Raw genomic sequence first — 62,740 nt, 5'->3', positions numbered from 1 at the left:
TCCAAACAAACGTCACGATAACCGTATATACAGCTATATATGGTTGTCAGTGACTGTAGCTGAAAGAAGTGAAGACGATCAATGAACGACATCACGGGGGTGTCTTCACAACACACTGCAACACATGCAATTTACGTTCTTCAACAAAATTACAGAAACGACCGACAAATGTTACACCTCATTGCTACCACTGCCTACGACAACTCTCGACGAAAGAAAACTACTCTACACCTCAACAAACAACCAATTTAGGTCACTGAATGGCCGTCACGTTGTGACAGGAGACTAGGACAGAGACGAAGGTTCACGACAAACGACATTCATACTAAGAAAAGCATAGGAGATTAACGACGGCAAAGCGTAGGTGTTGAGTAGAAACCTGTTTTTACTCACAGTCTAGGATGGTCCCCTTCCGTCTCTCTTCCATTGATGACAAGAAACACTACGAACTGCTCCCACTCGACTAACTGAATTGCTGGAAATATTTCAATTTGAAACTTTACAGGACGAGGAAGGGCACTGCTGAAGTAAAACATCAACATGCAAATACTCTAGTCCAGTACCTATGGCTGAGTTTCAAAACCTCCTCCCTGATGTTCCTTGGACATGAACAAGACTACTAATGAACTGCAAGGAACGGACGAAAGTCTTGACGAGCAACCAGAAAGTATTCAGCTGCGCGACGGGCAAATGTGAGGGATCAACTGACTGAACCTTTGAACTCTGACCTCTAGTTTGCTAGCGCTCTGTCGATGTATGGAACATTACAGACAGCAGTAGACTGTTCATCTGGTTCATAGTCTGATACAAAATGTATTACTGTGGATGACTGTAATCGGTACTGACTCTTTCTAGTGCAGTGTTCGCTAGCTACACAGCCTAGCCTACGTAGATCTACGTGCACACGTGTAATTGTTACGTCATAGATAAACGTCGATTTTGATACAACAAGGGCTCTAGCAAAGTCTCATGAGCTCAGACATCAGAGTCATTGCTGCGTAGCATCTGTATCTGTGCATAGCACTGGTGAGTAGAGGGGACTAGACCAGAGAAACCACACAACACTCTACAGACCCGAAACAAAGTGGGGACTAGACCAGAGAAACCACACAACACTCTACAGACCCGAAACAAAGTGCAAATTCGGAATCAACTAAGTGATCAGTACAGTGGCCTATGCAATGCACGGCAGGTAGAGATCGCGACATGATCTGCTGACCCCATACACGGTCATACTGTGATCAACCAAGGCATGTGCAAGGGCACAGAAATCTCCACTGCCCAAACCAGTGGAATACAAATGCGACTATGTACCTGGTCTACATGTGGCATACAGTAGGGAAACTCGTATTCATTCATACTCTCGTACGTGATCCACAATAGCTGACCTACTTTCTTGGCTTCATGCTACTAGTAGTGCGACCACCACCCACTGCGTTACATCATGCTACACTGTAGTATGTTCTGGTGGGCCTAAACTGAATCCTACGCCAGAGCACTTCTATCGCCAAAACAGTCTGACAATCTGACAATTCACTCCGTATTATTGGATACTACAGCGTTGCTCAATGAAATCCATTCGCCTCACTCAAGTACGCGCCGCACTTTCCGCAGCCCTAGACCTGCTAACACTGGGCTGGGAAATAATGCAAGGTGCAAACTTGAGTGACGTGACTGGATTTCATTGGGCAGCACTGTACGTGGAGTACTAGATACTTTTGACGTGCCATTCTCTTGAATTCTCTATAAGCAAGTTACAGATATCTACCGTACACATCTCACATGCCTACTAGTGTGTGTTCAGACAATATCCAGTAGACTGTGGGAGAGAGAAAGAGCCATACGTCCATTCAGATAAGAAGTGTTCTTTTCAACGCAGACAAGGTCAAAACACCTCACACAAAGTGATATACACACACACACACACACACACACACACACACACACACACACACACATACACACACACACACACACACACACATACACACACATGACATCACGCACACATACACGCGTACACGCCGGCACGCGTACTTACCTCGATGCGTTTTTGGAGCAGGAGCTGACGGCGTAGTTTGAGCGGCAGCGGCAGCGGCAGGTAGGGTTTGTGTGGCGACGGTAGCACTAGCTACTCGTGTCATTTCGCGTCCGTCCGAGGACACGACAACATCATTTGAATGCAATGAGGAATGGAATCTGTACGGCATCTTGGCACAAGTCTTTAGTCTTAGGAAAAGCAAAGAATCAGTAGACAGTATGGATTGCACTACAGTGAATCTCAGAGAGACAGTGGAGGAACGACAGCATCTAATGTATGTGATTGAACAAGTGCGGCGTCTTCGCGGCACTTTATTCCACGCATGCGCCTAGTAGTCGCTCTAACGTGGCATAAGCATTCAGCTTAGACACTGCAACTGGTTGGTTGCTAGGAGGTACGTTGCGGATTGGTTGAATTTGAATAGGTTCGTTCTTTGGATTGTCTTTGACAACACGGTGTTGTGACAGGCTTGTGGCTGTGCAGACAATGGATGGCTTGTAGCACTAGCCGGAGTAGACTCTCTGAGTAGAGCAGAAACCTGACTCACTAATCACATGATCTGCACAAAAGTCAGGTTGACATACAAACTGTGCGAAGCCATGCATCCAGTCTCCGATTATCCGGGCACGTGATTCACGGATCTTCCGTCCCGCGCTGTGTCTGTGGTGACACCAAGAATCTACCTGCATAATCCTTGGAGAGCGCACCATGCACATAATGTCAAGTACTTGAGACGGGTTGGCAACGGGGTTGCACTATACACACAACAATGGGGCTGTTAAGTGTGACGTCACGGCTCCTTCGATACGCATAGCAACGGAGAGCACTGGGGACAAACAAAAGTCGCGTCCTCTGGATGGAACCAGATGTCAAGGGCAACAGCATCTAAATGACTGGAGAGACAGCAGTTTTTCTTTGCTTTTTCTTCAAGCGATTGTTGTCGCTCTTTGCTCCTTGTTCTTTCCTCTACAAAACTCCTGTAGTCGTCGAGTGCCTTCATGATGGCTGTGAAATTGGCTGCCCACAGTAAAACTCCGTGTTTGAGAGTGCTTTGAAGATGTTTCGCGTCCTGATGGATCAAAGTATGAGCGCTCCTTGTGGATTCGAATATATATAGGTGAGTTGTTCAAGAAATCAGTGTCTTCTTTCTGTCTCTGCCCTCACGCTGGCACAATATCAGCCTCTATATCCATGACAGCTCGCACCTCCCGTAAACTGCATGACTTACCGTAGTATCTCTAATATAAGCACAGTCTCCAATAATAGCACGTCTCCAATAATAGAACACCTTGGGGCGGCATTCAAAAAATAAAGTGCTCAGTCTCCATTATAAGCACACTGTGTAAATTCATTATCTGTACCGGCGAAAAAAACCCTGAAATGTGTGCGTCATACATGAATTTGGCATGGCAACATGCCTCTGAAATGAGGTTGAAATAATAATGGAACAGTCTCCAATAAAGGAACGTCTCCAATAATAGCACGGGGCGGAGGTACATTGAAAAAATAAAGGACCGTGCTTATATTAGAGATAATACGGTAGATATATTTTCGCCCTCCGTGGTGATTGAAGACCCATGGAAGAATTTATTATGTTCAGAATGATGTCCTAAGAATATAAAATATAATAATTCTAGGGAATTGTCATAGGGTATTTTTGGAAGGATGGAGACAGAGAGAGAGAGCACTGTTTGAAGTGTTTGTCTCACTGTAATTACTCCAGATTATTGAATGTTGTATGATCTACTCTATATTTTCCACAATGGTTTTTCCTGATTTGCGGGATCTCTTCTTTTGCTGTTTGCGTGTTTACAGGAAGTGGCTGTCTGGTGTAACTGCACCAGATCCTGGGGAAATTAAGTCAGATGCAGAGGAAGGGTCGTCCAGTGATGCAACACTGCCGTTCTGTGTGCAGCGTTACCGCTAATACCCCCGGCGAAAACACAAAAAGACAAACACGTGAAAAGACTACAGTATTGACCGTTCTGCTAATAAATGCATGACTGCTCCGACAGTCGATAATCAAAACACAGAGCACCAGCATGATGTTTTCATATTGGGAACCACACAACAGCTCAATTCTCAAGCCCAAAAATTGATGAATACAAATACAGAGCGACGCAACAATAGATCATCCGGCAACCAAACAAACCTGGGTCTAATGCACTGAATAGTCCTGAAATACGCAGGCCAGACAAAGCAGTGCAAGCACATAATGTTACAAGGTACATGCATTGCAGAACAAAGTGTAACCAAAGATACACAGGGTTAAAGCTGCACACTTGTGCATGTGCTCGCTCAGCCCAAGAACACACGATCATGATGATAGAAACAATCCGGGGGAAACACGCTAACACCGAAGTAAGCATCAACACGTAAATAGTGCAGCTCTGAAAAAATTACAGTGACATGTACATTGGTGTGTCGAGTAGTGTCAGGCTTGAATAATCATCCAACCAAGACTTCATCAGGTCCCAGACGCTGAGATCGCACGCCGAATGTGAAGTGCATCTAGCCTTGAACCTGTCGCACAAGGCACACATATAATTATGGCAAAATGACATCCACTCTGATTATTTCCAGAGGCCAATCATGACAGAACACAGAAATGAAACCACGGGCTCAACCAAGTAAACCCAAAGGAAGTTAGTCAAAATAATCCATGCAGTGCTCTTTTAATTGCAGCGCTGATTGCAGTGTTGCGTCATAGCCCGATACCCGCTGAGCACAGACACAACTCCATTCGTCAGGGGCAAGACATACTCTTTTGGAATAAAGTCATAAAGTACAGCGTTCCAATGACATTACGGACACCTCGTGCAAATGCATGGTCTGTTCATCTGGCCGACTCGGCCACGCATGAGAGTGTGTGCATGTACATGCGCGCGCTTGCGCGCGCGCACACACACACCATGTATTCGGTGCGTATGGTGTACCAGTTGCGGGACAATGAAGATGGAATCATTATCATGATGTTACATGTACATCTACAGTGTATGTTTGAGTGTAAAGTAAATTTTATTTTATTGCACATTTCTTCGACACAACTAATTACTTACTTCACATGTTCGCATTTCTCATAATCGATCCACCTGCACTCCGTATCAGTCGAGGAAAAATTCTCCCAGATATACACTAGTCACCACAGCCATGTGATGACATTGGGTTGGGCCCCAAGCACGATTGCACTCTCTAGTTACAATAAATTTGGCCAAATTATCTGTGAAGACAAAATGCAATGCATAGCGGCAATCGATGGATGAAGAGAGAGTTTGTAAATTCCTATATCTTTCCACTTGTTCAGGAGCTTACCTTTTGGAGTTCACATCGTTTACACAATCTCTCATGCTGTCTTGCACCTTGGTTTTGTATTGTATTGTATTTATTTAAAAGGATTCTCCAAAAGCAAATGGATGCTTATCACGGAAGTCTCCCACATAAATATCGCAAGAAAAATGGGGAAATGGGGGAGAGGAGAGTGGAAGATGAAGCATGGGATGAAGGGAAACAAGTACCTAAATATCGAGGTATAAAAGCAGGAAAGAAATCGACGAGGGAAGAAATCACCTCTGCAGATAATAGCGGGACATTTAGATTGTTGACCATGGATACGCCATCCCAGAAAACATTCTACAGGAGCTACTAATGCAGAGCGTTTTTCACGCTCGATCTCGGCGATCTACCTTGTCACGCCAATAAAATCCTCCGTGAGACTGGCTACAGTCACAAGAGACGTCTCAGTAAGGTAATGAGCACGACAACATCGTCGAGATCAAGGACAAAGAGAAAACAAAACACTCACTGAAAACAGCAAAGAGGAAACGAAGAAATGTACACGATTCCTATATGTTGCCACTGACAACTGGTTCGGTGGAGACGACGCTACTTTTGTTTGTCCCCAGTGGGATCGTTGTTATGCGTATCGAAGGAACTGTGACGTCATCACTTAACGGCCCCATGCTTTCCTTTTGGGTCAGGCGATAACGAAAACTCGCATCACGTGGTGTAGTGCTCATGAGTGATGTCGGACTTGCACAGATGTGTCCAGGGTGATTCTAGTGAGCCGTGGTGAAATAATATTAACCTCCTTGATCTTCATGGCTCATTCGAGACCATGACAAAATACACCCAATATACCGTCACGGTTTTCATTCATTTCAACTAGCACGTATTCTAATGCAATCTGAAAATGTCACAGCTGATGCTTACGCACACACCAATCCCTTGCACACCCGTTTTGAACAGATCCCAGCCCTGGAACGAGCTGATGCAGGCACATGGTATGGTATGGTATGGTATTGATTTATTTTAATTCGGTATCTCAACAGTACAATGTACAATTTGGGAAGATCCCGTTGACATAGATACATAAAAAATAAATGTACATTGCAAACTCTGCTCCCTCGTGACCCGTAGTCCTAACAATGCCGTACCCTTACTCTCGGACGATCAAGGACAATGCACCCAAGAACGAGCAGATCAGAATGTTACCAGGCATACATGTATGATACCCGTCTGTACAAGGTGGCTCGGCCATATACAAATTCAAATTTCCACATGAGAATAAGTGTTCTGTAGAGGCGTGCTCCTGCCTCGGCACACACCCAAACCACACAAAGGACCAGCTCACGACTATCAAGAGAACTCTGTTAGAAAACTCTAGCTCCAAGTCGCAATTGCTTGAAACCTTTCACCGAACTCGTAAGCACTACAGCCTACTATAGCCAACTCACTACTGTAGTGAAAACGGAGTCTAGCTTATAACACTTGCATGCCAACAACTCCATCAGCAGGCGCGAAAGAAGGTGAAGACAAAGCCTGTGACATAAAAGTGTGAACCCTAACGAAAGTCACAGCTACATGTAACACAAAACGAGAGTGCATGTCAGTGACACGTGCGACCTCCTGAACATTGTCCCCTTCCCGATATGTTGAAAAGTAACATCGAAAAGCATAATCGCAACTCAACAAACAAATTTCCAATGCGACAAAAGCATTATTCCGAAAAGCTGTTGAAGAAATACAGCAAATAAACAATGTGAACACATTCAAGAAATAGTGAATCAAACTTTCCTTGAAATCAGTTTCACAAACGTCTCTGGCTGATTGTTGTCACCTAGCCAATGTGACACCAGGGGCTTTAGCACAAGCCAAGCGGAAATAGTCGCGTGACAGGGCATGTCTTCTCCTTGTCGCCCACAAGCACCTTAGCCACTCGTACATGTCCATCTGGACCAGGAAAGACTGCCGTAATTCTTCCCAACGGCTAGTGCCCTCGCGACGTGTCGGGATGAAGAACGTCTGGTTGAGTATTTCTCTCCGGTGGTCGCCACAAGAAACGCAAGTACGGTTGGTCCTCGGAGTGATTTCGAATCTGAAGGTACATCTCCCGAATATCACCGACAATGGTTACCGAGTTGCGCCGGAATCCGAGAAGCACTTCCAGTATCTCTCGCTGCAGCCTAGGGCCCGGCTCTATGCAGTCGCTGAAAACCATGCTGTAATTGTCGGGCAGTTTTGATTTCTGGCCATTCCATTGAAGGTGAATCTCGTTCCCAGCCCCGTCGAGTTGCCGCATTGACTGCTCAACTTCAGGCTTCACACTGCGGTCCTTCATGTGCCAGGAGGGCTCAGGGCTGATACCGCCTTGATCAACGTCCTGTTGCCGGTTCAGCTGTATGCCACAGTAGGTGCTGTTGGCGCGGGTTGGTCGATCATCATTGTTTAATACTGCTCCAATACATGTCCAACCTAATGGCGTTCTGCGAGCTAGCGGTTCTCCCGGCTTGCCATTGACTTCCTCCCAGCAAGAATGCAATTCACTATGATCACTGCCAATTAGAAGGTCCACTGATTCCTCGGTGAGAGCCGTGAAGGGAACATCTCGCAGGTGGTCCCATTGCGCTGCCGCATTCGCCCAGTCAACAGCCTTCAAGTTGCTTGCGATGCTTTCAATAGTTAGCGCCGTTAATTTGGACTGGAATCTTCCATCAGCGCTTTCCACTGTGATGTTGACCGGCGTCGTGACGAATGTTTCCGTCAACCCGCTCAGAAGAGAAACTGATGCCTGCTGCGGTCTTCCTGCCACCCTTAACTGGTCGGCAGCTGCAGTGGTTATGTAGGTGGTAGTGCTGCAATCGTCCAACATAGCATTAACCTGTATCCGTACTCCTTCATGCACAAGCGACACCGGGAGGATGCGTAACGAGACCGATGGTACTCCACGTGGCCGATCTTCTCCCAGATCGGGCTCCCCTTCCGTGATGTTGCATGCTTGGATGGAGCAATTAATAGAGGCTGGCTCTATTGCAGGTGTTGTTGCCCCTCTTGTGCTGATTGAAACTGTGGGAGCGCTTGACGATGCTACATCACTGCTCATGGCTGCTTCAGACAGGTTCCGTTTCTGCTGCGGTTGACGATCATGAAGCAGCTGGTGATGTGTCTGACTGCAGCCACTGACACCGCACTTCCTGTTTCTGGTACAGGATGTCCCTCGATGTCCAGTGCCAAGGCACCTATAGCAGAGGCCTTTCTTCTTTGCTGTTTCCCACCGCCTGCTGGGCGACTCGCTCTTGAAGATATCACAACTCCATGTGTGATGGGGCGCATCACATACTGCACACTGGATTTTGGCAGCGCTCTGACCAGAGACCAGGAATGACAACGCGTGGGCTCCGGAACTGCCACCGAACGTTGGTCGACTTCTTGCAGGGGCTGGTTTAGTCGGCAGCGCCGCTGCATGATGACCATCCGCAGAACTGACTCCGTGGGCCATCTTCGCTGCTCCAGTAGCGAATTCTGCCTCGAGAGTCACCCATTCCAATAGCGTTGGTACACTGCTGGGTTTCGTGTTGTTGTGACGCCAACGGTTAAACTGGGTCAGCATGGGCATGGGCAGCTTGTTTTGCAGCTGTCGGAACAGAAGACCATCGCCCAGCTCATATTCCTTGCCTGCATCCGCCATGTTCACTATCAGCACATCCAGCAAATCGGCGAATCTCTGTAGGTCTCCAGGCCGGCCTGTCCGGAGGGCGGGGAACGACTCTATTTCCTCAAATTGGAGGTTTGTCTGTCTCTGCTCGCCACCAAATTTCCTGTCTAAACGGTTTACGGCGGCTTCGTAGGCATGGGCCGAGTAGCCTAGGCTCTGGATGGCGACCAATGCCTCTCCACCTAAATACTGCTTCAGGTGCAGCAGCTTCACCTCCGGACTTGAGCTTGTCTGCCCAACACAAGCCATGAATGCTGCTCTCCAGGCACGATAGGCTCTCTTGTTGCCTGTGAACGTTGGAATTTGTATGGGTTTCAGCCGCCGGAATATCTCGTCCGATGACTGCTGATGCCATGTTTGGCCTGGTGCTACTGATGGCACCGGTACTGGTGCGGCAGTCGACCCTGCTGGTTGCAAACCCATGACCTGTGGAACGTGTGGGCTCCACAGACTAGCTGCTGGCACAGTGTGCACGCCGACCACACCACTGGCGCCAGCCCACTGCCGAGATGCAGATGTAATTACTGGCGACTGAGTAGTGGTGTGACGGGTGTCAACGGATTGCTGGAATAGCGTGGCAGAAGCGGATCCAGGCGACCTGCCGATTGCGCTGAATAGCGTTGCAGGTACGGATGATCCAGGCAGCCTATCGATTGCGCTGCTTCCGCTGACTGTCTGCTGGGATGCAGGCATCTCTGGCCTCATTCCGTTTGCGCTGTTGGCGCTGGCAATCTGGAGTGCTAACGTTTCAGCCGGTGACACAGGTAGGTTGCTGGTCATGCTGATCGCTCCAGTGCCGTTCGCGGTGTTTGCGCTGATCAATCCCCAAGGCGCTGATCCTGCAGCTAGCGCAGAGGTCACAGGCTGTGCGCTGTCCGCGCTGGTCTGAATTTCCGACGCGTGCACAGGCCCGGATCCAAGGCGGCAATTGCGCTGAATAGCGTTGCAGGCTCGGATCTGACGCATGTGGTGCGCTGCTCGCGCTCATCTGGGGAACAGCCGCAGACAAAGGCGGACCGCTTGTCGCTCTGTTCGCGCTGTCCAAGTGCCCGCTGGCGCCAGACTCGAAAGCGGCAGCAGCTGGCGCGCCGCTCCCTCCAACCTGCGCCGCAGCCGCGGACAAAGGCGAGCCGCTTGCCCCTCTGCTCGCGCTGACCTGGGTCTTAGACGGAGTGAGCGCTCTGCGGACCAACGGCGTCTCTGGTCGCAACTCATCCGTGCCCATGGTGACTTTCGGTCCGCTTTCGCTGGCCGCCTTGTACTTGTCTTCGCTGACTTCAGCAAGACCGTACTCCGTTCCCCGGTGCTGGTCTGCAACTTGCTCTACGCCGGCTGACCGGCTCGTCGGCTCGTACGTGTAGCCATGGTAGCCGTTGTCGTACGCTAGTCCACGTGCAGCAGTAGACTCCGAGGCCTCAACTGAACTTCTGCCGTGCGCGTGCAGGTAGCTCCGGGCTCCAGCCCAACTGGGCATAGTGCTTGCGGCAGGTCCGCTGTACCCGTACCCGACCTCCGAAGCTAGTTCGCGTCGAGCCTGGACTGGGTAGGGCCGCTGTGAGACGCCCAGGTACGACTCGTAGTCAGTTTCCTCCGCGTAACTACGTACCTGCCCACGTACGTCCTCCAAAATGCTCTCGGTTGCGGTAGTGAATTGTTCCTCGAGCAATTCCGCTTCCCGCAGCGTTACTTCCATACGCTTCTCTTCGTTGGTTGAGCTGTACAGACTGACGAGGTTCATGATAGCACTGGTGGCGTTGTCATAATGTGAGCTTAGCTCGGCTAGCTCGTCGTTAGCTTGCTCTCCTCGCACTCCGCCATTCATGGAGAGGACGAGAAGTGTCCGCCGCGCGTTGGTGAAGTGTTTTTTAGACACCATCTTTTCTCTAAGTAGCTCGCTAAGCTTCTCGCGCTTGTTCTCTACTGCCGCTGGTTCTTCTCGGTGGTTTGCTTCCTCGGTGCTGGCGGTCCCGTCCTCCGCGGCTTGGCTGTCTTTCTCCTTGTCCTCTTCGACTGGAGACTCCATAGCCGCGCTTAGGAGGAACGTTCAGTACTTACGAGGTCGACTCGACTTAATTAACCATCCTCTGCTACCAATATGTTCTGTAGAGGCGTGCTCCTGCCTCGGCACACACCCAAACCACACAAAGGACCAGCTCACGACTCGACTATCAAGAGAACTCTGTTAGAAAACTCTAGCTCCAAGCCGCAATTGCTTGAAACCTTTCACCGAACTCGTAAGCACTACACCCTACTATAGCCAACTCACTACTGCAGTGAACACGTCTAGCTTATAACACTTGCATGCCAACAACTCCATCAGCAGGCGCGAAAGAAGGTGAAGACAAAGCCTGTGACTTAAAAGTGTGAACGAAAGTCACAGCTACATGTAACACAAAACGAGAGTGCATGTCAGTGACACGTGCGACCTCCTGAACAATAAGAACGTTCTAGTCTACAACTGTCAACCAGTACTTCCTCGGCACCAGTACAGCTGCACTGTGAGGAGGGATCGCATCGGGTTGTAGGGTACCCCGTGCTACCCATCATCGTAAGTATCGGAATTACAGCAGGAATACAGCAGTGTTACCAAGTGGCCTCTACCCCCATGCGTATTGGCCAGTGCCCGGATGATTTTGCAGAATTTTTCAGAGGTTTCCGTACTCGTTTTTCAGGTCAACATTTTGACTGATTTAGTTCACCTGTAAAGGCTACGCACAAATTCAGTACAATTTTCAACTTCACTAGGTTATAACTCTGTTCTACTTCGCTTGATTTTCACAATCTAGGGCTCGTTGGAAAGCTCTAGGCAGGAGCAACGCCAGGATGCCAAGCACCATTATGAAGTCGCCACAAATCAGGCGCCGTAACACAGCAAAGTCGTCTCCAAGCCTAATATGCAAGCAAATCGTCCCATCAACACCATTCGACTCTCCTTCATCGCAGAACGCTCAAAATTGTTCGAGACGATTCAAACTTCAGCCGGCTACATCATTATAAAGTGCTCAATTGCTCAAAGGGCACGCAAAAAAAGGACCCCCCCCCCCAAAAAAACAATGGCGAATAGTTCGATGAAAAATTTGGTTTTGCCAAGGTAAGAATACCTGAATACGACGCGCGATATCTCTGGAGTCGGACGTCGCTTCAGCGATTGTTGCATTGGGCGGCTTGGAGTTTTGCTACCGCGTAGACCCTTCGATTGTTGACTTTGCACACGAAACGATGGAGTTATGATGGTTTTAGTAATCGATCATATACATGATCGTTTGCGGGATATTCGGTTGAAATCCGTACTGCGGACAAACCTTCGTTTTTCCGTAAAAATACGGACAAATACGGGCGGTTGGCAATACTGATACAGTTAGCAGTGGACATGTCACTGCTGTGGGTGGTGGACGCCAGAAATCAAACCTGCCCACAGCAGCCTAGGCCTCGGCGGGTAATGCTAGTGTAGTATCTCTAGCTCTATCAGTATCACTGAACAGTCATCACACAACCTGGTATTAGCTACTTGTAGCTCACATGTACATGCTAAGTGCTTCTCCCAGCAACCACTTACTTTGAAGTAGGACTACTACTAGACAACCCTGCCTGCAGACCGGTACGGCATGTCGCATGACCTGTAGCTGTAGCACCCGTTCATGCTGTACTACATTACATTGATTCCTATAGCCCGTTCCTCATCACTAACTCTTTTGATTACTAGTTCTAAGATATCTTCAGCTTCTCTTCTTCTGCCAGATGTCTTCCCAGAATCCATGTCCTAGCTCGCACACAGTCAAATGGCTTTTCCAACCGCTGTCCTCTTAGTAACCTTCACGCCCAATTACCCTGCCTGCCATTCACATTAGTTTCCTCCATACTTTTAGATTGCATTCCTGTTGTGTAAATGTTGCTCGCTCTTTAAGTCCATTCATCCTCCCACACTGTTTCGAGTCCCATTGTCCTCCTGCTTTCTTTTGCCCTCACTTCAGCACAGCGAAATCCTTGGAAGATATGTGGCAGCTATGGTATGACAAGGTCACCTCACTCCTTGACAGGCATGCTCCTGTCCAGGAGCACCGCTTATCCAGCTCTAGACATCAGATTCTTACAAGATCCCCATGGAAAACGGCCGTTTACCATGATGCAGTCCGCGAACGAAATCATGCCCACCATCGTTGGCTCCGAAAACCTACGGACACGGAACTTTACGACACATTTTCAGATGCCCGCAAAGCAGCAAAGCGGCTTGCTCGTCAGCTGAAATCATCCTACTATACACAACTACTGGACACGTGTCAATCCAACCCCCGTAAAGCTTGGAAGGTCCTCAACGACCTCTGCGGTCGGAAGAAATCGTCAACTCCTACTCGACTCACTGCGTCTGCCCTCAATGCCCAATTCAGTTCAGTTGTCAGTGATCCGCAGCGACCTGATGTCCTATCCCAACCTGAGGGACCGGGCATAGCAGATGGCTTGAACCGCTTCGAACCAGCCACATGCGAAGAAGTGCTTGCTCTCCTACTGAAGGTAGACGAGAGGAAGGCCACGGGTAGCGACGGAATTCCCTGCTATGTGTTGCGACACTGCGCTCGGGTCCTGGCCCCGTCACTGACTATCTTGATGAACGCGTCACTGGCCATGGGAAAGGTTCCGATGATGCTGAAATTGGCCCATATTCGCCCCATTTTCAAGGCAGGAGACCCCGAAACTGCTAAGAACTACCGCCCTATATCTTTGCTCCCGGTTGTTTCAAAGATCCTGGAAAGGATTGTGCATAAAAGGCTCTGTGTGCTCCTAACCGAACATGACCTCCTTCCTGCCGAGCAATTCGCTTACCGAGCCCACCACTCCACAGAGGACGCAGTCTTGTTGGCTGTAGATCAATTTTACGAAGCCGCAGACCAGCACCTGCATACCGGCGTGGTGCTCATTGATATGAGCAAAGCTTTCGACAAGGTCCAACATCAGACCTTGCTCCAGGATCTCTTCGAACTTGGTGTCTCCTCTACGGCACTGGACTGGTTTGCGGACTACCTCAGCTCACGACGCCAGTGTGTGGTCACTGCCAACGGTACACGCTCAGAGGAAACAGCTTGCACGTGCGGTGTCCCCCAGGGAAGCGTGCTTGGTCCGATATTATTCGCGATCTACACGAGATGTGTCGCATCAGTAGCTGACCCGGTGCGTACACTAATGTTCGCGGACGACATCATGCTGTACCTGAGCCACGCTAGCGCTCACGCCATCAACATCACCCTTTCCGCAGCAGTGTCGGCTGTCGCCAGGCTACTCGATGCCAAAGGGCTTATCCTCAACACCGGAAAGACGCAAGTGCTTGCAATCAAAGCTGGACGGCAGGCACACCTCGACCTCCACATTACTTGCACTGGCACGCCTCTTGCCCAGACCAGTACGGCTCGCTACCTCGGAGTCACTCTGGACGAAAATCTTCGCTGGTCACCGCAAGTCACCTCTATCGTCCGACGCACGGCTATGAAGCTGCGGATCCTCCGCCAGATCCGGCACTGCCTAACAGTGAGGCAGGCGATGCTGTATTACTCTGCCCTTGTCATACCGGATATTCTATATGCGTCGAATGCGTTTCTCCCAGGACTGTCCGCTGAGCAGCGGAACACAGTAGCCAAACTGGATAAACGTTGTATCCGTTGCGTGGCCGATGAGCACCCATTGGCCCACACTCTTCCCCTGTACACCAGGCTGGGTGTCTGCTCAGCGCTGGAACGAGGAGAATGCAAGCTCCGACTCCTGACATTTAGAATCCGTTCTGGAATCGTCAGTGAGCTGTTGTCGTCCCGAATTGTATTGCAAGGCCCGCCGACAGGCATGACCACTCGAGGTCAATTGGGACGCAACCTTCCCCTCCCCCTGGCCCACAGTGCTTCTGGCGCATGCCGACCGCTTCTAGCCAGCTGCCGACTCTGGAATGGCCTGCCCGACTGTATGAAGTCCATAGTATCTGTCCGTGAATTCAAACGCATGCTGCGCGTATTTTACTTCGGTTAAATGTAATGGCTTTTGTAACCTGCTGATGAGGCTCGATAGAATCATGCTACGATGACCCGACTTGTAAATTTGAGATCCATTTTTTTCTGCTCGTCTTGACCCTGCCTCCCCTCATTGCTACTTCCATTTTCGTATTTCTATTTTCATTTATTTTTCTCTTCATTTCTGACTCCTCTTACTGGTTGTCATCGCTTCCATAATATTGGGCAGAACTGCCCGTTTGCCTTGCGATGTAAAATAAATAAACAACAACAACAACAACAACAACAACTCCCAGCTGCTCTCTCTCCCTGGCCTATATAACCCGCTGATTCTTCTCAGTTCTGTGTGGAATTGATTTCGAGAGTAAAGAGTTGTGAAGCCTCAGAGCTTGCAAGTTCCTCCCGCTAGTGCTGTCAGCCTGTTACACTTTCTGGTATAAGTCCGAAGTGCTTCAGACACGAACAGGTTGGCAGACACTACATTGGTGTCAGAAGTGATTCGTACCTTACGTGCTTTGTTATATTCTCTGTATTTCGTAGTCCCCGTCCTTTCCTTTGTTTCCTGACCTCTCATCCGTTACGTATTTCTCGAGTATCATTAGTATGACTCAGCAACAACAACAACCCGCTCAGGCTGCCCCGGCTGCTCCTGCCCCGGCTGCTCCTGCTCAGGCACCGCGTGCCCCCCTACCGCGACAGTGGGCCATTCCGGACGAGTTTGGCGGCAGTCACCAAGACAGGTGGGAGTCTTGGTGGCTCCAGTTCCAGCAAGTGGCACTGGTGAATGGTTGGACGCCTCAGGAATCAGTCCAGTTCCTGCCCCTGGCTCTGAAAGGCGAGGCTCTTCTCTTCTACCAGGCCCTCCCTCAAGCCGTACGCCAGGGCCCAGCTACAAGCCCTCGCCCAGGCACTGCAGGCCAGGTTCGCGCCTCCCCAACGAGGAGACCTGCACCGTGCCGAAATCCAAGCTCGCCGACAGCAGGACAAAGAGTCCTTGGGTGCATACTGTGAGGCAGTCCGGGAACTGGGACGCCTAGCGTATCCTCAGATGCAGATGGCATTGTAGCTAGGTGGATTGAAAAACTGGGTGCTTTTGACTATGAAGCTCAACACCGCCCTGGCAAAGCCCATGTTACTGCTGATGCTCTATCCCGCTTACCCCTGCCTGTTGCTCACCCTGCTTGCGATGCTATCATCCAAGAACCCGCGCACCCAGATTCTTGGCTACCAGCCTGGACTACTGCTGCCATGCTTGCTGCTCAAACAGCCGACCCAGATATTGAACCTGTCCATCAATGGCTCTCTAACAATGACATTCCCGTCAGGGGTGATGTCCGTCTGCAAAATGTCAGCTCTGCTACTATTCGCCTGTGGACCCAGTCTAACCGTCTTCTCCTTCACAATGGACTCCTTCATCGACGCTATGTAAATGATGACAACACCGTGATCCTGCAGCTTGTTCTCCCCACAGCTCTCCGTGATGAAGCCCTCCACGCTATCCATGACTCTACCGTTTCCGGACATCTCGGCACGTCGCGCACACTGGTCCGTGCTTGTCAAAGGTACTACTGGCCTCACATGACGGCCCATATAACTGATTGGGTCAAGACCTGTACACAGTGCCAGCAACTTCAAGCTCCTGTACCTCGCCCAAGAGCGCCACTCAAAGCACACCAGTCCTCATTCCCTCTCCAGCGAGTAGGTATTGATCTCATGGGTCCACTTCCTGTCACTGCTAGAGGTAACCGTTACATTCTAGTAGTGGGGGATTACTTCACGAAATGGTACGAAGCCTATACCCTGCAGGACACTCTCGCCACTACAGTCGCTACATGTCTAGTGGATGGTTTCATCTGTCGCCATGGTGTTCCCCTCTCGCTTCATTCTGACCAAGGACCGCAATTTGAGTCACATGTCTTCCAGCACGTCTGCAAACTCCTCGAGATCAACAAGACCCGGACAACACCGTACCGCCCACAATCAGATGGCTTTATTGAACGATTCAACCGCACTCTCGAGAAGATGCTCTCTCAGTAGTACCTGTGTCGTGAAACACACTGACTGGGACCTCCACCTACAACGAGTACTGTTCGCCTACCGCACGAGCCACAACTCGGTCACAAGTTTCACCCCGTTCAGATTGATGTACGGACGAGAAGCCACCATCCCCGTCGACCTCCTTCACGACCTCCCGCCAGCCCACCAAGCACCCTGAGTATGTCCAAGCCCTGAAATCATCATTTCAGTATGCTTTCAAACTTGCCCGCGAAAACAACGCCAGCGCCGTTACACGCCAGAAAGATGGTTATGACCATACCGCCCGTTCTCCTACTGCATACAACCCCGGTGATTCTGTTCTGCTCTACAGCCCTGTCGTTCCCCAAGGCACATCAGCAAAACTCCATAGGTACTGAACTGGACACTACCAGGTAACCCGTGTCATCGATGACATCACCATCCAAGTTCAAGATCCAAACACACTCCGTCGCCAGGTTGTACATGCTGACCGTCTCAAACGCTTTCTTCCACGTCCAGCACCACCGCCGAACCCAATTCAGTATGCGCCTGTCATCCACCCTCCAGATCACGATCAACCCGTTCTCCATGCTCCGCCACCTCAGCTGCCGCCACCCCCTGCTTTACCTCCATACAATCTCCGCAATTGCCAGCTCATCCGTCCACCGAATTACTTCTAGATGCATGTGTCTGTCTTTTCACGAACACCCGGGCCATAGACACGAGGACGTGTCTCAACGGAGCCGGAGGAGGGGCGAGTGTAGTATCTCTAGCTCTATCAGTATCACTGAACAGTCATCACACAACCTCCTGGTATTACTAGCTACTTGTAGTTCACATGTACATGCTAAGTGCTTCTCCCAGCAACCACTCACTTTGAAGTAGGACTACTACTAGTACTAGACAACCCTGCCTGCAGACCGGTACGGCATGTCGCATGACCTGTAGCTGTAGCACCCGTTCATGCTGTACTACATTACATTGATTCCTATAGCCCGTTCCTCATCACTAACTCTTTTGATTACTAGTTCTAAGACATCTTCAGCTTCTCTTCTTCTGCCAGATGTCTTCCCAGAATCCATGTCCTAGCTCGCACACAGTCAAATGGCTTTTCCAACCGCTGTCCTCTTGTCCTCTTAGTAACCTTCACGCCCAATTACCCTGCCTGCCATTCACATTAGTTTCCTCCATACTTTTAGATTGCATTCCTGTTGTGTAAATGTTGCTCGCTCTTTAAGTCCATTCATCCTCCCACACTGTTTCGAGTCCCGTTGTCCTCCTGCTTTCTTTTGCCCTCACTCCCAGCTGCTCTCTCTCCCTGGCCTATATAACCCGCTGATTCTTCTCAGTTCTGTGTGGAATTGATTTCGAGAGTAAAGAGTTGTGAAGCCTCAGAGCTTGCAAGTTCCTCCCGCTAGTGCTGTCAGCCTGTTACACTTTCTGGTATAAGTCCAAAGTGCTTCAGACACGAACAGGTTGGCAGACACTACACTAGCATTGTAACTGGCATTACGAGCATCGTTTTGAGAACTAGCAATGCTCCAGAATTGTTCCCAGATTTGGAGCCAAAACAAGCATTAGCGCCCAAAAGTGTCATTTTCTCACTTCATGAGTGTGCATTACTGAATGAAACAGGAGCTCTACAATACAGTGTGTGGCAGACGTAACCTGCCACCTTGGACCTGGAACTGGAATTCAGAGAACGTTGGCGCCCTGAGAGAAGCGCTAGCGTATACTCAACTCCTGCCACCCGACATTGACTTGCCGTCATATTCGCTGACCGAACTGTGGTCGCTCTGGCGTGACACTCTGCTTCGCCCGCACACCAGTTCTGCACTCAACTCCGGTTGACTAGATCATCTGCAGTGTCTCAAAAACGCCCATGGATGACGCCTGATCTGCTTAATAATATCCGTACAATGCACAGGTTATACAGGAAATACCTCCGGACACGGACGGCTGAAGACTGGGACCAGTTCACAACTCAGCGAAACAAGACAACAACTCTTCTCCGCAGCGCCAAGTCCAAATTCGTTCATAAATCAGCCAATGCCGACAACCACTGTGACCAAACCCATACAAACCGCCCAAACCTCTACAAACTTATGAAGACCCTTCGAATTTCACCAAGAAAGGAAATGCCAGCTTTGAACCATGATGGCAGGAAGCTCACATCGAACTTAGAGCAGGCAGAAGCATTCAACAGCTTCTTCATTTCAGAAAGCAAGAAGTCCGTCTCAGTTGACAACGAGCCAGTCCCCGACATCCTTCTACCAACATCCGGCGAGAGAGAGCTTGCCCAAATCACCACCACACCCGCCGAGGTAGAACAGCTCCTAGGAGCCCTTAATCCTTGCAAAGCCCCTGGGTTTGACGACATCCCAACAAGACTCCTCAAGACCACGGCGCATGAGCTGTCGCCGTCACTCTCCCGACTTTTCAATGAGTCATTTCGGAGAGGTGAACAACCACAGGACTGGCGTGATGCCACTGTGAGCCCACTATACAAGAAAGCCGAAAGGTCATTGGTAACAAACTACAGGCCTATATCACTTCTCAGCGTTATCAGTAAAGTGCAGGAGAGGATCGTCCACAAGCGACTCTACAAGCACGTCACACCCTTCCTCCCAGTGGATCAATCCGGTTTTCGTGCCAATGATAGCACCGAACTCCAGCTCGCCAGACTCGTGCACGAGGTTTCCGAGAGCCGAGATAAAGGTCTTTCCGTCACAGCTTGCTTTTTTGATCTCTCGAAGGCTTTCGACAGAGTCTGGCACGCCGGTCTCCTCAAGAAACTGCAACACCTCGGCCTGAAAGATACCGCCCTGCAATGGATGGTCAGCTACCTCACCCATCGCCGTCAACGTGTTCGTGTCGGCGACGCCTTCAGTGAGTGGAAAGCCATACCAGCAGGGGTGCCCCAAGGATCCGTTCTAGGCCCCCTGCTGTTCTTGATCTACACCATTGACCTGCCCTCTGCCTGCACCAACTCGAACACAAAGTGCAGCCAATTTGCAGATGACACGGCGCTCATCGCAACACACCAGAGCCGTTTGACATCGGAGTTGTCCCTGCAGTCAGCCGTTTCAGCTGCCGCAACCTGGCTGCGCAGATGGCACCTCCTCCTCAATGCCTCAAAGACCGTTACCTTGTCGTTCACACCAAACCACCAACTCAACATCACTCTTAATGGCACACCCCTAAAGCAAGTCAAAGAACACCGTCACCTTGGAATCATACTACAAAACAACCTCCAATGGAACTCACATATCACGCACATAATAAACAAATCCAAAAAACTCCTTCACCAACTTCGTAAAACACGAGGCCAACTTAACACCCCCAGTCTGCTCGTAATCTACACCGCCTACATTCGCTCGGTTATAGAGTACGGCAGTCTCGTGTTATCCAACACCACCCGCACACAGAAGGACCAATTAGAACGCGTTCAGCGACGAGCAGCCCGTATCTGCCTGCGGATCCCCCTTTTTGCACCAGTCCATCACAGCTCACTTCTTCATCATCTCCAACTCCCCACATTAGTCTCCCGGCAACTCTTACGACAGGTTACTCTTGCCCACAACATCAAGTACATCCGCGCTCCCCTTCACCTGCAACAGCCTCACCTTGCACGACCAATCACAGAGCAGCCATATGCACTACGACACATGAGAACATACACATTGAGAACATCACACACATACCGACACACCAACTCTCCCATCAACCTATCCCTTCACAATTTCAACCAACTACCTCCCGACCTGCGTGAAACAAATAGCAAGCATGCGTTTAAATCAATGGCGTCTAGCCTCATTCTATCATCCATATGCTCCTGTAGTAGCTCACACTATACCCCATCGTGACCCCATCCCCCTGCAATGTGTTGGTTTCCTTACTTGCTAGACTGATTTTATATGATTCTGGACTGATTTGAATCATATTATCTTCCTTATTGGCCATGGGCCATCGTGGAAATAAAGAATAATAAAGTAACGACCCACTGTACTTTGTACCAGCGGCTTTTGGCAGTTTTGCTTAAACGTTAGCCTGCGACTTCGCAACATGCGTCTCTTGTTGCGAATCTTAGTGGCAGCTGCTAGGTATAGACGTACCACGTTGATGCCATCATGGGAAACGGAAAGAAACCTTGTCTTTCCTATTCAAAGAGTCATGCAGTGCTGGCTTGCTTGCACCATTAGTACATCAAATGGAAATGTGTTAGAAGTCTCTGATTCTTCGGAGGAAGAGAGTGAGGAAGATGAGTACGAGACAGAGGAGGATAATAAGGAAGACAAGAACGAGGCAGAGGTGGAGGATGAGCCCGGTGAGGCATGCGCACGACTGCCCAAAGCCAAAGGAGCAAGCATATCGAGGGTTAGTAACATTCCTACTATTGTGACAGTGTGTTCACTGGGTGCCAGTATTATGCCCCATTGTGTTGCTAATGGATTGCTGCAATGAATCACCAAGTCTTGGTGTCTGGACTGATTACCTATACTCATGCACTAGTTGCCCACTGTGCTGATTGACTCATTCCACGAAGTGATACGTTGACTTATATTGTACTTTTTCATACCACACAATATACTAAATTTCCAAAATAGCATTCCGTATGCACCCTCAAAGTACTTTGAAGGCTGTCGACGTAGGGTTCTGATTTACTGTTATTCACTGCTAGTTCATGATAGCAACTTCAGTTCCACATCATTTTGAAATAGCATCACCATATAATCTACTGTTTAAATTACTAGGTACTTCCAATAGCAGTATTCCGTGCAGTGTGACTTACATTATGACACCATGCCATATGAGTGGTTCACATTGCCTTTTCAACTAGCATTACAAGTCCAAATAGACCAATCCCGAAAAGATTGTCTGGGTTCGAAAGGGGGCATGTCAACTGAGAGTACACTGTACAACACATACATGGCACTACCTGATCAGCATGCGGCACAGGACGTGTTTGATAGTTCGCGTGTGAATGCGAGGGTAAAAACACGATTTTCTCGTTAGTTGCATGCAAGAGAGACGATGCGACAGAAAGCGAAGCCCTTTGTAGTTTTCTCTCTCGCACTGGTAATGGTCTGCTGTTGGAGTTGAAATGCTAAGACATAATCCTTGTTTTGCTCTTCTGTGTAGTGTGAAGAGGTCAACGAACATGTAGAGCTCACTTTGATGAAGTAGGCAAGGCTGTGAGCGCTGTGGCTCAAAGCGATAGGCCCTAAATCTTACGAGATATTTCGTGTGCTATTGTTTGTTGCGAGCGCTTCGTCTTCGATGAGTCCTGCCTCTTTCCTGGCAGCTGCCCTCCTATAGGACCAACCACGAAGTGACTGTACTCATCTGAAGCCGATCAATGTTATATTGCACAAGAAGATATCGTTTTCGCCAAGCCAGTGCCCCGCCAAAGACCATCCCCGTGTCACACCGTCGGAACGAGTTCATGATGAGAAACATCATTCGCGCGAGCGTGATGAAGAACTATTTCGAAAGACAACATAGTCTTTACCCCCGGGACGACAACTATGTGCACGTCCTGCAAGGGGAGAATGTCACCAGCGACATCAACGAAGACGACGGCAGTATTTCGGAAACCTGGAGTCAGCGGAGGTCGTCAGGCTCCTCCGCGACCCGGTACATGTACAGTATAGGTGACATGTTGACACGAGCGTGCGGAAACACAGCATACACTGTAGTAATGTTGCGAGAGTTTGCGGAAGGAGTCCAAGTCGGGAAATTCATCAGCTCCAAAAGCTACCTGTAAGTGGGCGATGAGACTCCAGCTTCAGACTACAACAGTCAGGACTTGTAAATAGTTGAACTTTGTGAAGCAGCAGATCGAGAAGTTAGCTGAAATCGTAGCTGTTGCAGGATGTCGGCGCTATGTAGCTTGCATTTTTTACGGAGAGTCGATCGCCACGCGAATGTTTCTCTCCTCACCGAGAGCTATCTGGCCTCCAAACTCCGTCAGGGTCTGCCTAAGGTACCGAAGGTCCTTTGACTAGCTGCTGGCAGGACTCCATCAAATCCTTTAGCTTCAGCTCGGCGAGCAAAAGTCTCTCTCTCCTCCGCCATGAGCTGACACACACAAACTGAATACAAAACGATGCACTTCACACGTGCTGGCTTGCGCGCGTGCCCCCTTTCACGAACCCAGACAATCTTTTCGGGATTGGTCTATTAGCATTCTAACGAGCATTATATCACCGAATAACTAGCAATGCTAAAAGCATTTTGAGCTGAAATAACTGGCATTACCCGCCGAGGCCTACAGCAGTCAAGGCAAGCACTGCTGCCAGAGACATGCCAAAGACCATGCCCGATGTGATGAGTGGGCTCAGAATGCGCAGTCTTTGGCATGCCAATAATAAAGACCATGACCGATCTGAGTGGGCTCAGCGCACTGTGGACAAGATGGAGCTCCGGAGGGATCTCTCAGCCTGAGCTGGTTTTGCTTAAGGCTGTAATGCACAGGGTTGTGAAACCAGGACAGAAGAAGCGGACCAGTGCAGCATCATGACTTTGCACATCGTTATGCTGGAGATTGGCGCACCCACAGGGCTAGCAAACAGCAGCCAAACGTGCGACCATACACGCATGTCTCGTCCTCGTACCGCACTAGTCACCAGTCACAGACCGTGGCTGATTATGGCTCTTCGAAGGGGAAACTAGGGGTTTCCCCCTACTGAATAAGACCTCACACTGTGTTTCAAAGTACGGGCGCGGGCTCGTACATTCAGAGCGCGCTCGAAAAACATAATTTCGATTCCGAAACAATTTCTTGACTTTAGCTGTCACTCAGACATGGCGAGACGCCGCATGTCGGCTGAAGAATAAGTGATCCAGTCCATCATGGACTCGGACAGTGATGACTGGAGCTGCGATAGTGAAGGCGATGACTCAGATGCGGACATAGCCGCGCGATCGTGACGGGACAAATTTCGCCGACGTGTCCGCCGTGGTGGATGTCGTACCTACTGCCGTGGTCGCCTTGGACAGCCCTGAGGATATCGGAGATGTCGATGTCGAACTTGAGCAGGGCGCAGCAGCACAAGTTACGCCAGCGCAGGATGCAGACACGAACGCTGATCATGAGGAAATATTTTTTGATGCAAAAACTTGTGTTCAAGAACCAGACAATTCTCCTGCAGCACGTGACGATGCAGCTTGGACGACAAGAATGACAAACCTACTATTCCTGAATTCTCTGCACGGCCTGGAATCCCAGTGCAGCCACCAGATGATGCCACAGCATACTGGGTTTTGAACTTTTACTTTGTACTTGGTCAGACTTATTAAAATGTGCGTTTCACTTCAAAACTCAAGCATTATGTATTTTAAGGAGCACCTGTACTAAAAAATCAACGAAGAGACGGTAGATAGATAACTACTGTGTCGTTTCTTGGCCTGACCTTCTAGTTTTCATTGCTGCTGGTGTCTCAGGGCGCATCTGCAAGTGCGTCAACCTGCAAAACGTCGACATTTTTTTCATCTTCTCCAAGCTACACTGCGCTTCTTTGATTTTTTCACTCCATAGGCACGATTTCCACGATCGACTTCGCCTCCTCATGCAGTGCGACTACCAGAATGGTGGCTGTCGGTGTTTTAGCCTGAAGCTCCCACGACACCTTCAAATGAGGCGAACAAGTAAACCACCACGCATTTATTATGAAAAAATCACTTCTGACCACCGTGTACCGCGCGCGTACTGAGTCCGATCTGTGTCGACATGTCATGCAGTCAGACCATGCATGCTCTTCCCTGCCTGTTTCACGAATCCACTGGCCCCGGAGACAGGCGATCTTGTGACGCATCGCGATCGCGGCTCCGCGCGCGGATCCGAGGACTCCGCACCGTATCCGCCGGATAATTCACCCTTTCTGCGCTTCAGTTTTCCAGCCAGGTTGTCGCCTGAAAGTCGACCTCAAGGCCGGTTGTTTATTTCGATCAACTTACTTCTCGACGATCTCTTCTGTGATCTTGATTCGTCGACCGCCACATCGTGAACGACTGCGAGAGAGATCAGCAAACTGGACGGAGCGATGCTGGTGCTTTCTGCACGAGTTTCTGGATGACGCGTTCGCTGAAATTCTGCCAAGGAAACAGCGATTGCAGCGATTTCAATCCGCCAGGAGGCACTCGAGAACGATCGCCCAGGAGGTTCTGGTACTCCGTGACAATCCGTCCCATTGCAGCGGGGTGTTGATTTCAGCACCAGGCCTTCTCTGTGTTGCGCGAGAAGCAACAGGAGTCCTCTGACGACAACATTTGGACGCAAAATGCTCGAGTCGACTAGGATCCTGAGCCGCTGCCTCGTTTGGAGTTGGAGCCATTTCTTCTTCAACATCACAAATTGACAACTGAATGATAGTGTTAGCTGGAAAGTTTATTCTAGTGTTGAAACGAGCGTATCTATAACAAACGAGCGATCAGTTCCACTAACGAGCAAGCTATCGAGCGAGCTAACGAGTTTCATTGATGTGGCAAATATGAATATTTTTTGGAATAATTTTTTTTCGAAGTTTTAGTTCGATTTTTTTCAGCTGGTTCAATTATCACCGCCGGCATTTGGGGTTGCTGCTGCTTCACTTTGGACTGCTGTTTGGTGTCGAGATGTCTTTTCAGCGCCGTCGTCGATTAGCCTTTGTAAGAATAGACCGTTTTGCAAAGATTGCAAGTAGCCCTGGTCTTCGCTGCATCGCGGGAGAAAACTTCCAAACGACTGAGCGTAACTTTCACTCGAATGGAGAGGTGACCGAAGCATATCCTGCGACAGGTCAGCAGATGCGGAACAAGACATCAGTAGAGTCCACCAAAGCTGCAACGACAACTGAAACAACTCAAGTGTCGTGCAGGCATACAGTCACCTGTAACTGCGAGTGATTTTCACTTTGCGCGGGACTGGACTCTCGATCGACCAGGGAGTCGTAAAATAGTTTACGACTCCCCGGTCGACATGTACTGCCATGTGTACGGAGTACGGTGTACGGTGTTCGTTAGTGCAAACGAGCTGGCTGCACAAACGAGCCGAGTTTCTGGCGAGCGAGCTAACGAGTATCCGGTGAGATCGTTTCAACACTAGTTTATTCTGTCCTGAGATTATTTGATTTTGTTTGGTTGATGTTCGAAGTGAAACGCACATTTTAATAAGTCGGACCAAGTACATGTACTGTAATTCTGGCAGCTGGCGTCACCGAAACGAACCAGTATACGGCGCAGTGCATAACCCGTTCCACGGCCGGGCCATTTTTCAGCCTGCTTTCCTGCATGCCAGTGACAGGAGCAGAGACGAGAGAGCTTGGAAGCTCAGGGCCGGCCCTCCGCTATGCTTTTTTGCCTTGATGACCTAGACAAAAAAAAGCATAGAGATGTTATAAATTCTTATAAATTTCTCCTTTTTTTAAGACATAACCTGGGATTCGAACCCGCACTATCGCCCTGCATGCATCCCCCGATACACTTCGCATACATACTAATTCTTCCAAGTTGCTTCACGTTATGATCTTGCATTTGAAAGCTCTATTTGAATATGCATTGTGGCCAGCCGTCTTTGATGGTACGGTACGGGACAGGTACGGTCGAGGATAATACGACACCGTCTACTGCATTGATGACCTGGGCAAAAAAAGCATAAGGATGTTATAAATTTTTCAATTCTCCTCTTTTTTTAGGCATAAGGCCACCCTTTCTTTTTTCGTTGTTTAACGTCCGCGCCCGCGTACCTTTTTGCCTCCGACCGAAAAAAAAAACAAGAAAGTAGTAGTACCAATAATATGCGAAGTTGTAAATACATGATTGTGTAGTTTCACAGTGTGCCGATCATGACCTTAAAGGGGAAGTATACCCTAAAAATCAAATTTTCACCAGTTGTAGTCTTCGGGGTGCTGAGTCGAATGGTCTTGGTCCGAGGAAGCTGAGACGCTCCCTTCCTACTTGAATCCCAATCGAACTCGCGCACTTCCACCGAAACTGGGTGACTGCGCCCTACTAGATGGGGATTTGTATGCAAAATGTCACTAAAAGCGCCATTTCGTTCTTATAAAAGCACGGATGACCGCGATTGGCCCATATGTTGTAGTCTTTTGGACGCTGAGTCGACTGGTTTTGGTTCGAAAAGGCTGCGATGCAGCGTTCCTCCTTTATTCCCAATCGAACATGGTTGAAGAAGCGGTCACGTGCTCCTGCGTACACCAGGCACCTGGTCACCGTGCCTGCAGGGTACAACTTACTAGCCTGTTTGACCTTTTTTGGGTGCAGTCCTGTCACTCGAGTTGAACTCGAGTTGAACCTTGGTGTGAAAGTTGTCGCCTGCTGGCGCGGTGACCAGGTGATTTGGGCACCCAGGAGCACGTGGCCGCTTGTTCAACCATGTTCGATTGGGAATAAAGGAGGAACGCTGCATCGCAGCCTTTTCGAACCAAAACCAGTCGACTCAGCGTCCAAAAGACTACAACATATGGCCCAATCGCGGTCATCCGTGCTTTTATAAGAACGAAATGGCGCTTTTAGTGACATTTTGCATACAAATCCCCATCTAGTAGGGCGCAGTCACCCAGTTTCGGTGGAAGTGCGCGAGTTCGATTGGGATTCAAGTAGGAAGGGAGCGTCGCAGCTACCTCGGACCAGGACCATTCGACTCAGCACCCAGAAGACTACAACTGATGAAAATTTGATTTTAGGGTATACTTCCCCTTTAAACTTATAATCTTGCCTCCCGGGCATGCCTTTGTCTTGTGTTCTTTTTCTTTTTTTGTTGGCTTTTAAATATCGTACGGTGTGTGTCCTAGTAAAAATCCTGATGTAATGAATTCATGACATGCTAACTCCATGCTATGTACCTGTTTTGTTGGATTCATCAGGCATGTGCTCCAATGTACCATCAAAGAGTGTTGTTCTATGCCTGCAAGTGCCGTTAGACCCAGAAATATTGTATAATATCACATGCTTTACTGGTCAAAATGTTTGATTGGGGTTTCCAGTTTTTGGAATGGGCTTTTGTTTTTTTCCGCCCTCCCGCGTACCTTTTCGCGAAAAAAAGGACGTTAAACTATGAATTAACAAAGGGTGGCCTAATCTGGGATTCGAACCCGCACTATCGCCCTACATGCATTCCCCCATACACTTCGCATTCATACTCATTCTTCCAAGTTGCTTCACGTTATGATCTTGCGTTTGTAGTTTCCCTGAGCAGTGTTTCTGCTAAGTACTATTTTCCCTTCTCCCTTTTCACTTCCCTTTCGTCTCATCCACCCTTCCAGGAAACTCCCCCGATAAGTATCCATTTACTTTTGGAGAATCCTTCAAATAAAGTCTAAATGTTTGAAAGCCCTATTTGAATATTGCGGCCAGCTGTATGTGGCCAGCTGTGTTTGATGGTACGGTACGGTACGGGACAGATAAGGGATAGCGCCAGGCATGACACAAACAACAAATACCAAATTAAAGCTGTGTGGAGCCTGGCTAGCGCCAGACGTTACTGAAGTAACGTCTTCTGCATAGCTACGGGAATGAAGATATTTTATTGCCCTGTACTTACTGAGTGGTCTGGTGTACAAGCCTAAAATGAACCTATTATTGGAGCTCTGAAGCTACGATCGGCACACCTGGATTTCAGGCCCTCATGACGCGTAACCATTTCCAACTCATTATGCAATGCATACCCTTCACAAACAATGAAGCCGATAGCCAGGATGGTCGTCTGATAAAGGTAAAGCCATTATTTGATTTACTTGTGGGCCGCTTCAAGCACGTGTACAGACCTAAACACCAGATGTATGTGTTGATGAAGAACTGGTTTTGTTCTAGTGGTGTACTGGGTACCTGGGTACCCGCTGGTTTTGTTCTAGTGCCGTAGTGGTGTACTGGGTACCTGGGTACCCGCTGGTTTTGTTCTAGTGCCGTAGTGGTGTACTGGGTACCTGGGTACCCGCTGGTTTTGTTCTAGTGGTGTACTGGGTACCTGGGTATCCGCTCGTTAATCTCAGGTACCGTTAGTAAAATGATACCCGTTTGGATTTCGATGATCCAGTCAGTACGGAACAACGCTGCTGGGATCGCGCATTCCAGGCGGGAGTCAAATATTTACAACTCCACGCTGGATGTCTGCCATGTTGTTGCATTTTCGCATCTAGTAGATCTACCTCTCCAACTAACAGACACAAATCAATTTGCGAATCACAATGTGATATCAAAATGCAAACTGTTTTGGTGAGATCTCAGTGCCCCATGGCACAATTTCCCCCGGCCGAAACCCCACGACGCACCCAAGTGTCATTAGCCTTCAAGGTGAGCCACTTAATTTTGTGACCGAAACTCGTCTCCTTGGTATCCAAGTTGACAACTGCCTGTCATGGACCAAGCATATCAATGTAATTGTTAGAAAAGTATCCCGGATGGTGGGTGTCTTACGTCGCACCTTCCGGCAACTGAGCAAACTTGCACGCCGCCAGTACATCCTGTCTGTCGTTCTTCCTGACATTCTGTACTGCATCTGTTCCTTCATCACACTCATTACTGCAAAGGATCACAATCTTCTAGTAAGCGTGTACAATATAGCTATCCGAGCGGCTTGTGGGGCTTCGAGCCGGGGCAGTATTTCTGGTCTTCTGAAAACCCTTGATGTTAAGCCCCTGGACTACTATTTTCTGGTGTCAACTGGGAAGTTCATTTTCATTAATCATATTCTTCGCCCTTTGCCTGTATTTACATCGTTATTCCCAGCCCCGCAATCTACCCGGAGCACGCGTAATCGCGACACACATGATATCCCTTATTTAAAATGCAGAACAACACTCGGTCAAAAATCCTTTGTGCTTCGTGCTGCTCTGTTTTTTAATGCTCTACCTAATGACTTGAAATCCTCTTTGTTTACCTCTCAGTTCGATCGTGGTTTTAAGCGCTTATTGGATGATCCAGTTTGGTTTGAACGATATCGTGCAATTTTGTTTGACAACGTTGGCAACGTTTAGTCTCTCACCAGGTACATGTATAATTATTGCCCAGGTTCATTCAGCATACGTTTTTCTTCATTTCTCTTTATGTTCACCACTCATCCCCCTTTTTTTCTAAACATTTGAACATTTACACTGATGTATGAACATTTACACTGATGTATATACATTGTTTATTTTTTTTATATATTTTTTTGGTCCCATCGGCCTCTTCATATTTGTGCAGCTGCACTGTTGAGCTTCCGATGTAAAACAAATAATAATAATAATAATAACCCTCGTAACAGACATAAGCTCAGAATTTCTCTTGTTTATTACAAGGTAAATAGGCGTCGAGGCGACAATAGTTTTAGAATTGCGATCAACAGAACGAGCTGAACCGACATTTCACAAAGGCTTTTATTGTATTCAAAAAACGAGTGGATACGAAGGCAGTGAAGAACATGGAAGAAAGAAAAAATGTGATATGGAGAAAATGATGAACAAAAAATCGTACTTCGAACTAGTTTTCGCACAACACTCCTCAGGAAGCTACGTTGTACTAATGAAAAACAATCCAGAAAGGTACTAATAAAGAGAAATGGAGTGAGAAGAAACAACACCTATGAAAATGATAATCCTAGCACTAAGGTAATAACAGGAAAAACTGCGAAAGCGCTTAACGAACTTGTAAAGACTACTAGTAATAATGTGACACAAGATATGACACCATGGCCAACCATTTTTTGTTCATCATTTTCTCCATATCACATTTTTTCTTTCTTCCATGTTCTTCACTGCCTTCGTATCCACTCGTTTTTTGAATACAATAAAAGCCTTTGTGAAATGTCGGTTCCGCTCGTTCTGTTGATCGCAATTCTAAAACAAGGTGTTCTTTATTGATATGTCCCTGTTCTCGGAAGTTGTGTGATTATAAGAAAAGGTTTAGTGGAGCACACCACTTGACTAAGAAAAGGTTTACAAAGTGAGTCGTCCATGTAAGGAAACGAGTAGTATCGTCCTGTTTACGGAGGTGACACAGTGGCTTCCCAAACGGGTAAAGCATGCCCCGTTTTAGAAGTGTTATAGACTTATAGATCGCGACCTCATGAGACACGATAAACTGATCCTATACCTAGCTCACACAGTAAACTACCCTCAACTACACTAAAGCATGTTTGGGTTGTGTACGTACTGGTTGATCATGACGGTGGTGTTGTTGCCAGTTTGGTGTCATGATAGGGTTCAGGGGATCGGTGCAATGTGCTGGGAGTTGACACCGATATACGCTCGACCCTAGGTCAGTACTCAATAGCGACCCTAGGTCAGTGGCTAGTGGCTAGTGCCACGCTTCGCTGCACCTTCTCTTATGTCCAGTGGACCAGGGAATTGTTTAACTTAATCACATCATAGTGATCATAGTAATGAACAAAACTGGCATCGCGTGTTATCTACTCCTTGGCTACTAGTATACTGACTGAACCAGACATGCACTGTACTACTGTACCATACTGATGATCAACGTGTACAATTCTCATGTACCGGTACATCATACGTTACACGCAGTACACGTACATGTACATACACACACACACACACACACACACACACACACACACACGTACACACACACACACACACACACACACACACACACAAGCACGCATATACATGTACGTGTACACACTGGCAAGTGATTACCATGCAGTCCTGTACTTTTATCCTTAGGCCTTACTGACATCTACATGTACATATACATACCGTAATGTCGCGTATAAAAGCAGGTGCTTATGGCCGTATAAGCCGATATCAGTACTAACTGTTCGGCTTCTATTCAAACCACGTGTTTCTATGTACATGTACATGTATGTCAAATTGTCAACACTTTCTGTTGATCCCCGCCGCACACGATCTCTCTACGCTGAAACATTTCAAACTCTCATTCTCATTCTCCTCCTCGTTAGACATATTTTATCCTTTTTTTCTCCCTATGGCCGTAGCCATCATCACATTCGCTTTCATGCATGGTATTGTGTTCTTGCCCGTTTGAAGTGGCGAATTCAAATAAATACAAACAAACAAACAAACACTAAACCAGGCTTATGTGCCGACAGTGTATCTTGAAAATCAGGCTTGTATTCCAAACAGGTTTCTATACAAGATACTACAGTAGTTGTATTGTACCTGAGACAACGGACACAAAGGACGTTTGCAGACTGCCGAGTATGTCGCAACTCCGAGTGTCTTGCACAATGCAATCAGGCGATCATCAGGCAACCTGCGCCCTTTGATGTGTAACAATGCTGCACCTTACAGTGTTGAATCCCGGTCTCCGCTGGCTAACGGGAACCTCAGTTTGTGGTGAATTTGTAAGAAACTTCAATTACAATTGAAAACGTTTGATACGTTTTCCAGAAGTGTCGACATGACCTTGTGCGCGGTTGGATGTGTGATCTTACGTGGTTGGATGTGTGATCTTACGTGGTTGGATGTGTGATCTTACGTGGTTGGATGTGTGATCTTACGTTGAGGAATGAGAACAGTGCGAGTATTCTGTTCTGAATCTGTGGACAGATGTTGCAAGAGCGCTGACCTGCATGCAACAGGACTCTCTAAATAACACTTGTGAGATGGGGGCTGCATAGAAGAACACTTGGGAGAGGCTGCATTTGGACCGTAAAGTGCATTAACAAGCCACCACAATCGACTTTTCTAGGACTGTTTGACTGCACTCGGTGACCTGATGATGCCAGGCCCGAAACTATGTTAATGTCTGGAGAATCGGAGGGTTTTTTTCCAGCAAGGAGACCGTTTGGTGTGCGTTATAGGATTGAGTGATGTGTTTAGCCACAAAAGAGTGTGCTTTCATCTAGGCCACAAGGGAGTAGAACACAATTCAAGTACTGGAAACAATTGCATGAAAGGAGGAATGTGATAAGTATATTATTGCTAGGCCACAGAGCGTAACGAAATTCAGGTCAGCAGGCCAACATTCACGGCTATTAGGATTGATTATGAGCAGCGATGTCAGAACTACTCCATCTAGGCTATGGCCCCAGACACTGACGAAACATTTCTCTCACCTCAATACCCTCCACGTGTCCCTAACTCCCTACGAATGGGTACATAATTTTTAAGAGCTCATTGTATTCACACGCGCAGGTGAGCATGCAGCTGGGTGGTGTGCTGTACACCGGGTGTAACTCATGCACTGCATGCTGTCACAGTCTGTTGCGGTGCACGTTGAGAGCTAGAGTGAGAGACCAGCAGAAGATCGACGCGTTTGCTGTGCAGTGAAGCCGAGACCCTGGCCTAGGTCGGTGGAGCACAGCAGACCCCGTCACAACGTCAACGATTCATGCCTGCGATGCTGCACCGCTACTTTGCATGTCATGATTGAAAGCTGTGGCCTTAGTAAAAAATTAAAATATATTAAAAATAAACTCGGATTTTGAGCCATAAATAAATGTAGAAGAGAAAAGGACATATGGATACGAGTTAAGAGTAACTCTCCATCACTGTAACATGATACTATATACAGTCAGAAGTCGAATGTCTCAGTACTCTGTCAGTTTTGTGCCTAGTTATTGCACTTTCTGACTGTATATAGTATCATGTTACAGTGATTGAGAGTTACTCTTAACTCGTATCCATATGTCCTTTTCTCTTCTACATTAAAAATAAAATAAATTGATTTTCGCGATGGTCTGGCATTGCGGTATGGCTGTTACCCGGCACGGCTCCCTTCTACTTGTGTCTGTGGTGCCACCTTCTCTGTTGAGCATGCTCTCTCCTTCCCCACCGTCGGTTTCCCGACGCTCCGCCACAATGAGGTACGGGACATCATCACTGGCCAACTGAAGAAGTGGCACACAGCGTAGAAGTAGAGCCTCATCTCCAACCCCTCACCGGCGAGCTTTTCCGCTACCGGACGGCGCCCAACGAGGATCAGGCCCGTCTGGATGTGGCGGCGAGTGGCGTGTGGGGGGACGGTTTGAACGCGTTTATCTTGATATACGGGTGTTTAACCCATTTGCTCCTTGGAACCGTTCCTCTTCTCTCGCTGCTCGCTACCCGACCCACGAGCGCGAGAAGTGTCGCAGGTATGGTCAGAGGGTGCAAGAAGTTGAGCGAGCCTCCTTCGTACCAGTCGTATTCTCGGCCGCTGGCGAAGCCGGTCGAGCTGCTTCCGCTCTTCTCAAGCGAATTGCTGCTCTGTCTGCAGAGAAAATCGGAGAGCCATACGCAATGGTGATGGCGTTGCTGCGTTGTCGCCTCGGTTTTGGTCTCCTGCGTTCCAGTGTTTCCTGCCTTCGCGGTGCCCGGCGGATGTGCCGCGACAATGATCAGTCTACTGTCCTCGCAAACGCGAAGACTGCATTGATTTAACTCTCTTTGCAACTTCCGCCGTTTAATTAAGTACTGAGTATCATTAAAATCTTGTGTATGTGTGTGTATGCGTGTGTCAGCAGATTTGATAAAAAAATTGTTTACCCCTCTTGATTTCTCATCATTGTGTTGCTTTTCATTTTGCCAGTAAAAGAGGCTGTTGGATTCTTTAAAAAAAAAACTAAGGTCCAGTACAGCTGTGTGCCAGGTGTGCGTGCGTGACAGACATGCTTACAACACAATCGCTCGGAGCGTCAATTTGTATGTGTGTGTGTACGTGCGTGTGTGTGCTAGGCACCGGCGGATTATGCCGGCATAATTCCATGATTTCGCGAGCATAACCCGCCGGAGCCTAGTGTGTGCATGTGTGTGTGTGTGTGTGTGTGTGTGTGTGTGTGTGTGTGTGTGTGTGTGTGTGTGTGTGTGTGTGTGTGTGTGTGTGTGCGGTTGTGTGTGTGTGTGTGTGTGTGTGTGTGTGTGTGTGTGTGTGTATGTGTGTGTGTGTGTGTGTGTGTGTGAACAGGTAGCTGGATTCGCCCGACACAGTAAGCCGATTTGAGCCGATTTCATATTTATCGGAGTCGGTGTGGGAGCACAGACCGAAACATTGGCCTAGTTTGAAGCAAGTTTTAAAGTTTCAGAAAACCAAACCTTGCGGTTTCCCATGGGGTTCATCTTATCAGAGGTTCCAATACAGGTATGTGTAGATATTAAAAAACAAAAGCAGAGCCAGTGACAAAGTCAGTAATGTACCATAGGAAGGGGTCATTAGAAGTACACAACGGCTAGTCAACCTTTAGTCAAATCATTCCAATATTAGTCACACCCAACACACCTACAGGTACATGGAAAGGAAACCAGAGCATGCGGAGAATGTCTTAAAGAAGAAAATGAAAAAATGGACTTACATCACATTGTAAACAGGCATAGAACACCAATTAGCCACTTGTATGCAGTTTATACACCAGGCGAGAGCAATAATCAGAATTATTCATGAAATTTAGCGGTAAAAAGTATGGAAAATATAATGTATGTAATGTATTCAGCAGACAATGTGTAATATAAGAAAAAAATCAATCAGCTGGTAAGTTTACTGCCTACGTCCAGCAATTTACCAAGAATGTACAGTTTAATTATTATACACATACGGTAGAATTGACTACACGCGGTAGAATTGACAACACGCCGTAGAATTGACTACACACGGTAGAAAATGGCGACGTGTTCATACATGTAAAATCAGGTCACGGGTTTCGTGTAAATTAGGGTCCTCATCTGGCTACGTTTCAACTTTCTGAGTCGGCATGGCAACTGTTTACAAAGCAAAATCACAAGAGAAGAGAACGCACACTCATTCAATCAGTTTAATTCAGTACTCCAAGGGGTGAGATGTACAATAAATATCAGCCTATTATGCTAAATCAATATTGATCACAAGACAGAGAAATCCACCATTACGGTAACGATGACAACAGGCCGGATGACAGTTCGGGTGGGGGTGGGGTGGGGGCATAAGATGGCTTCAGAATTTCTGGTTACAGTCGTCCCTCTCTGATCCGGCATTTATTTATCCAGCACCCTTGCGAACCAGCACACTTTCTGGCAAAACCGATTTTTTCAGTTCATATTCTACGCTTTAATCCGGCACTTGAATTCCACCTCCAGCAGCGATTTTCCGCAACAAAACGCTCAAACTGCACATAAATCGGTTTTCTAATCCAGCAGTTGTACATCGCATACCGTACCGGAGCACAGCTATGTCAGTTTGGTCAGTGCATGAACTACTTATCAGGGAGCATTCTACACATGTAACATAAACTTGGGAATATCCTATGCACTGTATAGACATGCACTCCACAAAGTACTTGGATTGACGCGGAAAATCCCTGCGTTTTGACGTACGACACAAACATGTATGTTAGTACGTAGGCCGGGTTAAGCGAGGACAGGATTTGATAATCCAGCACCCTTGTTTATCCAGCAGAAAATTCCGTTGCAAAAGGTGCCGGAATAGAGAGCGACGACTGTATATTTTCCGTCAAGAACAAGCAGTATCAATTGTCAGTTTCGCACTTACCAGAGTCAGTTGGAACGTGTGTTTAGCTTTTTCTTCTTTGCCTGGCCATAGATTACCTGGACAAAAAACCAAGAATATAGTCAGTTCAGTTACTTGAAGTTTACAGGATAGTCAGGATAGACTAACACACGTGTACCCCCCCCCCCCCCACACAAACGTACACCCTCCCCCCCCCCCCCACACGTGCACCACCCCCCAAACACATACGTGCATCCCCCCCCCACACACACGTGCCCCCTCCCCCCCCCCCCCCGACACACACACGTGCAACCCCTCCCCACACACACACACGTGCACCCCCCACCCCCTCACACACACACATGCACCCCCCCCCACACACACATGCACACACAAACACACACACACGTGCACCCCCCCCCCCCCCCCACCCACACACACACTTGCACCCCCTCCCCCCACATACACACACATGCACCACCCCCCCCCCCCCACACACACACACGTCCACCCCCCACCCCCACACACACACACTTGCACCCCCCCTCTCCCACACACACAGACACACACACAGACACACACACAGACACACACACCCACACCCACACTCACACACGTGCACTCCCCCCCCCCCCCCCCCCACACACACTCTTGCACCCCCCCCCCCCCCCTCTCCCACACACACAAACATGTATGCACATCCTCACAACTCCCGCCGCCCTGCCCCTACACATCCACACAGCCCCCCCCCCCCCCCCCCCCTACAACCAGCACATCCTCACAGCCCCCCCCCCCCCCCTGCCCCTACACATCCTCACATCCCTCCCCTGCCCCTACACATCCTCACAGCCCCTGCCCTACACATCCTACTTGCCCCCCTGCCCCTACACATCCTCACAGCCCCCCCCCCCCCCCCCCCCCGCCCCTCCACATCTTCACAGCCCCCTTCCCTGCCCCTACACATCCTTACCCCCCTGTCCCAACACATTCTCACAGCTCCCCCCCACCCTGCCCCTACACATCCTCACAGACCCCCCCCCTTCCTCCTCTGCCCCTACACATCCTCACCCCCCTGCCCCAACACATTCTCACAGCTCCCCCCACCCTGCCCCTACACATCCTCACAGCCCCCCCCCCCCAATGTGCCCCTACACATCCTCACAGTGCCCAGTTCTCCCCATAGAATCTCAATCTCTCTAATCTACAGGTATATATATATACACTGGTAAAGAGTTGTTTGCGTGACCATATCACGCAAATAATAGTTTAGCAGTGCTGGCCACATTCCGTATTTTCCCGTAATTGTACTGAAAATCACTCCTACATCCACAATACGGAATTTGAGCAAAAGAAGGGAAAACTTGAAGGAATTATCAGCTAAGTTGATCCTAGAGGGTGGTGGCGTTCCTACGGAAACGGAAAACTCAGCCTGCAGCCGAGTCTCACGTGAACCGTGAATTTGTTTACGTAACCATGTAGTAGTAGCATGGCAAGCACAAGCTGAGTAATGAATATCCTTGCAAAGTGAGTGCTTGCCATGTTACGACTTCAGACATCACAAAACATTCTGTCGTGGGTACAAGTCACATCTATCTTGCAGTACAAGTTCAGGGCGGTGTGCATATGTGTGTCAAAACCGACAACACACGTCAGTACACGTTAGCACGCAAAACACTGACAAGTGCAGAAAATCAAAAGGCCGAGTACGCAAAACAGACCCAGTTGGTTGGCATTTCTGGTTGAATGACAGTCGATGATTCAGCCATACTCCACCATTACACACTCTACACACTACATACATATTTACTCACTCATGAACTACAAAATAAACACATACCTTGTCAGCTTCATACTGTGTGAGAAGCTGCACACATTCATCATGACCAAAGTACTTTGCTATGTCCAATGCTGTGTAACCACTCTGAGTAGCACAACAACACATCACAAGCACAACCGTGAACAACAGATATACTCATTCAAAAAACGAAGAAATTTACAATCTCACGAAAATGAACAATGCAGCAAAACAAGCACATTATCGACGATGAGAACTAGCCAATGACCTCATGAAATAACTCACATGATAAACAACATCTCCCTCATTGACATCCCTGTCCTAGAACTGTATCCAAGCACTTCCATTCACTTCACTCTTCGAAAAATTTCAAAAAAACTCCGAAAGAAACAATGACGAGGAGGGAAAGACATGATCATCACAGCCCTTCGTCAGGAACAACTGCATGTCTTCCTTGTACTCGTTACAATAACAACAACTCATCACTCCTTACTCGTTCCAACAAACACAATCAAACACTCTGTCCATTCAGAGAAAGAAAGAGAGAGAGAGAGAGAGAGAGAGAGAGAGAGAGAGAGAGAGAGAGAGAGAGAGAGAGAGAGAGAGAGAGAGAGAGAGAGAGAGAGAGAGAGAGAGAGAGAGAGAGAGAGAGAGAGAGAGAGAGAGAGAGAGAGGCAGGACAGGTGAGAAGGCCGAGTAGTTACTGTTCACTTCACAACAACACACAATCAAATACTTACACGGGAACGCAGTGTGGTATCCAAGGTGACACCGTCACTGGCATGTGACAGTATCACCTTGACAACATTGATCTTGTTACTGAGGACTGCATTGTGCAGTGGAGTCCATCGTGACTGTAGAGAAAGAGAGAATGTGATGAGTATTGCTATACAACCATTACACTAACTACTACAACCACACACCGACACAGACCTGGACAACTAGAACAAACACAACAATGCACGTGCACACATGAACACACATGCAGGACCACAGGCCCATGCACAAACATGAAGAATTACAAGTCATTGTGTGCACATGTGAGTACACACCCATTGGCACACACACATACACACACACACACACACACATGTGCACAAGAACACACGTGAGCCTACAAGATAACACAGGTTGTACAATGATAATGTCGTTTCTGATGAACAGATGAGAGTGAAAACATGAACACACGTGGACACAAGGACATACGAGTACGAACGATGAACAGATTGTCTTATAGACATACACACAGACATGTAAGAACATACAAACTGAGAATTCAGTTGAGACAACCAGACTCTAGACTAACACTATTTCTTACCTCGCTGGTCTGTGCGTTGAGGCAAGCGCAGCGTTCGATGAGCAGTTTTGCTAAACGTGCATTGCCTGTATATACACAATGGTGTAAGAGAGTCCAGTTGTACTGAACACACACACACACACATGTCCACACACACACACACACATGCACACACACACACACACACACGTGTACACATGCACAAACACACACATGCACACACACACACACGTACATACACACACAAACACACAGATGAACATGCAGTACATATACACAGGCCAAACACACCAACAAGGAAACAGACGTACACACAGAGACACCAGCAAAGACGTACACATGGCAGTGAACCAGCACAGTATACTGAACACAGACAATGTCTCTTGTCACAATCCAAAACACAACAACTTACGTCGGTCTTATCTTCTTCATTGACATCAACTGACTTGACGTCCAGAATAAAGTCGACAAGACCTTGCATCATTTCATCACTCAAATGTTCTCCACAATGGCAGAGAACAAGTATCATCGTGACCTATGTGATATACAAAACAGAAGAAACAATTCGACAATTACAACAATGACAGCAACAATACTCTCAGTACAATGCCATTAGGAGTTAGGAAACCAACTGATTGACCTCAGAGGTCAAAACCAGTCAAATTGTCATAACTTTATTCCAACTTGAGAGAATATTGCAGCAATTGCACATCCTGTAATGTTATGTCACAGAAACAATTTCCACTGGTCATCAGTCACTTGACAATGGTACAGAGAAGAAGACGGTGTGTCAGCACTTGGACATGCATATACACATACGGGTACGTGATCACACACACACACACACACGTACACACGGACATGCACACGTGCACACACACACACACAGGTGCCTGCACCTACACAGACAGACAGATAGACACATACACGCACAAACACACGTGGACACACCCACACACACGGGCACTCGCACGTGCAAGAGCACACATGTACACACATTACATCAACACTCTACTTACTCCTAGTGTGTAGGAGAATGTGTCTGTTCCCCAACCAGGTGGTGACCATCTAACTCTCTCTGCTCCAGTGCTGTGCAGGAGATGAAGGACGTTGAACACCAACGCCCATATCTCATGTATCGCTCGTCCTTTATCAGAAACTGCATCAGCAAATTTCTTCACAGTTTCTTCAAGATCTGTACCGTACAAACAGACACAACATACGAATGACATTTTCACCTCTTCACTTTCGTTGGCACATGCACAGACACACACGTCATGACGTCATAGAGGCGTCCCTTATTTGGACAGTGGCAAGTAATGACATTTGTCGCCACAGAGTACAGCGTGGTACAGGTATCCTAGCAACCATCATTCACAAACAAACGTCACGATAACCGTACATACAGCTATATATGGTTGTCATTGACTGTAGCTGAAAGAGGTGAAGACGATCAATGAACGATATCACGGGGGTGTCTTCACAACACACTGCAACACATGCAATTTACGTTCTTCAACAAAATTACAGAAACGACCGACAAATGTTACACCTCATTACTACCACTGCCTACGACAACTCTCGACGAAAGAAAACTACTCTACACCTCAACAAACAACCAATTTAGGTCAGTGAATGGCCGTCACGTTGTGACACGAGACTAGGACAGGGACGAAGGTTCACGAAAAACGACATTCATACTAACAAAAGCATAGGAGATTAACGACGGCAAAGCGTAGCTATTGAGTAGAAAGCTGTATTTACTCACAGTCTAGGATGGTCCCCTTCCGGCTCTCTTCCATTGATGACAAGAAACACTACGAACTGCTCCCACCCGACTAACTGAATTGCTGGAAATATTTCAATTGAAACTTTACACGACGAGGAAGGGCACTGCTGAAGTAAAACATCAACATGCAAATACTCTAGTCCAGTACCTATGGCTGAGTTTCAAAACCTCCTCCCTGATGTTCCTTGGACATGAACAAGACTACTAATGAACTGCAAGGAACGGACGAAAGTCTTGACGAGCAACCAGAAAGTATTCTGCTGCGCGACTGGAAAATGTGAGGGATCAACTGACTGAACCTTTGAACTCTGACCTCTAGTTTGCTAGCGCTCTGTTGATGTAAGGAACATTATATGCATTACTAGACAGCAGTACTGCAGTAGACTGTTCATAGTCTGATACAAAATGTATGGGGCTGTTAAGTGATGACGTCACAGTTCCTTCGATACGCATAGCAACGATCCCACTGGGGACAAACAAAAGTAGCGTCGTCTCCACCGAACCAGTTGTCAGTGGCAACATATAGGAATCGTGTACATTTCTTCGTTTCTTCTTTGCTGTTTTCAGTGAGTGTTTTGTTTTCTCTTTGTCCTTGATCTCGACGGTGTTGTCGTGCTCATTACCTTACTGAGACGTCTCTTGTGACTGTAGCCAGTGTCACGGAGGATTTTATTGGCGTGACGAGGTAGATCGAGCGTGAAAAACGCTCTGCATTAGTAGCTCCTGTAGAATGTCTTCTGGGATGGCGTATCCATGGTCAACAAAGCCAAGGTGCAAGACAGCATAAGAGATCGTGTAAACGATGTGAACTCCAAAAGGTAAGCTCCTGAACAAGTGGAAAGATATGTGTATTTACAAACTCTCTCTTCATCCATCGATTGCCGCTATGCATTGCATTTTGTCTTCACAGATAATCTGGACAAATAAATTATAATTGTAACTGGAGAGTGCAGTCGTGCTTGGGGCCCATCCCAATGTCATCACATCTCTGTGGTGACTAGTGTATACCTGGGAGAATTTTCCTCAACTGAGACGGAGTGTAGATGGATGGATTATGAGAAATGCGAAGATGTGGAGAAAGTTGTGTGGAAGAAATGTGTAATAAAATAAAATTTACTTTACACTCAAACATACACTGTACATGTACATGTAACATCATGATAATGATTCCATCTTCATTATCTCCGCAACAGGTACGCCATACGCACCGAATACATGGTGTGTGTGCACGTGCGCGCTTGCGTGCGCGCGTACATGCACACACTCTCATGTGTGGCCAAGTTGGCCGGATGAACAGACCACGCATTTGCACGAGGTGTCCGTCATGTCATTGGAGTGCTGTACTTTATGACTCGGGCGTAGGAGGGGTTTTGGAAGTGGTACGACCGAAGGTCGGTGTGGCGGACGGCCGTGTTGGAGGGGGTCCGCCCCCCCCCCCTCCGGGAAAATTTTGTAAAAGACCCAAAATCCTGCGTTCTGGGAACTTCTGGCGCAGTGTGCAGTCGAGTCGAGTACAGTACTCAGTACGACTGCAGATGCATAACAGATCTACAAGTACGAGTCTAGAAAAAGGTCTGATGCGCATATGCAAATATCGATGGATCCTGATTTTTTATTACGGTTTTGCACGTTCCAGACGGACCACACTTTTCGAAAATGGTGCGGCCATGGTCGTACCAGTCGTAGCGGGTGCTACGCCCCTGTCAGACTTTATTCCAAAATACTGAAAATAGTATGTCGTGCCCCTGTCAAATGGAGTTTGTGTCTATGCTCAGCGGGTATCGGGCCATGACGCCACACTGCAGTCAGCGCTGGAATTAAAATAGCACTTCATGGATTATTTTAACTAATTTCCTTTGCGTTTACTTTGTTGAGCCCGTGGTTTCATTTCTGTGTTCTGTTATGATTGGCCTCTGGAAATAATCGGAGTGGATGTCATTTTTTGTCATAATGTGTGTGCCTTGTGCAACAGGTTCAAGGCTAGATGCACTTCACATTCGGCGTGGGATCTCGGCGTCTGGGACCTGATAACGTCTTGGTTGGATGGGTGATCAAGGATGATACTACTCGGCACACCAATGTACATGTCAATGTAGTTTTTACTTTTTCAGAGCTGCACTATTTACGTCTTGATGCTTACTTCGGTGCTAGTGTCGTGTCCGTGTGTTGCTACAATGTCATTATCTGTATTGTATTCCGTCTGCTTATACATGTGTCTTTATGAAGTGTTTGCCGTGGCGGCGATGTGTCTTGTCGATCAATAGTGTTGTGAAACCTATCACTATTCTTGCTTTGCTGGCTACTCGCTCGCTCCGCGCCGTGCACGCTACTAGGTCTTGTGGTATATAGCTTGATGCTTTGCATCGATCGCTGGTTGTTGTTGTTGTTGTTGCTTCTCTGTTGTTTGAGCTTGGTCCTAGAGTGAAGCTTTGGTCTTCTTGTGTGGTGAGGGTGAGGAATGGGTATCTGGACTTCTGGTATATTTCCGTAAAGAACCTGGAATTGTAGAATCCTGAGAGTATGTCTGGCCCACTCCCCGGTCATGACATTAGCGTGTTTCCCCCGGATTATTTCTATCATCCTGCGTGTTCTTGGGCTGAGCGAGCACATGCACGAGTGTGCAGCTATAACCCTGTATATCTTTGGTTACACTTTGTTCTGCAATGCATGTACCTTGTAACAGTCTGTGCTTGCACTGCTTTGTGTGGCCTGCGTATTTCAGGACTATTCAGTGCATCGGACCCAGGTTGGTTTGGTTGCCGGATGATCTCTTGTTGCGTCGCTCTGTGTTTTGTATTAATCAATTTTTGGGCTTGAGAATTGAGCTGGTGTGTGGTTCCCAATATGAAAACATCATGCTGGTGCTCTGTGTTTCGATTATCGACTGTCCGAGCAGTCACGATTCATTACCAGAACGGTCAATACTGTAGTCTCTTCACGTGTTTGTGTTTTCGCTGGGGGAATTAGCGGTGCCGTTGCACATAGAACGGCAGTGTTGCATCACTGGACGACCCTGCCTCTGCATCTGACTTCATTTCCCCAGGATCTGGTGCAGATACACCAGACAGTCACTTCCTGTAAACACGCAAACAGCAAAAGAAGAGATCCCGCAAATCAGGAAAAACCATTGCGGAAAATATCGAGTAGATCATACACCATTCAATAATCTGGAGTAACTACAGTGAGACAAACACTTCAAACAGTGCTCTCTCTCTCTCTCTCTCTCTCTCTCTCTCTCTCTCTCTCTCTCTCCATCCTTCCAAAATACCCTGTAACAATTCCCTGGAATTATTTTATTTTATATTCTCAGGACATCATTCTGAACAACTTCTTCCATGGGTCTTCAATCACCACGGAGGGCGAGAATACAGCTAAGTCATGCAGTCTACGAGAGGTGCGGGCTGTCATGGATATAGAGGCTGATATTGTGCCAGCGTGAGGGCAGAGACAGAAATAAGACACTGATTTCTTGAACAACTCACCTACATATAATCGAATCCACAGGGAGCGCTCGTACTTTGATCCATCAGGAGGCGAAGAATCTTCAAAGCACTCTCAAACACGGAGTTTTACAGTGGGCAGCCAATTTCACAGCCATTATGAAGGCCCTCGACGACTACAGGAGATTTGTAGAGGAAAGAACAAGGAGTAAAGAGCGACAACAATCGCTTGACGAAAAAGCAAAGAAAAACTGCTCTCTCTCCAGTCATTTAGATGCTGTTGCCCTTCACAACTGGTTCCATCCAGAGGACGCGACTTTTGTTTGTCCCCAGTGCTCTCCGTTGCTATGCGTATCGAAGGGGCCGTGACGTCACACTTAACAGCCCCATTACTGTGGATGACTGTAATCGGTACTGACTCTTTCTAGTGCAGTGTTCGCTAGGTACACAGCCTAGCCTACGTAGATCTACGTACACACGTGTAAGGGCCTGTCCACACTAGGTAATAAAAACGGCGTGCCGTTTCAGAGTACGTGACGTACACGCGGTGCGCTGTCCACACTTCGCTCTGTCACCTGTACCACTACGTGTACCTGTTCATTTTTGTCCTTGGATGCACTACTGCCACTGGAAGACACACAAGTGACTTGTAGTTGTCGCGTGTAGACCAGGCAAGCACTCCCTGGCTTGGTCTTCCAGCTAGCTACAAAAACGAGTGGCGGCCCTGCGATGGCAGTACTGACGCCGAGCGCAAGGAACATCACCCTGAACTCTGTTCCAGGTACGGAAATTTGGCCACACTCTCGCGGCAGCGCAGCGTCACGGTCGGGGCCCGCTATAGCATCGCTTGATGAACTAATGGTTGTGGCCGCCGTGTATTTCCAGTAAAAGTCCCTGGCTTTGGCCTTCAGGCCGTCAATTTCGTTCATCACAACTAAACAGGGTTCTACTTCCTATCCAAACAGTTTCAAATGCTCTCTCGTCAGTGAATTATCTCTCTCTCTCTCTACAACACCTTCCTCTTCACCAGACCCCGGGATTTCTCTGCATGTCCAGCCACGACTGTATCAATGTCGCCTCAGAGTCGTAGCTGAAACGGACGTGTGGCATTATGAAAACGGCAAAGCAAAAACAATGCAGCAGCTGGAAACAGCAAGAAAAAGTGCGATCCGAAAACTCCACCGATCGACTCTCACACAACAAACACTGCGAAAACGGCACGTAGATGAGAAACGTTCTTTGTACAGGGGTCCTCGACTCACGTTCCGCGTGAATCCCACGTTCCCCGTTATCGGCCATTTTTCGTCACTCACCTTGGCAACAAGCATGTTTACGGCGTGTTTACGTGGTTTTCTACCTAGTCTGGACAGGCCCTAATTGTTACGTCATAGATAAACGTCGATTTTGATACAACAAGGACTCTAGCGAAGTCTCATGAGCTCAGACATCAGAGTCATTGCTGCATAGCATCTGTATCTGTGCGTAGCACTGGTGAGTAGATATACTGGGGACTAGACCAGAGACACCACACAATACTCTACAGACCCGAAACAAAGTGCAAATTTGGAATCAACTAAGTGATCAGTACAGTGGCCTATGCAATGCACGGCCGGTCGAGATCACGACATGATCTGCTGACCCCAAACACGGTCATACTGTGATCAACCAAGCCATGTGCAAGGGCACAGAAATCTCCACTGCCCAAACCAGTGGAATACAAATGCGACTATGTACCTGGTCTACATGTGGCATACAGTAGGGAAACTCACATTCATTCATACTCTCCTACGTGATCCACAATAGCTGATCTACTTTCTTGGTTTCATGCTACTAGTAGTGCGACCACCACCCACTGCGTTACATCATGCTACACTGTAGTATGTTCTGGTGGGCCTAAACTGAATCCTATGCCAGAGCGCTTCTATCGACAAAACACTCTGACAATCTGACAATTCACTCCGTATTTATATTGGATACGACAGCGTTGCTCAATGAAATCCATTCTCTTCACTCGAGTACGCGCCGGACTTTCCGCAGCCCTAGACCTGCTAACACAGGGCTGGGAAATAATGCAAGGTGCAAACTTGAGTGACGTGACTGGATTTCTTTGAGCAGCACTGTACGTGGAGTACTAGATACTTTTGACGTGGCATTCTCTTGAATTCTCTATAAGCAAGTTACAGATATCTACCGTACACATCTCACATGCCTACTAGTGTGTGTTCAGACAATATCCAGTAGACTGTGGGAGAGAGAAAGAGCCACACGTCCATTCAGATGAGAAGTGATCTTTTCACCGCACTCAAGGTCACCCATCACACCCACACAGTGACACACACACACACCACGCACACACACACACACACACACACACACACACACACACACACACACACACACACACACGTGATATTGATATACCAGGTTACTGTGTGATACGGCACGATCGTCCAGTGCGCAGAGGTGGCGGTGTATGCTTTTATTTTCGTTCCGGACTCTAGGTAAAACCGCGCCCAGAGCTTTCCGACGCTAACATTGAATCGTCCTGGGTCGAAGTCAAAGGGCGACGAAGGCGACAACTAGTTGGGTGCTTTTACCGGCCACCTGACGAGCCCATCTTGTACTGGCAGAATTTTGAAGAGCAGCTGCACAGGGCTTTTGTGGACAACCCAAGCATCACAGTCATTGGCGATTTTAACGTTAATGTTTCAACCCCCTACCCACCTTGTCCTATCGCCCGGAAATTTCTCGAACTTTGCAACTGCTACGGCCTCACTAATCACGTTCATGCTCCGACTCGTATCTCACCGGCGTGCCCATCTGGTACAACTATTGATCTCATTCTTTCAGCTAGTCAAGACATCAGTGAGTGCCACGTCCTGCCTTTGACCATTAGCGACCACTTTGGGATTGAGGCTAACCTGCACCTTCAGGTTTCTCGCATGCAGCGTGTCACCGCAGGAAGTAGAGCGGGTCCGAGCTCAGAGAAATACTCGGTCGGTGAACCTCTGCGAATTCCGTCGGGATGTCAGCTCCGCAGGGCTGGATGATTTTACTAACACGCGGGATGTGGACACCATGTGGGCATCGTGGCACACCAAGTTCTTGGCTGTCGTGGACAAGCATGCACCCATCCGCTATGTATCCTCCAACCGCAAATCCCATCCGCCCTGGTCCGACAGAGAGCTCCACAAGCTCAACCAACGTAAAAACCAGCTACATCGACGGTGGCTACGCGATAAGGGAAACCAGAATCTTCACGTACAGTTCAAGCAAGCACGCTCAAGCGCCAGAAATGCCTATCGCCGAAAGCGCAACGATTTCTTCCGAGCGCAATGTGCCGCGTCCAGTCAGAACCCGCGTAAGCTCTGGAACGTCATAAACTCCGTTACGAACAGGAAGAGAGTACGTGTGGAGCCTACTTGCCCCATTGAAGAAGTTTCGTCAGTCTTCCAGGCAGTAGTAACAGACAAGGCCCGTCCTCACAGCATCCCGCTACCGCAAGGTCCACAGCCTCAGACTGCAATGTCAGAATTACCGCAAGTGTCTTTTGGCGAAGGAGAACGGCTTCTCCGACAAATCAATCCTGCCAAAGCAACAGGAAGCGACGGGATACCTGGTCACCTTCTGAAGTGCTGTGCCGATATTCTAGCTGCGTCCGTGGCCACGTTGTTTAATGCCTCGCTTGTCAATGGCACTGTCCCCACAGCCTTCAAACTCGCACACGTTATCCCGCTGTTCAAAGCTGGGGACCCGTCTATTCCCACTAACTTCCGTCCAGTGTCCCTACTTCCCATACCATCAAAACTCTTGGAGAAAGTCGTACAAAAGAAGCTAGCCCAGTTTCTGGACATATCTGGTACCCTCCCCACGACTCAGTTTGCATTCCGCGCAGGCCACTCAACGGAGGATGCCCTGGTACTTATGCTAAATCGTATTCTTATTGCACGGGACAAGCGTTTGTGTACTGGCATATGCCTTCTAGATATGTCAAAGGCATTCGACAAGGTTCGTCATGAACGGTTACTCCAGGACCTATTCGATATCGGCATAACAGGGACAGCCCTAAAGTGGTTTTCCGCCTATCTGTCGGGCCGTACTCAGCGTATCTGTATTGGACGGGATCAGAGTGCCATTTCTGCACCATCCTGTGGCGTGCCACAAGGTTCTGTTCTTGGACCGATCCTTTTCAGTATCTACACCCGCGAAGTTCCAACCATAGCTAACCAGTCTTCATCAGTTCAATTTGCCGATGACATCGCGCTGATCAGCAGCAGCACATCCCTGGACACGGTATCTGCTACGCTATCGGCCTCGGTTTCTGCACTTGCTGACTGGTTGCAGACCCGTGGTCTCATTTTGAATGCAGCCAAGAGCCACGTGATCCCTGTATACCCCAACAGGCTGCCTCAGCAGCCCCAGCATACGATCAATGTAAACTGTCATGAAACGCCGATTCCTGTCGTTACTGCGGCCAGGTATCTTGGAGTGCTCCTCGACTCGGATCTGTCATGGACGCCCCATGTTGATCGCTGCACCGCTCGACTGGCCCAGAGGATCGGAGCACTATGGAGGTTGCGTCGCTGCTTGACTCATCAGAGCCGAGTTCTCTACTTTAAAGCTATCATCATGTCTGACCTGATGTACGGATCCAATGCGTTTTCCCCGCTTCTTACTGCCAACCAATTGGATCGGCTACAAGTCATGCAGAATCGGGCGGCAAGGGCGGTTTTCGGACTCTCGCATCACACCTCCGCGCGTACCCTCCTGCTGCAATTGGACACCTACAGAGTATCCGAGATATTCAGGCAGAAGTTCATCGTTCTCGTCTGGAGGTCTCGGAATGGGCACGCAAGTTCTGATCTGCAAGCCCTCCTAGTCCCTTCGCCAGCTGGCCCAACTAGGTTGCACTCCACCATGGGTCTGCGCCAACCGCCAGCTTCCACCAGGTTCGGCAAGGGTTGCCTCGCGTTCCGGGGCGCCCAGCTGTGGAACACCTTACCCAGTGACATACGTGCCATCTCCACGCTCCGCCAGTTCCGCGCCAGCATGATCCCGCACACCCTTAGTACCTAGAGTACCAAACGTCCTGTTTGATGATCAGCTGGCTTAGTTTTTCTCCACCTCTATCCTAATTACATCAGTCCCCAATTTTATTTATTACTGCTTTCTATCTGCATTCGCCACCTTTTCATTGGGCAGATCTGCCCGTTTGGTTTGCGAATTGAAATAAACACAACAACAACAACAACAACAACAACAACAACAACAACAACAACAACAACAACAACAACAACACACACACACACATACTTGTCTCTCTACTTGCTAGTCATAGCCCAAATTTGCTAGCAATTCTTTGAGCAAAATATCGGATGCGCAAGTTTCCGGCAAGTTTTGAGCAAAATATCGAGTTTTGGTGGGCTTTTCGAAAATTCCAAGGCTTCATAGGGACTTTCTCAACACAATCAGTCACCAAGGTTGAAAACAAGCGCAGAAGTTGTAGAAAACCCCTGCCGTGGTTGGCTATCACCCCTCTCTCGCACTTTGCGTGCCAATTGGTCATGAACCACGAGTTGAGTGAAATAAATATAAATATAAAAACAGACTCATGGCTACATTTCAGTGGAAAGTTGAGCAGCAGCAGGAGCTCAATCAAAAATGTCGTCGTCATCAGCGACAAGTATTGTTGAGTTTTCCTTAAAACTCATTTCATCTCGAGCAAAACCAAAGCAAAATACCGACGGAGAAAGGAAATGCCAAGCAGAATATCGAAAATTTTGTGGCAAAATTGTGCGGCAAAATATCGATGTAGGCCGAGCAAATTTGGGCCATGACTACTACTTGCTCGCTGCCAAAACTGGTCACGTGGGTCTCCCCGGGAGAGGGGAGAGAGACTCAAAAGGAATCTTGGAAAGATGACTCAATTGGCCATTGAATCACCCAACGGCCGACACCCCCTGAAATCCCCAAACTAGGGTGGATTTGAAATGATCCCACTTATGGGCTCACCACACCTCAGTAAGTGGGTGAGGACAAGGTGCAGAAAAAGGATTGACGGCATCAGGGTATCCGTCCCGGGATCCAACTGCAGGTACCCCCTGCCCCCAGTGAAGGTAATACTTGGTACTAGTGTGGGTGGCTAAATCAGAGTGGATCTGATACAAGCTTCACTAGCACCATTGATTACACAAGAGTTAATCTAGCCAGAAGCAGTCCATGGTTAACAGGTATGTATACTTCACACATACAGATACACACACACACCACGCACACATACGCACACGCACGCGCACACACACACACACTCACACACACACACACATACACACACAAACACATACACACACATGACATCACGCACACATACACGCGTACACGCCGGCACGCGTACTTACCTCGATGCGTTTTTGGAGCAGGAGCTGATGGCGTAGTTTGAGCGGCAGCGGCAGCGGCAGGTTGGGTTTGTGTCGCGACGGTAGCACTACTACCACTAGCTACTCGTGTCATTTCGCGTCCGTCCGAGGACACGACAACATCATTTGAATGCAATGAGGAATGAAATCTGTACGAAGGCATCTTGGCACAAGTCTTTAGTCTTAGGAAAAGCAAAGAATCAGTAGACAGTATGGATTGTACTACAGTGAATCTCAGAGAGACAGTGGAGGAACGACAGCATCTAATGTACGTGATTGAACAAGCGCAGCGTCTCCGCGGCACTTTATTCCACGCATGCGCCTAGTAGTCGCTCTAACGTGGCATAAGCATTCAGCTTAGACACTGCAACTGGTTGGTTGCTAGGAGGTACGTTGCGGATTGGTTGAATTTGAATAGGTTCGTTCTTTGGATTGTCTTTGACAACACGGTGTTGTGACAGGCTTGTGGCTGTGCAGACAATGGATGGCTTGTTGCACTAGCCGGAGTAGACTCTCTGAGTAGAGCAGAAACCTGACTCACTAATCACATGATCTGCACATGTTGACATACAAACTGTGCGAAGCCCATCCAGTCTCGGATTATCCGGGCACGTGATTCAAGGATCTTTCATCCCGCGCTGCGTCTATGGTGACACGAAGAATCTACATGCATAATCCTTGGAGAGCGCACCACATAATGTCAAGTACTTGAGACGGGTTGGCAACGGGGTTGCACTATACTAACAATGCTTTCCTTTTGGGTCAGGCGATAACGAAAACTCGCATCACGTGGTGTAGTGCTCATGACTGATGTCGGACTTGCACAGATGTGTCCAGGGTGATTCTAGTGAGCCGTGGTGCAATAATATTAGTCCTGCTTGATCTTCATGGCTCATTCGAGACCATGACAAAATACACCCAATATACAGTTTTCATTCATTTCAACTAGCACGTCTTCTAATGCAATCTGAAAATGTCACAGCTGATGCTAGTTACGCACACACCAATCCCTTGCATACCCGTTTTGAACAGATCCCAGCCCTGGAACGAGCTGATACAGGCACATGGTATGGTATGGTATTGATTTATTTGAATTCGGTATCTCAACAGTACAATGTACAACTTGGGAAGATCCGAATGACATACATACATAAACATAAAAGTACATTGCAAACTCTGCTCCCTCGTGACCCGTAGTCCTAACAATGCCGTACCCTTACTCTCTGACGATCGAGAACAATGCACCAAAGAACGAACAGACCAGAATGTTACCAGGCATATGATACCCGTCTGTACAAGGTGGCTCGGCCATATACAAATTTCCACATGAGAATAAGAACGTTCTAGTCTACTAACTCTCAACCGGTACTTCCCCGGCACCAGTACAGCTGCACTGTAACTAGTGTAAGGAGGGATGTCATCGGGTAGTAGGGTACCCGTGCTACCCATCATCGTAAGTATCGTAATAACAGCAGGAATACAGTTAGCAGTCGACATGTCACTGCTGTGGGTGGACGGCAGAAATCAAACCTGCCCACAGCAGTGAGCAGTCAAGGCAAGCGCTGCTGCCAGAGACATGCCAAAGACCATGCCCGATGTGATGAGTGGGCTCAGAATGCGCACTTTGGCATGCCAATAGTAAAGACCATGACCGATCTGAGTAGGCTCAGCGCACTGACATCTGTGGACAAGATGGAGCTCCGTCCGGAGGGATCTCTCAGCCTGAGCTGGTTTTGCTCACGGCTGCAATGCACACGGTTGTGAAACCAGGACAGAAGCGGACCAGTGCAGCATCATGACTTTGCACATCGTTATGCTGGAGATTGGTGCACCCACCGGGCTAGCATACAGCAGCCAAACGTGCGACCAAACACGCATGTCTCGTCCTCGTACCGCACTAGTCACCAGTCACCATGGTCACAGACCGTGGCCGATTATGGCTCTTCGAAGGGGAAACTAGGGGTTCCCCCTACTGGATAAGACCTCACAACGTGTTTCAAAGTACGGGCGCGGGCTCGTACATTCACAGCGCGCTCGAAAAACATAATTTCGATTCCGAAACAATTTCTTGACTTTAGCTGTCACTCAGACATGGCGAGACGCCGCATGTCGGCTGAAGAAGTGATCCAGTCCATCATGGACTCGGACAGTGATGACTGGAGCTGCGATAGTGAAGGCAATGATGACTCAGATGCGGACATAGCCGTGCGCGATCGTGACGGGACAAATTTCGCGGACGTGTCCGCCGTGGTGGATGTCGTACCTACTGCCGTGGTCGCCTTGGACAGCCCTGAGGATATCGGAGATGTCGATGTCGAGCTTGAGCAGGGCGCAGCAGCACAAGTTAGTTACGCCAGCGCAGGATGCAGACACGAACGCTGATCATGAGAAAATATTTTTTGATGCAAAAACTTGTGTGCAAGAACCAGACAATTCTCCTGCAGCACGTGACGATGCAGCCGGCCCTACGCTAGCGCTATGCTTTTTTGCCTTGATGCCCTAGACAAAAAAAATGCATAGAGATGTTATAAATTCTTATAAATCTCTCCTTTTTTTTTTAAGACATATCCTGGGATTCGAACCCGCACTATCGCCCTGCATGCATCCCCCGATACACTTCGCATACATACTAATTCTTCCAAGTAATTTAGTTGCTTCACGTTATGATCTTGCATTTGAAAGCTCTATTTGAATATGCATTGTGGCCAGCCGTCTTTGATGGTACGGTACGGGACAGGTACGGTTGAGGATAATACGACACCGTCTACTGCATTGATGACCTGGGCAAAAAAAAGCATAAGGATGTTATAATTTTTTCAATTCTCCTATTTTTTTTAGGCATAACCTGGGATTCGAACCCGCACTATCGCCCTACATGCATTCCCCCATACACTTCGCATTCATACTCATTCTTCCAAGTTGCTTCACGTTATGATCTTGCGTTTGTAGTTTTCCCTGAGCAGTGTTTCTGCTAAGTACTATTTTCCCTTCTCCCTTTTCACTTCCCTTTCGTCTCATCCACCCTTCCAGGAAACTCCCCCGATAAGTATCCATTTACTTTTGGAGAATCCTTCAAATAAAGTCTAAATGTTTGAAAGCCCTATTTGAATATTGCGGCCAGCTGTATGTGGCCAGCTGTGTTTGATGGTACGGGACAGATCAGATGAGATAAGGGATAGCGCCAGGCATGACACAAACACACAAATACCAAATTAAAGCTGTGTGGACCCTGGCTAGCGCCAGACGTTACTGAAGTAACGTCTTCTGCATAGCTACGGGAATGAAGATATTTATTGCACTGTACTTACTGAGTGGTCTGGTGTACAAGCCCCAAATGAACCTATTATTGGAGCTCTGACGCTACGATCGGCACACCTGGATTTCAGGCCCTCATGACGCGTAACCATTTCCAACTCATTATGCGATAGCCAGGATGGTCGTCTGATAAAGGTAAAGCCATTATTTGATTTACTTGTGGGCCGCTTCAAGCACGTGTACAGACCTAAACAACTGGCCACTGCTGGGATCGCGCATGCATTCCAGGCGGGAGTCAAATATTTACAACTCCACGCTGGATGTTTGCATTGTTGTTGCATTTTCGCATCTAGTAGATCTACATGTACCTCTCCAACTAACAGACACAAATCAATTTGCGAATCACAATGTGATATCAAAATGCAACCTGTTTTTGTGAGATCTCAGTGCCCCATGGCACAATTTCCCCCGGCCGAAACCCCACGACGCACCCAAGTGTCATTAGCCTTCAAGGTGAGCCACTTAATTTTATGACCGAAACTCGTCTCCTTGGTATCCAAGTTGACAACTGCCTGTCATGGACCAAGCATATCGATGTAATTGTTAGAAAAGTATCCCGGAAGGTGGGTGTCTTACGTCGCACCTTCCGGCAACTGAGCAAACTTGCACGCCGCCAGTACATCCTGTCTGTCGTTCTTCCTGACATTCTGTACTGCATCTGTTCCTTCGTCACACTCATTACTGCGAAGGATCACAATCGTCTAGTAAGCGTGTACAATAGAGCTATCCGAGCGGCTTGTGGGGCTTCGAGCCGGGACAGTATTTCTGGTCTTCTGAAAAACCTTGATGTTAAGCCCCTGGACTACTATTTTCTGGTGTCAACTGGGAAGTTCATTTTCATTAATCATATTCTTCGCCCTTTGCCTGTATTTACATCGTTATTCCCAGCCCCGCAATCTACCCAGAGCACGCGTAATCGCGACACACATGATATCCCTTATTTAAAATGCAGAACAACACTCGGTCAAAAATCCTTTGTGTTTCGTGCTGCTCTGTTTTTAATGCTCTACCTAATGACTTGAAATCCTCTTTGTTTACCTCTCAGTTCGATCGTGGTTTTAAGCGCTTATTGGATGATCCAGTTTGGTTTGAACGATATCGTGCAATTTTGTTTGACAATGTTAGCAACGTTTAGTCTCTCACCAGCTACATGTATAATTATTGCCCAGGTTCATTCAGCATGCGTTTTTCTTCTTTTCTCTTTATGTTCACCACTCATCCCCCTTTTTTTCTAAACATTTGAACATTTACACTGATGTATGAACATTTACACTGATGTATGAACATTTACACTGATGTATATTATTATTATTATTTGTGCTCCCGCGTCAATGGGCTCGCCCAAATTCGCTTGCACCGAACCATGCGAAAAAAGGCCACCAGCAGGCAGGCAGGCAAAGAAAAATAGAAAATGGTGTCACATAAACTAATACAAACAAGAATATCATTATTGATGACATTAATATACTGAATGAATGGCAAAGGCCATGTGAATACGGATAATACGGATAATCAGAGTACCAACAACAAAGAATGTAGCTCAAACCATTGCAGTGCCAACTTCCTTCACCAGTACTCTGCCTTGTACGCATCTGTAACTGCGTTGCACAGATATGTCCATTCACGGCGATCCAGTGCTCGCTGAGCCATCAGCTGCAAGTCCCCTGGAGTCCTCAGACGGCAGCCGACTCGCTCCGCGTCTTGATTCAGCAGGACTGGTAGCGTGATCCGCGGCCGCCCACGGTATCCCGGCACGGAGCAGCCAAAGAATCCACTCATGGCCTCCCTTGCCGGTGTGTGCTCATCTGATCGCAGGATGTATATACATTGTTTATTTTTTTATTATATTTTTTTGGTCCCATTGGCCTCTTCATATTTGTGCAGCTGCACTGTTGAGCTTCCGATGTAAAACAAATAATAATAATAATAATAACCCTCGTAACAGACACAAGCTCAGAATTTCTCTTGTTTATTACAAGGTAAATAGGCGTCGAGGCGACAATAGTTTTAGAATTGCGATCAACAGAACGAGCTGAACCGACATTTCACAAAGGCTTTTATTGTATTCAAAAAACGAGTGGATACGAAGGCAGTGAAGAACATGGAAGAAAGAAAAAATGTGATATGGAGAAAATGATGAACAAAAAATCGTACTTCGAACTAGTTTTCGCACAACACTCCTCAGGAAGCTACGTTGTACTAATGAAAAACAATCCAGAAAGATACTAATAAAGAGAAATGGAGTGAGAAGAAACAACACCTATGAAAATGATAATCCTTGCACTAAGGTAATAACAGGAAAAACTGCGAAAGCGCTTAACGAACTTGTAAAGACTACTAGTAATAATGTGACACAAGATATGACACCATGGCCAACCAGGGCCAAACAGTTTGCGTCATCATCGCTTGCTGCATCACCGGCAGAGACGACAACAATACCTACCTCAATATCAACGAGACCCAGAAGAACAACTGCGAATTACACCATGACCTATTTCAGTACGGAAGTACAGAGCCAACGGAATGCACAACAGGAGCGTGAGACAAGGGATGAGAGGAGACGGGACCTGATCGATCCAAGGCGTCGTTGGGGAGGATTCGGCCAGTGAGTCCAGTGAGTCCGGTGAGTGTGAGAGCGAGAATGATTGTGTGAGTAAGAGTGGGTGCGAGCGTGTGTTTTCTAGTAGGAAGTCATCAGTGTATAAGCATCTTGTATCTCGTCCTGATTGCTGCAAGGTGTATTCTGATTCTTCTTTTTCTGTTTTGCACCGTGCTCGTCATGGTTATAAGTTGCAGTTGAGTGTGTTAGAAGCTGTTTGTCAACGTATTCATAAACCTAATCTGTGTGTCCAAAAGGACAGCATTATTCGTTTGAAATTGTTCTAGTAGCAGCTTGTTCTGTCTGTTTGGCCCTGGTTGGCCATGGTGTCATATCTTGTGTCACATTATTACTAGTAGTCTTTACAAGTTCGTTAAGCGCTTTCGCAGTTTTTCCTGTTATTACCTTAGTGCTAGGATTATCATTTTCACAGGTGTTGTTTCTTCTCACTCCATTTCTCTTTATTAGTATCTTTCTGGATTGTTTTCATTAGTACAACGTAGCTTCCTGAGGAGTGTTGTGCGAAAACTAGTTCGAAGTACGATTTTTTGTTCATCATTTTCTCCATATCACATTTTTTCTTTCTTCCATGTTCTTCACTGCCTTCGTATCCACTCGTTTTTTGAATACAATAAAAGCCTTTGTGAAATGTCGGTTCAGCTCGTTCTGTTGATCGCAATTCTAAAATTATTACAAGGTGTTCTTTATTGATCTGTCCCTGTTCTCGGCAGTTGTGTGATTATAAGAAAAGGTTTAGTGAAGCACACCACTTGACTAAGAAAAGGTTTACAAAGTGAGTCGTCCATGTAAGGAAACGAGTAGTATCGTCCTGTTTACGGAGGTGACACAGTGGCTTCCCAAACGGGTAAAGCATGCCCCGTTTTAGAAGTGTTATAGACTTATAGATCGCGACCTCATGAGAGACGATAAACTGATCCTAGCTCACACAGTAAACTACCCTTACCCTCAACTACACTAAAGCATGTTTGGGTTGTGTACGTACTGGTTGATCATGACGGTGGTGTTATTGCCAGTTTGGTGTCATGATAGGGTTCATGGGATCGGTGCAATGTGCTGGGAGTTGACACCGATATACGCTCGACCCTAGGTCAGTACTCAATAGGGACGGTCCTAGGTCAGTGGCTAGTGGCTAGTGCCTCGCTTCGCTGCACCTTCTCTTATGTCCAGTGGACCAGGGAATTGTTTAACTTAATCACATCATAGTGATCATAGTAATGAACAAAACTGGCATCGCGTGTTATCTACTCCATGGCTACTAGTATACTGACTGAACCAGACATGCACTGTACTACTGTACCATACTGACATGCACTGTACTACTGTACCATACTGATGATCAACGTGTACATGTGCAATTCTCATGTACCGGTACATCATACGTTACACGCAGTACACGTACACGCACATGTACACACACACACACACACACACACACACACACACACACACACACACACACACACACACACACACACACACAAGCACGCATATACGTGTACACACTGGCAAATGATTACCAGTCCTGTGCTTTTATCCTTACTGACATCTACATACCGTAATGTCGCGTATAAAAGCAGGCGCTTCATGATGGCCGTTTAGGCGGATATCAGTGCTAAGCTTCTATTCAAACCACGTTTCTCTATGTATGTCAACACTAAACCAGGCTTATGTGCCGACAGTGTATCTTGAAAATCAGGATTGTATTCCAAACAGGCTTCTATACAAGATACTACAGTAGTTGTATTGTACCTGAGACAACGGACACAAAGGACGTTTGCAGACTGCAGAGTATGTCGCATGCGTGACTCCCAGTTTCTTGCACAATGCAATCAGGCAATCATCAGGCGACCTGCGCCTTTTATGTGTACCAGTGCTGCACATTACAGTGTTGAGTCCCGGTCTCCGCTGGCTAACGGGAACCTCAGTTTGTGGTTAATTTGTAAGAAACTTCAATTACAATTGAGAACGTTTGATACGTTTTTGAAGTGTCGACATGTCCCTGTGCGCGGTTGGATGTGTGATCTTACGTGGAGGTATGAGAACAGTGCGAGTATTCTGTTCTGAATCTGTGGACAGATGTTGCAAGAGCGCTGATCTACAACAGGACTCTCTAAATAACACTTGTGAGCTAGCGACTGTATTGAAGAACACTTGGGAGAGGCTGCATTTGGACCGTAAAGTGCATTAGCAAGCCACCACAATAGACTTTTCTGGGACTGCTTGACTGCACGCGGTGACCCGATGATGCCAGTCCGAAATATGTTAATGTCTGGAGAAGAGCAGGGTTTATTTCCAGCAAGGAGACCGTTCGGTGTGTGTTATAGGATTGGGTGATGTGTAAGCCACAAAAGAGACTGCTTTCATCTAGGCCACAAAGGAGTAGAACACAATTCAAGTACTGGAAACAATTGCATGAAAGGAGGAATGTGATAAGTATATTGCTAGGCCACAGAGCGGAACGAAATTCAGGTCAGGAGGCCAACATTCACGGCTATTAGGATTGAATATGAGCAGCGATGTCAGAACTACTCCATCTAGGCTATGGCCCCAGACACTGACGCAACGTTTCCCTCACCTCAATACCCTCCACGTGTCCCTATTTCTCTACGAATGGGTACATAATTTTTAAGAGCTCATTGTATTCACACGCGCAGGTGAGCATGCAGCTGGGTGGTGTGCTGTACACCGGGTGTAACTCATGCACTGCATGCTTGTAGCAGTCACAGTCCGTTGAGATGCGCGTTGAGAGCTAGAGTGAGAGACAGAGAGAGAGCCTGCAGAAGATCGACACACCCTAATCAAATTAGCACAGTGAGTATTGGCAGCGTGTGACTGAGTTTTCCTGACATTGTGTATGAGCGCCACCCAAGCAGGTCTTTAATGTTAATCAACAGGTAGTGAGAACTAGCAGAGTGTCAATTGAATGATGATCCTGATTGTAGTACAGTTGAGCTCACTGAAATCCGACCGAAATTGCTAAACTGGCAACCAATTGCATCACTGGACTCGTTCTTGTGTGTGTGTAGCCCCAATCGTACCACTTCCAGGACGTCACGCGTCAAGGGCCGCGTGCAAGTAACTTAGTATGTGCGTTTGTAGATTATCGTGTTCTTCAAGGTTTGTATTCAATTTGTTTGGTCCATTTTATTTAGCTTATTTTTAGGAACACAGCCCCATGCTGTGTGATCAGTCGTGTTGAGTCAGTTGTACCAAATGTGCACTCTGGGTCGGATTTTACGGAGCACACCTGCACAAGGGTACTGGTTAGCACCGTGACGGGTGCAGCGCTAGAACTCAGCATGAATCAGTCGATGGAAACTCGGTACAGTCATGGTTGTTGTTGAGCAGGGAGTGGTGCTTTCTTGCAGGTTTGCCCAGTGGAAGGTGCGATAGGCTCCTCGTGTGCTCCGGATGGCAGTCGTGAGACAGTCAAAGAATTGCCAAGTTCGGCAGGAAGCGTGCTTTCCACGCAGGAGCAGCCAACTTCATTTTAAAGTTATCATGTTTAAATAACACTCGCCGTAACGTTATTGTAGAGCCTTTGCTCCGTATCTACATACCGGTATACATTGCATACCCACGGATACGTGTTTGCATTAAAACCACATTTACAGTGAGACCTGTCTAACTCTAAGCCTAGGCCGACCACTCATGCCTCCCCCCCCCCCCCCCTCACCCAAAATGTGGTCCCAGTTTACAGGTGGTCTCCTTATGCCCGGGCAATATTAGTGACCTTGATGATCGCCTTGTCAGACTGGTCGCCTGGAGATGTCTAGTCTTAGAGCAACATAGTGGGTAATGTGGTCCGATGTGCACCCAGTGCAAGCAAGCTGAAGTAACAGCACCTAAACAGCCTCCCATCCCCTGTGTTCAAAGAGCTACGGGGGTGGGGGCTGGCTGGCGATGGCTTCACAAGGGAAAGGAGTGTGCACTGTACCAGCAGCTCCTAATCAGGTGATCAACTCGACAGTGTTCATGCAGTTCTGACTGGACTGCATACCAACACATTCGTCGAGCTTAACTAAAGGATTGTGGACTTGCTGTGTTCGGAACAACTTTCCACCGAGACCTAAGCCAGACGTTCCCATTGCCCAAGACTAAGACCAAGAGTAAAATAAGCCTATTAGGCCCTATTTTCTCTTACTAAGACCAGTAAGAGCGAAATGATGCAAACAAATGATGCAAACATCATGCCTTTGACCTGGGACTGCAAGAAAATGCCACAATAAAAGGTCTGCACTGATCGGAGCAGTAACACGTTAGTTGACGTGTTGTGCTTTGGTAGGACTTGGCCTTAGGTAAGTTAGGAGGAGCTTTTCCCAGGCAGCCAGGATCATCACCCCAAGCATGTGGTCAGTTGTGAAATCTCCTGAACGAGATCACACACGTACACGCACTTAAAGTCGTTAGTTCAGCTGATGTGACTTCCAGAAATGGGACCTTCTTTTCTCCACTTACTTAGACTGAGCAGAACAGCACGAGACCGGACAGTATTCAGTGGCATTCATGTTTCGTCGAGACGACCTGTGGCGCTATCAAGTAAAACAGAATCCAGTACGTGTACATGTATGTTAGTACCCACGCTAGATCAATGCGATCGAGAGAAACCTGAGCTGCATTCGTGCGAGTGGCATCTGGTGGTCACACGAAATTCGTGTGACTTCTCAGCTGAGTTGAGTGATGTTGCCCCCAACAGTGCGACGTTCGCCTCTCGAGACCACTCGCTGTTATCTCCGCAGCATCGGAGCCAGGACACGTCAACGTGTTCCCTTATAAAAAGGCGTCACACACGACAAGTAAATATTACAAGGATCCGTGACAAATATGACGGTGATGGTACTGTCATTCTGCGCAGCGGGGGTACTATTCCAAATGCAAGATTTATTGTATCGAATTGTACTGTATTTTATGGATCATTGAGCAGCCATCTTGTCAGTTGAAGGTGACAACAACAATGCATTTCTGTATGATAGTGTGGTCTGCAGGACGATAATGTTAGTGACGACACAATTAGACATGACAGGGACAACGCGATCCTCTGCACGACCACAGAAAGGAAAACATTGAACAACACTCAGGCTGATATGCTCTACGCTGCATGTGGTGAGTTGGATACGATCCCCGGCAGCTGCTGTCCTCAGCTACCTGCTGGCTAGGGCCGCGGCCGTGGGTGATATTCACGCCTTTTCGCGCCAGTGATCATGGAAACAAGGAGAAACGAGGATTTGATTATGATCTCCCTTTATTCTCAGCCTCATAATGTCGTTAGCAAGAGAGTGGAAGTGGGCAGGATATGCAAGTGGGCAGGATATGCAAGTGGGCATGGTATGCGTGAAGTACTAATACAGAATATGATCCTTCAAAAAAAAAAGAAAGAAAGAACCATCATCATGTGTCTTTCCCTCAAACTAGTGAATAATCTTTATTTCAGGATTACGCAACGGCTGACGCCTATCGGGGGGATCTCCTATTTGTGTATGTACCATGAACATTGGAGTTGGGAAAAAGAGAAAAAACTGTTCTGCAAAGGACGTTGTGTCCTCCACCAATGGCAAGAGTAGCGGCTCCAAGAAGGAACCTGTGCTCGTGAGGCAAGCCAACAACGCCGACCTTTGGTTGAATTGTAAAGTTCGCACGTCCGTTTTACCACCGGCGATACGATTGTATTCAGAAACTC

The 62,740-nt window shown here is 47.8% G+C and overlaps 2 protein-coding genes and 2 long non-coding RNA genes across 4 annotated transcripts in view; all 4 read right to left on the bottom strand.

The window, feature by feature from the left end:
- LOC135810315 (ankyrin repeat and SAM domain-containing protein 3-like) overlaps positions 1–2,802 on the bottom strand; it is an 8,577-nt gene extending 5,775 nt beyond the window's left edge. Inside the window, exon 1 of the mRNA XM_065323803.1 lies at positions 2,042–2,802. Coding sequence (XP_065179875.1) covers positions 2,042–2,210 — 169 coding nt within the window. The 5' untranslated portion in view covers positions 2,211–2,802. The remainder of the gene's footprint in view (positions 1–2,041) is intronic.
- A 1,338-nt stretch (positions 2,803–4,140) lies between these two features.
- On the bottom strand, positions 4,141–5,291 carry LOC135810932 (uncharacterized). The gene is made up of 2 exons (XR_010552468.1): positions 5,101–5,291; positions 4,141–4,564 (listed from the first exon to the last, which is right to left on the bottom strand). It is a non-coding gene; the product is annotated as an uncharacterized LOC135810932 (long non-coding RNA).
- Positions 5,292–34,991: 29,700 nt separating this feature from the next.
- On the bottom strand, positions 34,992–51,449 carry LOC135810314 (receptor-interacting serine/threonine-protein kinase 4-like). Its single transcript, XM_065323802.1, has 8 exons — positions 51,111–51,449; positions 40,503–40,678; positions 39,896–40,018; positions 39,505–39,606; positions 38,927–39,040; positions 38,229–38,312; positions 36,434–36,489; positions 34,992–35,667 (listed from the first exon to the last, which is right to left on the bottom strand). The coding sequence occupies exons 1-7, from the start codon at positions 51,289–51,291 to the stop codon at positions 36,439–36,441; spliced, it is 831 nt and encodes a 276-aa protein (XP_065179874.1). The 5' UTR covers positions 51,292–51,449; the 3' UTR covers positions 34,992–35,667; positions 36,434–36,438.
- On the bottom strand, positions 41,750–50,200 carry LOC135810316 (uncharacterized). The gene is made up of 2 exons (XR_010552314.1): positions 44,755–50,200; positions 41,750–44,347 (listed from the first exon to the last, which is right to left on the bottom strand). It is a non-coding gene; the product is annotated as an uncharacterized LOC135810316 (long non-coding RNA).
- Positions 51,450–62,740: the final 11,291 nt, after the last annotated feature.

The sequence above is a fragment of the Sycon ciliatum genome, chromosome 2 (assembly GCF_964019385.1).
Source record: "Sycon ciliatum chromosome 2, ocSycCili1.1, whole genome shotgun sequence".
NCBI classification, from domain to species: Eukaryota; Metazoa; Porifera; class Calcarea; order Leucosolenida; family Sycettidae; genus Sycon; species Sycon ciliatum.
The sequence above is the reverse complement of the archived record's forward strand: the minus strand, read 5'-3'. Positions and strand labels throughout refer to the sequence as shown.

Excerpts from the sequence above, each read along its gene's own strand:
- LOC135810314 (XM_065323802.1), bottom strand. The coding sequence starts at position 51,291 with ATGCCTTCGTACAGATTTCATTCCTCATTGCATTCAAATGATGTTGTC. Across the intron at positions 40,019-40,502 it reads CATTCTCCTACACACTAGGA|GTCACGATGATACTTGTTCT; the intron begins GTAAGTAGAGTG and ends TATATCACATAG. Across the intron at positions 39,607-39,895 it reads ATGAAGAAGATAAGACCGAC|TACAACTGGACTCTCTTACA; the intron begins GTAAGTTGTTGT and ends GTGTGTGTTCAG.